A 72,089-nucleotide genomic window follows, 5' to 3' on the forward strand; every position below is an offset into this window, starting at 1 on the left:
TTTACTAGGTCTTAGTCAGATTTGTTTGCAAGACTATAAGAAGAAAAGGAACACAGAGAAGAAGAAAAAGACCGATTTTGGAGGCCGGCCACAGAGCCGAAGGGGAGAAGAACGGTGTTGCGGCCGTGAACTGAGAAGAGGCGACGACGGTGAACTGCTCATAAGCAGGGGAGGAAGACTGGTTTTATTGTGGCGACGGCACGATAATTATTGGTTTATCTTTCTTATCTCTTGATTATTATTTTTATGGGTTTTGAGTAATCCATTTTAATGTATTGCTAGATTTCTTTGTAACTAGGGTTTATTATTGAAACCACTTTGGGTATTAGGAAACTCTAAATTGAATGATTTTGCAATAGACCATTATGATTTGAGTAGATTGATTTTTGAATATTGTTTATCGATTTATTGAAAACGAGTTGTTGCTTCACCGGTTTTGTAAACCTTTGTGCTTAATTGTTAGGGTTATAAATTTATTCGTCTACTTATTTGATATTCTATGCTTGGGAAAATCCTTTGATAGGGTATGCTTAGAATAACAGGGTATTATTTGTGAACCTATATTTAATTTCGTATAACTTTCTCGCTAAATTTGATGGTGCATGATTTGGTTTAATCTTTTGATGTGCCATGCTTAGGGTGTCCCAGTGATATTTGCGATTCTATACTTATAATAGGTGATGTCGATAGAGCGGACGATAAATAACTCATGGATTATTTTTCATTTCAGTAATTGAATAGAAGTTGTGGTGGATACTATAAATCCTGGTTACCGACATTTCCTGTTGAATATATTTTATTTGTTTGATTTATTTTCTTTGTTTTTATAATTCTAAAAATCCAAAAACATCATTGCTGGTTAATTGGGAATATAGATTATTGGTATTTCCACCGCTCCTCGTGGAAACGACTCGTACTTGCCTCTGTCTACTAGTTAGACACTGTGCGATTGCGGTTATCACATATAGGGTTCTTCCGGAATCCTATCACTCTACTACCTCGTCTCCTAGTCCTTTAGTTCCTCGTTCTCGGGAAAATGAGATTCCGTTCCCTGATGAATCTGTTTCAGCTTCCCCCATGACCCAATTATCTCTCATCTTCAAAGACTCCTTCGCAGATGTTGGTGATGATAGCTTAGTTCGCACCTGCCAAATGATTTCTTTTATATGTGATGCTCCTATTTTGAGTCATGAATCTCTGCGAGGATCTGCCTCAGCCATATCTCCAGAGTTCTTATTTGCTATGGCTCCATGGTATGTCTTCTCCTTTTCTTGTAGACTGGGGTGAGTTTAAGCTAATAATTCTTCTTTGTACTTTAATTATTTTGAATTCCTTTGTATTCCGGTCCTTGCAGGTGGCGCGAGCTTATCATGCGGTTACCTCTGACTCGCAAAGAAAGAATCACTCATTGGAGGTTGAGTGTACGAATCTTAAGAGGGAACTTTTGAGTAAGACCCAGGAGGCAGATACTCTTCGTTAGAGGAACAATCAGTTAGTAGGTGTGTTTCTTTTCGATCCCTCATACCTTATGAATTTTTGTTGTGTCTTCATATTTTTTTCTATTACTTAAACCTGCAGAGCTTTATAACTTAATCGAAGAGGAGGCTAGACTTCCTGATGATAATGATGCCCTTTTAGAGCTTCTTAACGCCTCGGTGGACAATTTTCCCATGCGTGGTCTAGATAATCTTAGCTGGAAGGAATTGAGGCTAAAATACGAAGCCCTTATTTGTGATCATAGACCGTTATTAATTTCTAATAAGACCTTTAAACGTCGTGCCCGTGAGGATAAAGAGAGAATTAATTTTAGAAGACAAAAACAATGCTCTTATAACTGAGAAAGATCAGGTAACCGCTAATGGTGCGAAGGCTTTGAAGCGATTTCATGAGTCTCAACTCAAGATTCAGATAGAAAGGGATTGTGCCATAACTGAGACGGATGCTCTTCTGCCTCGTGAAAATAAACTTCGCTCTCGTCTTCTAATAGAGAATGATACTGAGTTTGAATGGGCTGCTAGAGTCCTTGATAATGCTAGGTTGGGGTTAGCTACAAATGTTAGTTTAGATTCTGACCATGCATCCCTGGTTAAAACCATCATTTCCGAAAAAGAAGGTTTGTCATTGTCTTTGTTAATAATTTCGCCCCTGCTTTATCTCTTGAGTTATGTGCGTGCGATTTTGAACCTTGTTCTTATCTCTTCGCAGCCGTTAAGAATGAATTTCTTGAAAAGGAGCAGAAGTATCAGAGAGATATTGAAAGCTTACAGGCAAAGTCTTCTGCTGAGATTGAAAGGTTGGAAGCAAAATTTGTAGCTCGTGACACCAAGTGCCGTCGACTCAAGAAAAAGCTCAAAGCCACCGTTTCCAATCTAACCTAGGACGCTATTCCCATACGTGACGGAGCTATTAAAGAGGAAGTAGGCGATCTTTTCTCTGAACATCGCATTCCTTTCCCATCTCATTATGAGTTTGAGGCTCCTTCAGAAAATGAAGAAACTTTCGAAATCTTAGATAGTGATGCTGAATATGAGGATTCTGATGAAGAAGATCATGACTCTGAGTTTGATGAAGATAGTGCTGGCAAGAATTAGTTGTCTACTTCTCTCATTCTTTTATATTATTTGTATTATACCTTCCTCTTTGTACATATACCGAGTATCTTCCATCTTTTAATAGATTTCACCTTTTTTACGCTTCTCCCTCCTTCTCCTGTCTGTTTATCAAAAGAAAGATGATTTCCTTTCTAATAATTTGCGTTAGTTTCAGGGTAACTTATAGAAGAAAATATAATAACCTATGTGCGCGAGTTTACCATATCATAATACATGTGTGTGAGTCTATCATGTGTACGAATATAATAATACATGAGTATGAGTTCAACACGTGTGCGAATATAATAATACATGTATATGAGTTCATCACATGTGCGAATATACGATTTCTATCATGTTTGACACGAGGCAGTTATGCTAGTGCGAATAATATATTCTTATTGTGTTTATAATCCCATTCTTGCCTCTGTTTTCCGCGGGAGTACAATTGTCTCTGTTAAATCCTCAGTTATGTATGTTACCTTTGTAATTCAAAATCATACCTTTGTATTTTATGGTGTGATCATACCTTTGCCTCTGCGGGATTTTTTTATGCACAATTACGACAGGTCTATACTCTTGTTTGAGTTGTAGTCCCATGATATTGACGTCTTTTGACACAATTCAGCTCCCTAATGGAGGGTGCCGTCCTTATCTTCCCCCTAGTTTTCCTTTCAAGGAGGCGTACCCCTACCGGGTTGGGGTGGGCTCCTCCCATCTTGTGATTCAACAACCAGTTGTTTTCGCGGTCTCTTTCGAGACCGCACCCTAAGTGGGGTATCTTGAGGACCGAGTGTATCATATCCATGACTTGCCAAGAGCGGCGAGGTACGCTCCAGACGCCCCCGGCACTCTTGGCTCAACCGTGTACCGCGGCGCCCTGATCGGGTTTCTACACTCCATGATAGAGAACTTAGTACCTTAGTCTTTCGACTAAGGAGTCCCCACCGTATAGGCTTTTATTTCGCCCCCAATATCCATGACTCAGGTTCCAGGATTGTTATGGCTTTCGCCTGAGCCATGCATTACTAGGTTTTCCCCAATTATGACGCGCGTTGGGGCTTATTTATATTGCCTCTTGCACAAGTGTGAACTAGGGTGCACGCCACAATCGGATACCTAGCCTCCCTAATTAGAGGTTTTATATTTCATTGCCCCCTATTGGGTTCTTACTCATGAGGTCTTATTATTGCCTCTTTCTTCTGCTTGTGTATTTTTATGGATCATTATTGAGAATACTTTCTTTCTATTCATATCTTCGCGTGACATTATGAATTTGATTTTTCTTCTCTCGCATACATCAATCTGCTGAATGTCCTACGGATAATACTTTTAAGGTACATTCTGTTCCACGGATGATCAAGTTTTCGCTCAACGTTCTTTCCATCCTTGCCCATTAACTCGTACGCTCCAGTCCCCACAATTCGCTTGATTATATATGGTCCATCCCATTTCTTCTCCAGTTTTCCATCTCCTCCTTTTTTATAAGATGGTATTTTTGTTAATACCAGCTCGCCAGGTTGAAATTCCCTTATCTTGACACATTTGTTATATTCTCTCGCTATTCTTTTGTGATAATTTTCCATGTGCTGCAAGGAAATTTCTCTGTTTTCCTCCAAGTCATCTAATTTCTCCAGCATCAAGTTGGTATTTAGATTCTTATCCCAAGCCTCTTTCTTCGTTGTTGGTATGACGACTTCAGTTGGTAATACAGCTTCCACCCCATATGTTAAACAGAATGGTGACATTCCTATTGCTTCTCTTCGTGTTGATCGATATGCCCATAAGACATTGTGGATCTGCTCGCACCATACTTTATTATGCCCTTCCAACTTCTTATTCAGTGTATTCGCAAGCGTCTTATTTGTTGCCTCTGCCTATCCATTACCCTGTGGGTGTAATGGAGTTGATTTTCCAATCTGGATTTTGAAGGCATTTAACAACTCTATGTTCTCACCCTCGAACTATTTTCCATTATCAGACACTAGTTGCACAGGGATTCCAAATCTGCATATGATATTCTCAAATATGAAGGTGAAGATGTCCTTATCGCTGAACCGCTTTCGCCTCTCACCATTTTGTGAAATAATCTGTTGCGATAATCAGATACCTTCTTTGGCCTGACCTTGGTATGAATGGTCCCACGATGTCTAAGCCCCATCTTGCGAACGGCCAGACACTGGTTGATGAACTTAAGTTCGCTCCTGGTGCATTATTCTGTCCCCACGTCTTTGACATTCTTCACATCTCCTAGATGCTTATTTCGCGTCCTCATGAATGTAAGGCCAATATATCCTTGCATCTTTGTTTTGTACACCAATGACTTTCCCCCACTATGGTTTCCTGCATCCCCATAGTGTATTGCCTTTAGAATTTCCATTCTTTATTTTCGTGTCAAGCATCTGAGAGAGGGCCCGAGGAATTATCTTCGATAAATTACTCCATCTCTTAACTCGTAGTTTGTCGCATGGCTTTTTATCTTATGTTCTTCTAACCTGTTCCTCGGTATTTCTCCCTTCTCCAAGTATGAATGAAGTTGCGATCTCAAATCCTCTTTGTCATCATTCTTTTCTCCTTCTTCACCTTCTATCATCATTACATCCACCTTCTCTTCTTTTTTGATTGACGGGAAACAGAGTATCGTGATCTTTAAATATCTTGCGGTGAGATCTACCAGCATTTATGCGAGGAATGCCAGAGCGTCTGCGAATCTGTTATCTTTCCTGCAAATGTACCTCCATTCTATATTCTTTATTTTTGTTGATATTTCTTCTGCGAGTAGCTTGTACTTCTGTAACGATGGTTCATTCACACTATATATACCTATTATTTGGCGGATCACCAACTGTGAGTCACTAGTTATTCTAACGTCATCTAGTTTCATTTCAACCACCAACCTCAATGCATGTATTACGCCTTCATACTCTGTTTCGTTATTGGTGGATGTGAATTCCAATCTAAATGAATATGCCATTTTCGCTCCTAGTGGTGAGATAATCACTATCCCTATGCCATTTCCTTCTCCATTTACAGATCCGTCAACCAGTATCTCCCACCTTTTTGAATTTCGCTCTCTTAACAAATTTTGAGGATTTCCCTGGTCTTCGTCTACCTCCATCATGTCTTATACACTCTCATCTTCCTCCAATGGGAACTCTGCTAAAAAATCCGCAATGACTTGTGATTTTGGTGAGGATAATATCTCATACTTGATGTCAAAGTACCCCACTTATGCATTCCATCTTTCTATTCTTCCAGATATTTTTGAGTTCTTCATTACAGACTCAATTGGTATTTTTGTAAGAACCCTGATCTTATGAGTCTGAAAAAACGTGCGAAGCTTTTGAGATGTGTATACCAGTGCCAAGATTAGCTTTTCGATCTTCGCATAATTTTTCTCTGCTACATTGTATGTTTTGCTGATGTAATAAATTGGTTTTTCGACTCCTCCATCTAAGCGAAGTAGTACGGCACTTAATGCATGCGGTGTCGAAGCCAAGTATAATAGTAATTCCTCCCCTGGTTCAGCTTTCTGCAAAATAGAGACATTCATTAAGTAATCTTTATTCTTTGTAACGCCTTCTCATATTCTGTTGTCCATTCGAATTTGGCTCCTTTCTTTATAATGTTGAAAAAATTATTGCATTTGTCTGATGAGCGCGAGATAAATCATCCTAATGAAGCTAAATGTCCGTTCAACTTTTGTACATCCTTTAACGTCGTTGGTGTTGGCATGTCACGAACTACTTGCACCTTCTCTGGATCTACCTGTATTCCTTTCTCTGATACAATGTATCCTAGGAATTTCCCTAACTCCACTCCAAAGATATACTTTGCAGGATTTATCTTCATTTTTTTTGCCGCATTCGCTCGAATATTTCTTCCAAATGGTCTACATGATCTTCAAACTCCTTGCTCTTCACTAACATGTCATCAACATACACTTCTAGGGTCTTGTGGATCCACTTTGCGAATATCTTTTCCATCATTCGTTGATACGTAGCACCTGTATTTTTTAAATCAAAGGGCATTCTGGTGTAACAGTATAATCCTATGGGTGCGAAGAAAGTTGTGTGTTCTTGGTCCTCTTCTGCCAGGGGGATTTGATTGTAGCCTTTATACCCGTCCAACAACGATATCCTTTTATTCCCTGAGGCAACCTCTACCATTTGTGGTATATCTGGTAAAGGAAAGTTGTCTTTTGGACAAGATTTGTTTAGGTCGCTGAAGTCGATGCAAATCCTTATCCCATTGTTTTTTTTTTGGCACCACCACCATGTTTGCTATCCATTCTGGGTACTTAGTTGGTCGTATTATTCCTGTATCTAGCATTTTCTGCAGCTTGGCTTCTATCTGCGGATGGTATGTTTTTGCTATGTTCCTTATTCTCTGCTTAAATGGCTGTATATCCTTCCTGACATCTAACCTGTGACATGCAACATCAGGATCTATACCTGGCATTTCATCCATATCACATGCGAAGACATCACTATATTTTTTTAGAAGTCAAATTGTTCTTTCTTCTTCTTCTGCCCCCATTCCAGTTCCTATCCTTATCATCTTGGGCTCCTCTTCTGTTCCTATGTTGACCTCCATAGTTGGCTCAACTGCGATAAAGTTCTCCTTTAGTTCACCTTGTGGGGATGGATATTTGATCTCTTTCACTGGTGCCCCTTCTTTATCTGGGATTTCGCTTGGTATACCTCGACCTTCTTCCGCTCGCACCATGTATACCCTGAGTTCTTATTCTCTCTTTAAATGTTTCGCCTTTCTCCACCTATCTTTTATCTTTTTTACTCTTACTTCATAGTTCTTAACATCTAGTTGGTTACAGGCTTTCGCTCTTTCTGTGTCTCCTGCAATTTCTCTTATTCCGCTCGGCATCGGGAAACGTATGCACTGATGTAAGGTTGATGCTACACCTTTTATACCATGCAACCACGGTCTTCCCAAGAGCATGTTGTATGGTGACTCCACATCCACTACGCACAATGTTACCTGCACTTCTATCTATACTAGTAGCATATTTATAATTACCTCCCCTTTTGGCTTCGTTATTGCTTTGTTGAAACCATGGATGTTGTATGCAGACGGCTTTAAAATCTGCATCGTCATATCTCATTTTTTTGAACGTACGATAAAATAAGATGTCAGCTGAGCTCCCGGTATCTATCAAAGTTCCTTCGATCACCCATTCCTCTGAAGCTTTCACATCTTTATCCTTCTCCATTTTTCGCGCGAGTATAGTTACTACCAACGGATCTGTTCGTCCCCAGCTTCCTTGTGGTATATCGTCTGCTTCGAATATGATCTTCTACTTTTTCCATTCGTGTAAGGGCGACATCTTCTTGACAACCGAGATTTCCCTTCCTTCATGTGGATCTTCCCTGTAAGTCCTGCATGAAAATCTGTAACATCCTCACCTAATTTTGTTATCATATTACATTGTAGACGTCTGCTTCCATTCATCGCTCCGATGGTGTTTATCATTTTCGTAGATTTACTCGTTTCCTGTTGCAGACACATAGTTGTATGTTTTGTCTTTTGATTCAATTCGTTCTGAAAAAGCGGGGGTCTAACAACACCACCCAATATTTCACTCAGCAATCTGTATGGGCAAACTCGAATATACTTTTAAGAGAATCAACAAGACTCAATCAATTAAAAGTACATCAATGAGTTTATCTCTCTCTCTCTTGATTTGATTTTCTCAAACAGAACTGCTAGTACTAATCAAATACAAGGAATAACTTGGATGGTACCAAAGACTAATATCCAGGGAACCATCAATGACAATCAACAACCAAAGTTTGGATTACTCTAATTGATGATCTGACGCACAACCTGTATTATTTCAATTATAAAGATAAAACAATATAATGCGGAAACTGAAATAACACAGACACCAGAAATTTTGTTAACGAGGAAACCGCAAATGCAGAAAAACCCCGGGACCTAGTCCAGATTGAACACACACTGTATTAAGCCTCTACAGAAACTAGCCTACTCCAAGCTAACTTCGGAGTGGACTGTAGTTGAACCCCAATCGGTCTCCCACTGATCCAAGGTACAGATGTACTCCCTACGCCTCTGATCCCAGCAGGATACTGCGCACTTGATTCCCTTAGCTGATCTCACTCACAACTAAGAGTTGTTACGACCCAAAATCGCAGGCTTTGACAATAAACAAATTTGTCTCACACAGACAAGTCCATCAAAGGATCAGTCTATCTCCCATAGAAAAACCCTAAAGTTTTTGTTCCGTCTTTTGATAATAATCAAGGTGAACAAGAACCAATTGACAATCCGGTCTTATATTCCAGAAGAACATCCTAGATAAATCAATCACCCCACAACAATCTTAATCGTATGGTAGCGAAACAAGATGTTGCGGAATCACAAACAATGAGACGAAGAAGTTTGTGACTACTTTTTATATCTTGCCTATCGGAGATATTAATCTCAATCCAATCAATCTAATTGTACTCGTACGATAGAAGATGCAAGATCAGATCAGACAACTACGATAAAAGTAGTATCGGTTTGGCTTCACAATCCCAATGAAGTCTTTAAGTCGTTAACCTAGTTTTAGAAGAAGAAAACCAAAGGTTAAAGGAGAAACGACTCTAGCACGCAAACTAGTATCACACATGAATTGTGGGGATTAGTTTTGCACAATACTAGATGTCTCCTTTATATAGTCTTTCGAATCAGGGTTTCTCCTTGGTCACAAAGCAAACAATATCCACTGTTAGATGAAAACCTGATTTAGATTCAAGCTAATATTTCTCAACCGTTAGATCGAAAACTTAGCTTGTTATACACAAATGAAATGCACGCTTCTCGGTTTGTTAACCGTACCCAAACGTGTACATTTGTTGGTTCAACAATAGTTAACCAAAAGGTTAGCCATATGAGCATTTCATACCAACCATATTCTTCTTCACCATAACTAGTTCAAATGACTCAAATGAACTAGTTAGAAAGTTGTTCAATTGCAAGGAAATCTTATGTACTACACAAGACACAATTGAAGCAAAGATGGTTTGATTCACTCGAATCGGTTCATGAAATTTATAGCCACGGTTTGCAAATTGCATTCCGTAGTCTTTATAAGTTTAAGTTCAGAAATCATCTTCATATATATAACCTTCTCTAAGTTCGCACACTAGGTTCGCGGACTTAAGAAACCGGGCAGAGTTTACAAACTCCAGCAGAAAATCTCGGCAAAGACTTTCCGCCGGTTCACGGACTGGTACTCACACAATAAGTTTGTCAACTCCAGCAGAATTTCTCGGGATGAGAAGTTCGGCAGTTCGCGGACTTGGAAACAAGCCATTCTTACAGTTTCTCTTGATCAATAAAGTTCGCAAACTTTGGTTCAAGGGATAGGACTTATGCACATATGTGTTTCCACAACAATACTTATGTCCATCATTGGTTATGTAATCTAAACTCTCAATCCAACTATTGAAACATTCTTAGAGGACGTTATACAGTTGTTACACCATTTCTCGTCAAAGCAATTTTCAAAGTGATTGAAACATATCATGACTTTCGTCACTAGGTAAAGATAAACATGGTCGAAGCGAAACGCTTACCAATGCATATTTCGAGATATAGATAGGCGAGGTATACTCGGCTCTAAATACCAAATGTGTATAATCTAAGTCTATATATAGCATACGACTTTTTGTCTCAAGAAGTAGGAGATAGAGTAGATACACTTTTGAGTGACAGATAAGTTCAAGTCTTCACATACCTTTTTATCGAGAAGTTCCACCGGTTCCTTGAGTAGTTCCTCTTCTTGTATGATGAATCGACATGAATTCCTTGAGCTCAACTACACTTTCTATCCTAGTCCGAGACTTAGCTATAGTAGCCTAGAAATCAAGACTTATAGTTTTGATCACTAACATTGACAAACATGCTTGAGATAGCAACGCATGCGAGTTCGACCGAGCAATGCTCTAACACGTTCCCTACAAACAACCTACATTAGCTTTTTCCTGAGATAAGATTAGTTTTTCCAAATATCTCTTAGGAAAATCTGTTAAGTCTGTGCCTCGAGAGAAAACTTATAATCCTTAGTATTATTCCATAAATTCGAAATCAGCAAATGCTCAAGAACAAACTTATGAACTTTTTTGTTTTGCAAACCGAAACTCAACGAAAACAATCAGAAATCTTTCACAAAAACAAGAATATAAGAAGTTTTCGAAAAATCAACTTAAAATTTTCACAAACAGGTATAATCCCATTCCTTAGCTGTATTTTAGCGCCAAAATGTAGTAGCTGAAAATCCTACTACTACACCCCTTAGATAATCTATGCAATAAACTAGGAAATCATCATGAAGAACATTTAGAAGTATTTTATCAAGTTTAGAAATCAATAGAAAGAAGTAAAGTAAAACCTTTAACTTGGGGAGCAAGCAACTTTCTCTCTCTTAAAGTTCTATCTCTAATCTCCAAAAGATCGCTCCCTCAACACAGTGGTAGTTGGTTCTATATATAGGAGTTTTACATGGTGGAGGACAACTAATAAAGCCCCTATTTTCGGGTTTGGCGTGCGACGTCCTCGCACGCTTACATTTGGATCTTCTCGCACATGCTCTTGGAACTTCGCACTGACTTCACACTTTACTCGTGACCTTTTGACGTCATCAACTTCGTCATCCGGAATATACTACGTGCGAGTACGTTCGCCTCCTTATAACAGTATCCCTTCGTATGATACCTAAGGGTGCGATATTTAACCCCTACATTTACCACACGCGTTGGACACAAAATGAACCAGGGCAGAAAGTTTGTCCTTCTTTCGGGTCTTTGCAAGATACCTCTCTTAACTCAAGACTCTCAAGTCTCAACCACTCCATCCTTCCCCAAACGTCAGCTTAAATACTTTGTTGCAGTCAAATTAGAGAAAATAATCTTATCGACCACCACTATGTCATCTCTATTTAAAAAATTCCACTGGCTTGATATAGCAATTAAAAAAAAAAGGAGCCGAACATTGAGAAATGCGTTCACACTGATAATTGTTCCACTAATTAAATTGTAACCCCCGCCGGCCATCATGTAAAATTCGCATGAGCTTCTATATTTGCTGCTGCTATTCTTGGCTCTACCTTCTCTTATTTTTATTGGCAAATACTAAAGATATGTAGAAGAGGATTCTGTAAAAGAAACCCCAAGCCACAGTGATCCACAAGCAAGACCGCTTGTTCAGAACAGTAAAACCACTCTCTCTCAGTATATCTACTCCTGTTATGCAAGTGTTCGAATTCACGTTCATTCCCGAAGCATCACTCAACATCGATCTTCAGAAACTTAAGTTTCATAACTATGATGTCAGCTCTGTATCTACGGGCATGTCAACTTTCGCAAATCCTTTCTGGACCGAAATCATTTTCCTAGCAAAAAGATCGATAAAGAATTCAAGTCGACAACCTGAAGTATTTGGCATGAGGCTAGCGGTAATTCTACTTACAGATTTCACCTTAGCCACCATATTCTGGCAACTCGGTAATTCTACATTCTCACATTGGCTTCCTGCTTCTACATTTGTGCGGACGTTATCCCTGTATACCTCGAAGACCGTATCTATATTTGAGAAGCAGCTTATAACACGTATCGCTGTTCCTCTTATGTTGTATCAAACACGATCATAACCATACCTTCAATTGCCATACTCTCCATTGCTTTAGCAGCAACAACATTTTGGGCAGTAGGTCTAACTGGTGGGATTCATGGATTCTTTTTCTTTTTTATTACCATCTTCAGTTCATTTTGGGTAGGGAGCTCTTTTATCAGTTTCTTAACTGGAGTTGTTCCACACGCCATGGTGGGTTATGCTATAAATTTGGCAGTTTTAGGTTTATAACTTCTGTTCTCTGGATTCTTCATCAGTAGAGACAGAATTCCCACATATTGGATTTGGTTACATTTCATTTCTTTGTTCAAGTATCCTCTAGACGGTGGTTGACAGAGCGAATTAGACAACCCTACTATATGTTATCTTAGTGGCGTTCAAATGTTTGACCGTACACCTTTTGCTGTGTTCCCGACTGATCAGAAGGTTGAGTTCTTGAGCATGTTGAGTGACGCTTCAGGGATGAACCTGACGGCCACTACTTGCTTCACAAAGGGTGCTGATATATTGAGAGATCAAGGCCTGACTGATCTAAACAAGTGGGAATGCATACTGATCACTGTAGCTTGGGGTTTCTTCTTTAGAATTCTGCGGTACGTTTGTTTACTCTTTGGGAGCAAGAACAAGAGAAGCTAGGTTGGGGCTTTTTTTACCTATGGTATATGGTGATTTATTTGTCTAGACAGAGATTTTATGTGTGCCAGTATAGATGCTGGGCTTTTAATGAATAATTGTCTCTGTATATAACGGAATTGTAACCCTTTAACTGGGAAAGTCCAATTAAGGCATGGACTTGCCCCTAAATGGGAAAATCCAAATGAGGCATATGGAATACTCCTATGCAGGTGTGTTAGCTCTAGCAGCCTAATGCCGCGGCACCACCTACTAGGTTTCCAGCATTTGGGAATTAGCCTTCTTACACTGAAGAATTACAATTGGAAGCTAGCAGTATGAATCTCACACGGATATTATTTCTATCTTATATCGGTATTCTCCCCAAAGCCAGTAGTGAAGAATCAAAAGGTTTCAAGAGAAATTTTATGCAGAATAGTACCTTAGAAATGCGTCGCCTTGAGTAGGGCTGTCAGTAACTATTATCATTTTCCCTGGCTCTATTTTAGATGCTCAAGGGGGCCTCTTAACTCACATTAGAGCTCCATCTGGCAACACCACCCTTAGGCCAGGAGGAACCAACAAGACTTGACAGACTTCACCAGTAATAATGGATGGAAAATGGAAAGCAATCACCAGGAGTAAATGAATTTCCAAGGCTCAAAGCTCTTAACCCTTCAAAGAGGGAGGCCTAAAGACCCAAAAGAAAGAGAAATAGACAGTACCAATAGAAACAAGGCAGGCTCAAAATCATAGAAAAATAGCAATGGAAACAATGCAGGCTCAAGATCATTGAAACTCTACTGCAAAACATAACATGTTCGACTCCCAAACTCTATTACCTTTCCAGCCTACAAATTTCCTTTATTCTCCATTTTCAAGGGACATAAAACACATGTCAGGGGTCAGGAACAAGGTTAGAGTCTGAAATCATAATGCCAAGACCAGGGAACTAAATACATTATACAATTTCAAGCTCACAGTTCCACGACTAAATGAGGCGGAAGATCCCCTCTTGGCCCAGGACCTAATTGATATTTGGTATAACAAAAGCTGGGGACTGCTGTTGTCAACACTACTTAAGTAATTCAAAGTCACAAACAAAAGCTGCGGACTGCTGTGTCAACACTACTTAAGTGGTCAAAATCAGCTCAGAAACATTCAGAAAAGCAACATAGGTCCACCATTGTGGTTATCTATGACTATCACGAGTTCAGAAATGATAACATTTCCACTGAACACATTGATGACGACAAATAAGCTAAACCATTAACTCAACCACTTCGTAGGGGTCAATAATGAAGGCATCAATACATGATAAGAATGCTAAGCAAATGAACTCTATAATCTAGAACAAAATTGAAGTTATAAAATAGGACTCTAAACTCCAAATTTTCCAAGGAGATAGCTTGATCTAAGAACGCAGCAACAAATAGAGACCTATTTTCAAATCTGGAAAGGGTAATCTCATAATCTGACTACAATCGAGGAACTTACGATCAACAATTTTCAACTAATTTTAAACCACGATATTAACATGAACTTAAGGGGCTATGAGTCAATACTCTACCTAGACAAAACTGAACAAGAAAACTAAGAAGAAATGGTGGTATATATATCCAGACAACAGCACAGTTATGTTTAATTCGCCAAGAGAGCTGACAACTCAAATATTCCGATGAAGCAGAGACTAAGAATTCATGTTGGCACACTTATCTAGCATACAACAAAATCCTAGTATCCACAACAACAGATGTTTATCCATCCAATCCATCTTTCAATTGCGACAATATATAGCATTATTATTAGGGAATATTCAATAGAATATATCTGAACCAAACATCATTCCATAAGATTCTTAAAAACAACAACCTTTCTTCTTCAGTTATACAGAAGAGAAAAAAAACTAGAACACCTAACATTTTAAAAGATCCCCACCACTATCTATATCTACCAGACACATTGGTACAAATAAAAAACGAAACATTCATATATGAACCTTTTTTTTTCCTGAATAACCAAAGAACAGCAAGGAAATGAGGTCTAATTCTCACCTCCAATGCAATTCATCCGAATCCAAGCCTTTGATTATTCATTCAGACCGAGCAGCAAATCTTTCAACCTTACTATCATTAAGGTTAATACCAACCATAGCTTCACCCAAGCCAGAGCTAACATCAGCAAGAATATCAGGATCGCTGTAATGAGTCACAGCTTGCACAATAGCCCTCGCACGTCGAGCAGGATCACCACTCTTAAAGACACCAGAACCAACAAAAACACCGTCACAGCCCAATTGCATCATCAAAGCAGCATCAGCAGGAGTAGCAACACCACCAGCAGCAAATTGAACCACAGGAAGTCTACCAAGTTGTTTAGTCTGCATAACTAAATCATAAGGAGCAGCAATTTTCTTTGCAAATGAAAACACCTCATCATCATCCATATTACGAAGAAGTCTAATATCACCCATGACAGACCTCACATGCCTAACAGCTTCCACAACATTACCAGTTCCAGCTTCACCTTTTGTTCGAATCATGGCCGCACCTTCTCGAATCCTCCTTAGGGCTTCTCCAAGATTACGACAACCACAAACAAATGGAATCCTGAAATTATGCTTATTAATATGATGTTCTTCATCAGCAAGGGTCAAAACCTCACTCTCATCGATATAATCAACACCAATCGCTTCAAGAATCTGAGCTTCAACAAAATGACCAATTCGAGCTTTAGCCATGACAGGAATAGTAACAGCCTGTTTGATTTCTTTAATCATCTGTGGATCACTCATACGAGCAACACCACCTTGAGCACGAATATCTGCTGGTACACGTTCTAATGCCATGACAGCACAAGCACCTGCTTCTTCAGCGATTCTGGCTTGTTCTGCATTAACAACATCCATGATTACTCCTCCTCTAAGCATCTGTGCTAATCCTACTTTAACAGAGAATGGTGAGGTTTTTGCCTCTGTTATTGCTCCATTTCCATATACTGTTACTACACCACTTCCTGCCATGGCCTTCTTATTTTTCCTTCTGAAAAAACAAGATTTTTTTTCTTTAAATAAAAATCCTCCAGAAATCCTGAAAAAATTCAAAATCAAAATAAGAATCAAAAATGAAATTGCAGTTATGATTGATGAGAAATGAAAAATCAGAAACCCTAGAAATGAATACTTACAGAGAGAAGATATGAGGAGGAAGATAGAGAAGAGAATGGCGAGGGATAGGGAGGAAATTTGGGAGATAAATAGAGAAGGGTTTTGAGCGGTTCCTTTGTTTATATGAACAGGAAATCTTCACTATATTATACTCATCAAGTATCTGATATACAAACATCTAACATACCGACACGTGTGTATGTACTGGTCCCCGTGTGGGTCCCTAATGGATATGGTAATAGTAACTTCAATGTTTTGATGTTGGGGTTGTAGGTAAAGTTAATTTCAGAGCTTCTGCTCATTTCTAGATAAGAGTTTTTTCTTTATTTCTTACCTTATTTTCCTTTTGGTGTATATATTCAAGGTATATTCAATGTTTCAATAGTTATTGCACATTTACTGAAATTTCTACTGAAAATGGGATCTTTTGATTTTCTTTATTAATTTTCTCATCCGAGCGTTACCATTTATGTTGATCACCATCATCAAATGCTGGCAATAATCTTGGTGATTTGATCCTCGATTACTTACGTTATTTCTAGGAAGAAATTTATAACGGCTGTTTTTTTTTCTTAAGTTGAGCAAAGAGGTAAGAAAGTGGGGCCCACTTCAAACACAGGAAAATTGCTGACGGAGATTATTGTCTTCTTTGTTAGTTCCCAAACCAGTACCAGAATGGTGCAGGGATTTACACGTATATCCCGAACTACTTTGAAGAAGGTACTGATACGATACATTTGATCGTACTAAAAGTATCTTGAAGAACAGACGTTGCTGTTAGTTACTGATTGGTGTGCAGTTTAGAGACACCTATCCTTTTTGGTTTGGGCAGGCCTATGAACTTTATTTATTAATTTATTTTCTTAATTATTAATAGAAGAATAATATGAGGCGGCGAGTAGAGCAAGTGAGAGCGCCGCACGTTCCCAATCTGCATTAAGAGAGGCGGAGGTGCGTCCAAGTTTTCCTATTCTTTTTCTTTAGAATCTTTTCTTTTTTCATCATAAAAAGTGAGTGATTTTTAGTTGGTAGGTCCGTGATGATCAACAATGGGGTTTTAATTTTTGTCTTTTTAATTTCTATAATGGGCCTTTGAATTCAATAATGGGGTTTTAATTTTTGTAAACACAACCTTTGACTCAAAATTCGCAAATAAGTCAAAAGGTTTACAGTAAATAATTATCGTATCCTAAGATTTATACAAAACTCTGGCCCTACCTGCGTGTGTATGGTGAGGGCTCGAGAGATTTGGACATTGTTGTAGTGTGCTACATCACACACGTTTATTACAAAATATACAGTCATGGTTCCCGGATATTACATGCTTATCTGCTTTTGTGTTTTTGTTTATAATGAACGGCTTGCTATCACGTATTTAAGTAAGTGCAAAATAAAACGATGAGCATGCATTAGATTCCACATCCATTTATGTGCATCTCTCATGGTGCAATCTAGTGCCCGATAGGTGTTCTAAAATGACATTATTGTTGGACAGCCTATTGAGTTTGTTGCAACTACTGTTCAAGCTAGGACTGGTCAGTCGAGTCTGAAATTTTAGTTGACATTTTGACTTATGTGGGATTTTAAGCAATAACTGGTCATGATATACTTGCCGAGTGCCTTGTCTAGCCAACTAGAGTAAACAATAAAAAATAAACAGTTCCATTTCTCACCCAAACAAGCCTGAAATGAACCAAGCTCTTACCTTACAAAAAACTATTGTTGGGAGATTGGAAATGGAAAATGGAAATGTTTATTTTTTATTGAAAGAAAAAATAAACAGTTCCATTAAAGCTTCTTTTCTCATTCCTGGAATAGACGTATTCGGTTTTGGGTTTTATCCCACTAATAGATGGCCGATATCACTAAACATGACTGTATTTGTAAGACTACGTTTTAATTGATTTTTGTTAGTACAAGAAACATGTATAATTTGATTTTGTTTTTTAATAAGAAAAAATAACTCATTAAACTTAACATCATGATACAAACAATTTCTCTCTCACGAGAGTTATCAAGCAAAAAGGAGAATCACTTTCCCAAAACAAGGAAATAATACTAGTCCAAGTTTTTTTTAGCCAAATAGCAGGTTACTTCATTTGTATCTCCAGAAACATGAACACAGACCCAACTACTGAAACTTCCTAATAGTTCCTTGCAATCCATGATTATCGGGTTATGAATCTATCTAACAGATCCTAGATTGTCATTTATGGCCAGAACGCATTCAGACAGTCTCCCTCAAAATGCAGCTTTTGAATGTTGTTGTTTTTCGCCCATTTGATTGCCTCTCAAGCTGCAATAGCCTCTGGATGTTCTTCATTTTCAGCTACTCCTGGGATGCACCATGCGAGGTAACGGAATCTTCCAAAATTTTATCCAAGGAAAATTCAACTGAGTAGTAATTAGGTTAGTATCGTGACCTGCACTATTAATAGTTCTATAGATAGTCTTCACCGAGAAGATACCATTGTTAGAGGGAGTCCATCTTAATATGTCACTTTCTTTCATGGGAACTTTAATCTTACAAATTTCATCAACTGTCAAACAAATCTTTTAACATCTCTATATTCCAAGTATTAATTTCTGGTATGATGAGTTAATCAACAGTCTTTAAGTCAGTAAATCTAAACCTAGGTGACACCAAATCAGATTTTTTGGGAATTTATTTATGATCCCAAATTGAGATTGATTTTCCATTTCCAATCTCCCAACAATAGTTCTCCTTAATGATTTGTAAACCATCATATATATTCCCTTCCAAACCCATGAGCTTTACTTTTTAGCATAAACAACGGGACAGCTATTTGGGAAATATTTATGTTTCAAGACCCTAACCCACAAAGCATTTGGTTCACATAACATTCTCCAAGCAAGCTTGACAAGGAGAGCTACATTCAAATCAGCAGTCTTCTTAATATTCAGACCACCTAAGACTTTAGGCATAGTTGAAAACACTAGGGGTACCAAAATACACCACCAACTTCTTCGTAGGCAATCTGTATGGACAAACTCAACACAACTCCGAGAGTTAAAACTCAATCAAGGAAAGTGTATAGAGTTATATCTCAATATCTCTTGTGATTCAGAATGTTTACATAATTGAATTCGTGAACCTAATCTCAAAGAGAGTTCTTGGACGTTACAATAGACCAGTATCCAAGGATCGATCAAGTCCTATCCAACAAACAAGGTCAGACCTATCTACTGTGATTGATCAACGCACAACCTATGATATTTCAATTATAAAGATAAATAATATAATGCGGAAAAAGAAATAACACAGACACCAGAAATTTTGTTCACGAGGAAACCCCAAATGCAGAAAAAACCCGGGACCTAGTCCTGACTCCTGATTGAACACCAAACTGTATTAAGCCGCTACAGACACTATCCTACTACCAATTAACTTCGGTATGGAATTTAGTTGAGACCAAACTCAATCTCTCACTTATTCAAGTACAATCGCGCTCCTTACGCCTCTTGAATCCCAGCAGGACTCTACGCAAATGATTCCCTTAGATGACGTCACATCAACTAAGAATTGTTTCAACTCAATTGAAGACTATAAACCAAATTTTCCCCCCACATATTAAGCCTATATGATTGATTTCTCGATTTATGATCGAAATAGATGATCATATCAAACGTAAGATCCAGGTGATGGAAATCGATAGCGACTTGACAAAAGTTTGTCTATCCTCAAAATCTGTACTTGTGCAACCCAAAGTGCAACCTAGATTATTATTAACCTCACAAGTATAAAACTTTTGGAATCACAAAGTTTGAGACGAAGAGAACTTTGTGATTTCTATCCATCTTGTTCAAGTGATAAATCAACAATCGAACAAGATCATGATACACAAGTTACCGAGATAAAAGATAACTGGACCTGGCTTCACGAATACCGATGAAGTCTTTGATAGTCGTTAAACCCTAAAAGGGTTTCTGAAGAGGACAACTCTATTTACAACTAGGACACACCAAAAAGTAGTGTCAGGATTCAAAGATCCAAGTTTCCAAGAGTTACCCTTATATAAACTTCAAAGCCTAGGTTGCTTTAGGTTTAAGCTAAGACAGCTTTGGAACCAAGCAAACAATATTCACTGTTAGACGAAAGCTTTGAATCTTAATCAAATATATAAGATATACACTCTGGTTAGGTAAATCGTAATTGAACCGTGTATAAAGACTATGTCCAACATGGTTAGCCGGAACTAGCCGATTTGAACTTTAAAAGCTTAACACTCATTTTCATGTTCACTAAGACATTGATCTTGAGTCACAATCATGTGATAAAATAAGTCTAGTGTTAATTAGAGAATTGATCAAATGCAAATTATCTCAGAGAAATAATTAAATCGCAATTGAATCACAATCGACATAGTTGGTAAATACACAAAGTACAATTACTTAAGTAGTTCGTGAATCGGCTGAGTCAAGGTACGCGGACCGGTTTGCAAACTTACAAGAAAAACCGAGTTCCGGAGTTGACAGAATTTTTTCAGTTCACGTACCGGTTTGCAAAACTTAGGTGCAACACTAAGTTCTGAAGTTGACAGAACTTTTTCAGTTCACGAACCGGTTTGTAAACTTAAGACCTTTACCGATTCCGGAGTTCACAGAACCTTTTACAGTTTGCATACGGGTTTGGGTACTAAACTTGTTCTAGAACATATAATTGTTTTGGTTCGCATTCCGGTTTGAATACTTAACTTGTTTCCCTTATCACAATTCCAAAATGGTTTATATACAAAAAATACATACCTATGCGGTTCACGAAACAAACAGATTTTCCCGTGATGTGCATACGAATATGCGTATCACATAAATATGAAAGTCGATATATAGCTACCCCTTTACGTGTACGAGTACATGTAATACGACTTCAAACATATAACCGTTTTCCCAGTTTGTAAGACTGGTAAGTCTTGTATTCCGAATATAGTAGTTTTATATTTCTCTAAATCAATTCGAAACATTCATAAATAACATCAATAACACATATCACTGTTCCAAGCTATTTTCAAATGATAAACTTGAATCAAGAATTGGTTCCGAACAATAAATTATTCTCCACCGAATTTGATAAAGTATGAACAAATGTTCATTAAGCTTAGTCATAATATTTCGAGAAATTCATAAATTAAATAATTAGTTCTCCACTCGAAATTCTTGTCTATGAGAGCTAGTCTAATTAGTTATGCAACCATCGTCTCGAGGATAAAAAGGTAAATATAACTTGAGAAATAAGTGGTTTAGTTTTCACTTATCTTTTGTTGATAAAGTTATCCAAAATCTTCGGTTGATCTTCGCCTTCAAACGGTAGAATACAAATGATGACTGGTTCATTTCTCAACTACCTCTATCCTAGACCGAGACTTAACTAATTGCAGACTAGAAATCAAGATATAGTTTTTACAACTAAATTTGACAACAAGCTTGATATAGAAACACTTGTGAGTTCGACCGAGCAATGCTCTAATAATAGTTACATTATCCCATCCCTTAAGAACTAAAATTCTACCAGATTGTTTTTTATTCCAAAAAAAATTCCTTTGAATGTTATCGAGCTTATTTGTGAGTCTTTTTGGCATATGAAAAACAGCTAAGTGGTGAGAAGCTAAGGATCCTAATACAGCTTTTGTCATAACTATTCTAGGGGGGGTTCATTAAGGTGTTTACCTTCCAAGATGATAATCTACGATGAAATTTATCTTGCAGGGTCCCAAAAGTTTCCATCTTATTCCTTAGGATTAACAGAGGAACACCAAGACACTTGTCTTGGAGGGATAATATATTAATCCCTAATGTATCTGCAACCTGAATTTTAATCGAGTTATTCAATTTAGGGATAAAAGGTATCCCAGACTTATCAATATTAATTGACTATCTAGAATACTTACTGGAATCTTTAATGACATTGTCTAGATGTTTTTCACACTTATAACTAGCTTTCGTGAAGATGAAACAGTCATCAGCAAAAAATAAGTGACTTATTGCTGGACTGTCTCTAGTTACCTTGACTCCCTGAATATCCCCTAAAGACTCGACATTAATGATAATCTTAGAGAAAGCTTCCATACAAATAATAAAAAAATAGGGAGACAAGGGGTCTCCCTGTCTAAGACCCCTTGTAGGATAAAACATTTCACCAGGAGACCTATTCAAAAGCACATACGTTGAAACCGTGGACACACAAGCATAAATCATTTTACACCAATCTTCATGAAAACCTAGCTTTCTAAGAACAACAATCAGGAAATCCCACTCAATCCTATTAAAAGTCTTAGATATATCAAGCTTGATAGCCATAAGACCTTTCTTTTTGGCCTTACATTTTCTCATACTAGCTACTAGTTCATGGGCAACCACTATATTATCAGTTATCTGCCTTGAAGATAAAAAAAAAAAAGCTTGATATGGGTTTATGAACTTGTCCATTACCTTTCTAAGCCTACTAGCCAAGAGTTTACTAATAATTTTATAAGACACATTACTTAGGATTATAGGTTTAAAATCAGATACATGCTTCGAACAACTAGATTTAGGGATTAAGGAAATAAAGTTAAGATTCATCTGTTTTTGGAGATGTTTCGAATGAAAGAAAGCTTTGTACTACCCTAACAGTGTCTTGACCAACCACATCCCACATTTCCTGGTAAAACCTAGGCAGGTAACCTTCAGGACCTGGAGAGGTCCAAGGTTTCATTTGGAAAACTATTTGTTTAACCTCATTTGCAGATAGTGTACTAAGAAGGGCATCACTATCTTCAACATAAATACAAGACACAATATTAACAAGCAAACAATAAGGACTAGGAGGGTTATTAGAACGACATATATTGGGAAAGTGTCTATTAAGTTCACTAGCAACGTTGTCTCTGTCAGTCAGCCACACACCTATCTCAGATTGAATAGAACCAGTCTGAGTTTTTCTCTTTCGAAAATTCACTTTTTCATGGAGATACCTCTTGTTTTTATCATCATACGAAAGAATATTCTCCTTAGACCTTTGCACATAGAACTCTTGTTGTACATCATACCAGTATTTAAGTATATCTTAAAGCTCTTTTATACTAGGAAAATTCATGTCAGCATTATTGGTATTCAGTATAGCTAACTGATCCTGAACTAGCTTCACGTGTATATTCTTTATGTAGGTGTTTTCTAATGTTTTTCAGTGGTGTAAAATTTACGAATATCCGTAGTACAATATGAGAGATAAATCATTTCTAAATTTTACTAATTATTATTCATAAGGGTAAAAATGTAAAAAAAAAACTCAAAAAAACTCCTCTTGTTACAGGGCATACGGCCCATGGATGTGCGGTCCATCCACTTACCCATTTTATATGTATATATTGTAACCTATGTAATAGAACCACAGATCTCTCTAATACAACGGTTCTTCTTGTTTTCTCTACATCTCCTTCCTTCATCTTTGATTTCCTAAATCACGTTATCATGCCTGATGCTATACCGCAGAGCGATTGATTTTTTTTTCCTCTACATGGATGATTTACATCAACGCGGTTATATATTACCGTCAGGATAATGTCGGAAGTGTTGGAATCAAATCATCTAAGTTGGATCTAACTTTTTCCTATAATTTTGATTTTGGGTCCAATATATTTGTGACTGTGTATAGATTAAATCCGATATGTGATTTGATTTTCCTATGATTTTGATTTTGGCATAGCCGTTCAATATATTTGTGACTCTGTATAGATTAAATCCAATCTGTTGTGAATACATTTTATGTATTTTATCATGTTAATATATTCATTATAACATGTTTATTTCGTGATCTAATCATGTATACTAATATTATACTCGTTATATATTTATGCTGTGAGCTAATCACGTCCGTGGGAAACCACAATTCCATCCATGGGGAAAATATCTGTGAAGGAGAAGGTACGGACAAAGTAAAGTGTGCGTCTCGGTTCCTGTCCTGTCCCAGCAGCACCCGGTTCCTGTCATGTCCCGTCCCAGAAGCACCAGGTGGTATCCTGTCCCAGGTGGCATCCTGTTCGAAATACGACTAAACCTGTTCCAGCTTGGTTCTGGTGTGTCATGTTCTCCTGTCCGGTTCTGGGCTGTGCACAGCTAAAGTTGTCCCAGTTCTGTCTATATGTAGTGGGAATCAAAGTATGAGGTATGTAACTATAACGTGGATCTTTACATTGAAAACTTGCTAGGCTTATTAATTTATTTTTAGAGCATGCCTAGTTTTGTTTTGTTTTCTTTTTGTGTTAAGATAAGTCCACAACATATAAACGATCAATTTAAATTATTTTTATTGATCTCTATCATTAGAATTTTGGTCTTAATGTTATTTGTTCTCTTGAATATGATATTGGCTATAGTTGAATGGTGTATTTTGTTTGATTGGTTGTACCAACTCGATTCTAATGTATATATTTGGGGTTTAGAAATACTTGAGCACCATTATTGCGTACTTGATATTTTTTTCCCCCCAAATTTTAATGTTTAGTGGTATGTAATCCACATGCTCGACTATTAAAGAGTCGGTAGTCTCAAAATATATGTTGCAAATAAAATCGTGTGTATTCCGATTTTTGTGGAAGAACTCACAAAAGGTGATATGAGTCGTAAATTTTCCATTCTCTACTTCATCCATTATACTAACGAACCAGCATATGTTGAAGTATGAAAATAAGAGAACCATCTTTTATATATACAACCTAAAGTAAGCGGTTGACATGTGTGGTGAGATTCTCTTGGCCTATTGAGATAAAGAAATTTCTCAAATTAAGCTAAATGTAGCAAAATTGAAAATGGAAAAAACTCTGAAGTAATAAGGGTTAGACGTAATGACTCATATAAAGCATGAGAAAAGGGACATATATATATCATGGGATGAAGCTAAAATATAATTATAGCTTCCATCATAAATGAAAGAGTTGGAAATGCACCTGGTCATAGGTATTGGTATACACAATGTAATGTGTTGATAGGGTGTAGAATACATCCTATTTATTATCTATTGTTTATACTTTCATTGTTACTTTTCGTGTGAATTATGTATATTACGTGTGTTTTTGAGTTATTAGGTACTCTAGAGTCACATGGAAGAAAAGAAGATGAAATCATCCAAAATTGAAAAAAAAGGACAAAAAGGTCATTTCACTGCGAGCAATATTGGAAGCCCATCTAAGGATAAGGCGCAACCCACAGAAGTGCTAAAAGCACCCAACAAAAGACTATGAGACACCCAGTCTGGGGTGGATCTTATCCTGGGGTGTACTAAATCCAACCCACCTCATAACCCTACATGAGAGACGACTTTCCTCTCATTCATCACATTTCATTTCCCTAAAACTGAGAAAAGAAAAAGAAAGCAGCAGCCGCTGCCATTATTACCATGACCAGATCGAGAAATAGGCAGAGGAATTTAAGAGATGAAGCTGCAACTGTTAAATCGAAAGATTGAGATGATGAGATCGAGAAGCAGTTCAAATGAAGAAATTAGGGTTCATCTATGCGATTGAAGAACGACACTGTGATATGAATCAGATGGGTTTTGCTAAAATTGGTTGGGTTTTAAATAAACACAGAGAGGAGAATCAAAGATGGGTCTGTTCGATTTGAGTCACAGTTGGTGAAGAGAACTGCTGGTGCTGTAATTGAAGCTAATGGATGAATGGGTTTTGAGGATTTAGGGTTTTGCAATGAATTGAAGGTTGGATCCGGTGATGTTCATGGGTTTCTGGAATTGGAAACAAATAGAGAAGAAAGTAGTTAACACAGGGAATCGGTTTGATAAATTGTGAGACTCTGATGATGCTACCTGTGAGCTATGGTAGTTTGAGAAGCAGGGGTTGTGGCCTGGGTGGAAGCGGAGCTTCCAAGATGTTGAAGAACGGAAAGTGATATTAGGGTTCTTCTGTGATTCAATCTGATTGAGAAATTAAGACAGAGAAGAACAGTTGTTGCCATGGATTAAATGGGTTTTTGGTTAAATTTGTAATGGCAAAGATTACAAGAAATTGAAAGGGTTTCTGCTAATTTGTGAGATTATGAAGCAGATGAAGAAATGGGAGTTGATGTACAGGGAATGGTTCATGGGTGGAGGTCTGAAGTGTTGATGTTGTTGGTAGTGTTTTTGTGTTTTAATTGAAGAACAACAAGACTACAGGAATGAAAGAAGAATTGCAGTGTGTGAAATCAAGACATGATAGATGTTGGTGATGCTGTGGAGAGATGGAATTGATTATATTAGAAGGGGTTGTGTTGGTGTTGCAGCAAATCTCAAGAACTGAGTAGCAGATGATTATGGTGTGTAACTGTGCTGTTACAGGGATGAATGAAATGTTGCTTGAGAACTAGATGAATGTTAGGATTGTCACAGGAGAAGAGCAAAAAGAATGGCCTGAAAAATGGTCGGGAAACAGCCAGAAACGGGAGAGACTCTGCTGAAATCATTTCTCAAATGAGTCAACTCAATACCGGCCGATGAGCCGATTCAACCCAAGCAAGTAAGACCAGTCAGCTGAGTTATCATCTGACTCGCTGCTGACTCAATGGCTGACTCCTCCTCTCCTTGACTTGTTGACTGACGGTTGACCTGTCTGACTGTTAACTTTAACTGCACTGTAACGAAATATTCCGTTATGAGATAAATATATCAGCGACCGGCGGTGGCTTTTCCGACCGAATTCCGGTGATTCCAGGATTTTCCCGGCAACCAAAATAACAGATTTTTGTATGAGTTTCTCTCATGGGGTGTGAAGACTTAGAATTGGAATGGGTTTGAGGAATTGGGCTTGAATTTGGAAGGAGAGGTGGAAGAGTTTTACAAAGACAAGGATTTGGAAGTTGAGCTACAAAAGGAAAGGGATTCTATTCCTAAGAGGATTGCAAGAGCATTGAAGCCTATAAATAGAGAAGTTCTCTACACAACTTACACACCTCTCTACACACACAACACTTGTGTTTTTGCTTGCTTTGGAAATTCTTCTTTTAATTATTTGTGTGAACTTTAAAAAAAAATTCTCCCTTTAATTATTTGTGTGAATTTCAAAAACATGAGTAGTTAATTTTCTTATTGATTGAGGATGAATTCCTAGTTCTTAACATGTTTTGAGTTTTGTTTTTAAATCTACTTTGAAGTTTTTCACATGATTATCGTTTGTTTTTACTAATAAGAATGCTTATACATTCATGGTTGATTGATAGATTGTTTAGGTGGCCAAATAAATTGATTTGTTAATTGATCTAAAGCTAGTGAGAGTTAGGGTATAAGTAATCGTTTCTTGACTCTTTACATAAGTAGCAAACACGAGACCTTGCGGAGGAATTCCGTGGAGCAATTGTGTGTGAAAACAACGTTGGCAAGTAGACCTTGAGCTAAGAGTCTAACTACTAATATCAACCTAATAAATTCATAAATCTTAATGCATTTAACTAAATTACATCTTGAGTGAGCTACTACTAGGTGGTTTGGTGCATAGAATCTGGTAGTCGAGAACTTCCGTATCCGGTGATACTAGGGATTTAGGGGTTTAGCACTGAGCTAGCTGCTTTACCTACGGTTGGTGATAATCTGTGACTAATAAAAAGTGGAAAAGAACATAACTTGAATCATTGTTTTGCAACGAAGAAGGATTCCTTGATCTAATCTCTCTTATTGATTTCAACATACACTTTTAATTGCTTTGTTTATTTTCTTTTGTTTTTAAATTCTAAAACCAATCCCCCCTTTTTGTGACAACTAAACAACTAAAACCTCTTACTCCTCGTGTGAACGAACTTGACTACACTATATTACTTGTTAATTAGGTGGAAAAATATTAATTAATTTGTTGTGGTTACGACACGCATCAAATTTTGGCGCCGCTGCCGGGGAGCTGCGGACAATTTTAGTTGTTTTATTTTTCTTTTTGCTTTATTCTTGATTTGTTAGATTCTATATCGTATCTAACTTAGTTTTCGAGAATCTTGTTTCAGGTACTATATCTTTGGTGAATTCTTAAAGAAGGCAAACCGAGTCCAATTGGTATACGTCTTCGATCCGACACTCAACTAAAGGACCTCTTTCGAGCGGTTAACACTCCGCTTCCTCCTTCTTCATCTAGTGAATTCGCAGATTCCGATATAGACGAAGAATAAATGGCTGATCATATACTCAAGGATCTAGCTTCTCACAAGCTCGATACACAACAATGGTGTATCCAAACTAACTCCACCTTCGAGATCAAGCTGGGGTTGATTAGAGAGTTACCAAAGTTTCATGGCATGGTGAATGAAGATCCAAACAAATATCTCATGGACTTCTCTACCATAGTCATGGCCATGCTTCCACCAGAAACTAATGCGGATGGAGCAATGTTGAAATCTTTCCCGTTCTCTTTGGCGGGCAATATTAAGGAATGGTTGTATTATTTGCCTTCCGGAAGTATCACCACATGGAATGGGATGAAGAAACTTTTCCTCGAGAGATATTTTCCTGCATCAAAAGCTACTCAAATTCGCAAGGAGATTTGTGGGATGAAGAAAAATGTGGGAGAGTCATTGTATGAATGTTGGGAGCGATACAAGAGATTGGTGGCAAGCTGTACACACCATCAATTCAGTGACGTCATGATACTCCAATACTTCTACGAATCTCTCCACCCAAGTGATAGATCTCTTCTTGACGCCGCAGGTGGTGGTGCACTAATGAACAAGACGTTGACCCAAGCTAGAGAGTTGATTGAAAGTATGGCTGCAAGCTCGCAACAATTCTACACAAGAGAAGAACCAACGGTTAGGCGAGTGCATGAAGTTAGTTATTCATCATCGTACCTTGAACAAAGGATGTGGAGCATAGAAAGGGTAATGCAACAAATGGCCGCGGTAATTATTCCGGATGATGAGACCGAACAAGTAAATGCTTTATATCCAAATCAAAGGCCAAGGTACGATCCATACTCCAATACTTAAAATCCCGGTTGGAAGGATCATCCTAACTTTAGTTATGCGAACAAGCAAGCGGCGGCTCCTAATCCATCTGTGCAACAAAGTGGTTTCCAACAATCACGCTTCCAACCTCAACAATAATTCCAACCACAACAAGTCAAGGAGCGTGATTCTTCAAGTGATGACAAGCTCAATGCGTTAATGCAAGGCATGCAAGGTCTTACTTCTATGTTACAACAAAGCCAACAAAAGAATGAATCGTCCATTAAGGCTTTGGAAACCCAAATGGGACAATTGACAACCGATTGCATCTATTGAAATCTCAAGCACCCACAAAGCTTCCTTCACAACCATTTGTGAATCCAAGAGAAAATGTTAATGCGGTTACGTTAAGAAGTGGGAGACAAGTAGAGAGTCCAAGTCATCATGAAGAAGCTAGTGAAGAGGTAGTCAAAGACAAGGAGGAAGTCGCACCAAAGGAGAATTAAACACCAACCAATCAATCCAAGGAACCGGTTCCTAGTTTCACTACTCCGCCTCCTTTTCATAGTCGCTTTGCTAAGTCCAAGAAAGAAGCTCAAGACAAGGCACTCATGGATATCTTCAAGAAGATAGAAATCAACATCTCATTCATCGAGGCAATCAAGACAATGCCAAGGTATGCTAAGTTCATGAAGGAATTATGCACAAATAAGGATAGGTTGCTTGATAATGAAATTACTAAAGTTGGCGAGAGTGCGTCGGCTATGCTATTGAAGAAGATGCCTACAAAGTGCACGGTGCCAATTACTAATGGTACAAAAAGGTTTGAACATGCTTTACTTGACTTGGGAGCTTCCATAAGTGTAATGGCGGCCGATATATATGACACCTTGAATCTTGGACCTTTGAAAGAGACAAGAGTTATTATCTAATTAGCAAACAATTCTAACATATATCCTAAGGGACTTGTAGAAGACGTGCTAGTGAAAGTGAATGAGCTAATTTTTCCGGTTGATTTCTTCGTGGTGGATATGGACAACAATGAGAACCGGTCATCTACTTTTTTACTTCTTGGGAGTCCATTTATGAAGACCGCAAAGACGAAGATTGATGTTGACAAGGGTACACTTACTATGGAATTCGATAAGGAGATAATACACTTCAACATATTTGAAGCCATGCGCTACCCAAGTGATGTGCATTCCGCTTACTCCATTGATGTGGTTAGTTCGTTAGCGCAACAAATGGTGGAATTGAGTCAAAAGGACGAACTTGAGGTGGTGTTGCAAAAGAGCATTGAATTGGACGTCCACGGGTTGTCCAATTTGGATGTTGAAATATCCAAGGAATTGATGGATATGTGTGGTGCCTTAACGGCATTGCAAGAAGCTAAAAAGGGTAATGTTTCATATATTTCTTTACCCGTGGATGATGAATTACTTGTACCATCTATTGTGAAGGCGCCTAAGCTAGAATTGAATCCACTTTCAGAACATTTAAAGTATGCTTTCTTGGGAGATGAAGATGAGCTTCCGGTGATTATTGTAAGTAACCTCACACCGGTACAAGAAGACTGTTTGCTTAGAGTTTTGAAAGAGCACAAAACGGCTATTGGGTGGACAATTGCGGACATCAAAGGCATTAGTCCATCCGTGTGCATGCATAGAATTCTAATGGAAGAGAACGTGAAGCCGGTACGTGATGCTCAACGTAGGATTAATCCTCCCATGATGGAGGTTGTGAAGAAAGAGATACTCAAATTGCTAAGTGTGGGGGTGATCTACCCAATATCCGATAGCAAATGGGTTAGTCCGGTACAAGTGGTACCAAAGAATTCCGGTGTTACGGTGGTTAGAAATCAAGATGATGAACTTGTTCCTACAAGAGTTCAAACCGGTTGGAGAGTGTGCATTGATTATAGAAATCTTAATTCCGCAACTCGAAAGGATCACTTTCCTTTACCTTTCATTGATCAAATGTTGGAGCGGTTAGCGGGGAATTCTCATTATTATTTCTTGAACGGTTATTCGGGATACAATCAAATTGTTATTGCACCGGAGGACCAAGAGAAGACCACTTTCACTTGTCTGTTTGGAACGTTTGCATATAGACGGATGTCGTTTGGTCTTTGCAATGCACCGGATACTTTCCAAAGATGCATGGTTAGTATATTCTCGGACTATGTGGAGCGCATCATCGAGGTATTTATGGATGATTTCAGTGTTTATGGCTTGATAGTTGTTTAGACAACCTTGAACTAGTTCTTAAACGATGCATAGACACAAACCTTGTCCTTAATTGGGAGAAATGTCACTTTATGGTAAACCATGGCATAGTACTTGGTCACATCGTGTCTTCTCGAAGGCTCAAAGTGGACAAGTCAAAGATAGATTTAATAAGAAACTTACAATATCCCACTTCGGTGAGGGAAATCCGTTCATTTCTTGACCATGCAGGTTTCTATAGGCGGTTTATCAAGGATTTCTCCAAAATCTCCATGACAATGTGCAAGTTATTATAAAAGGAGGTACCTTTTGATTTCAACAAGGAATGCAAGGATGCCTTTGACAAATTGAAGGCAATGTTGACAAGTGCGCCAATTATCAAATCACCGGATTGGAATCTTCCATTTGAATTAATGTGTGATGCTAGTGATTATGCGGTTGGAGCCGTTTTGGGTCAAAGAGTGGACAAATTGTCCCATGTTATCTATTATGCATCGAGGACCCTTAATGATGCACAAATCAACTATTCTACCATGGAGAAGGAGTTATTGGCTATAGTTTTTGCATTGGAAAAGTTTCGATCATACTTGATGGGCACAAAGGTTATTGTATATTCCGATCATGCGGCACTTAAATACTTAATAAAGAAGAAAAAAGCTAAGTCAAGGCTAATCCGATGGATCCTATTGCTACAAGAGTTCGACATAGAAATTCGAGACCACAAAAGTGTGTAGAATACCATTGCAGATCATCTCAGTAGACTTGTTATGTCTCAAGAAGAACTTCCATTACAAGACCGCTTTCCGTACGAACAACTTTTCTCCTTGGAAAATTCTACACCTTGGTACGCGGATATACTGAATTACTTGGTAACAAGGAAGGTACCTAATACAATGTTTAACTTCCAAAAGATGAAACTTAAGAAGATAGCCAAGCAATATGTATGGGATGAACCATACTTATGGAAATATGGCGTGGATCAAATGATACGAAGGTGCGTGCCTAATTCCGAATTTCAATCCATTCTCTCTTTTTGTCACACTCTTGCTTGTGGTGGCAATTTTGGTTCTAAACGTACCGCTCTCAAAATTCTCGAGAGTGGATTTTATTGTCCCACCTTGTTTGAAGATGCACATGTTTTTTGTGAATCGTGTGATATATGTCAAAGAGGGGGCAATCTAGGTGCTCGAAATCAAATGCCACTCACACCAATCCTCGCCATTGATATTTTTGATGTGTGGGGAATCGATTTTATGGGCCCTTTTGTCAATTCAAATGGAAATTTTTATATACTTCTTGCGGTGGATTATGTTTCGAAATGGGTGGAAGCTAGAGCCACCAAAACTAATGATTCTCAAGTTGTTTGTGATTTTGTAAGAGAAAACATATCCACTAGGCATGGTACACCAAGAGTGGTGATAAGCGATGGAGGAGGCTCACATTTCAAGAAGGCTTTCCACGCTCTCCTCAAGAAGTACAACATTACACATAAGATTGGTACGCCTTATCATCCACAAACTAGTGGACAAGCGGAAATTTCAAACCGGGAAATCAAGTCCATTCTTGAGAAAACGGTGAATACTACAAGGAAAGATTGGAGCTTTAAGATCAACAATGCACTTTGGGCGTATAGAACGGCGTACAAGACACCAATTGGAATTTCTCCATATAGGTTGGTTTATGGTAAAGCTTTTCATATTCCGGTTGAACTTGAACATAAGGCTTATTGGGCGATAAAGAAATGCAACATGGAGTATGATGAAGCGGGGAAGCAAAGAAAGTTACAACTACATGAGCTAGAGGAGATATGTAATGATGCTTACGAGAGGGCCCGAATTTACAAGGAAAGACCAAGCTTTTTCATGACAAGATGAATTCTCGGAAAAGCTTCAAAGTGGGACAAAAATTCCTTTTATATCATTCTCGCCTTAAACTATTCCTGGAAAGTTAAGGTCCCATTGGATTGGACCATATGTTGTTACTAATGTTTTTCCTTATGGTGCAGTTGAAATTACTAGTCTTAGAGACAACTCGATTTCCAAGGTCAACGGCCATAGATTGAAGCCATACTACGAGAACATCGCATATGTGAATGTGGATGAACTTTCATTTGAAGATTCACTCCCTCTGGAGGAGTAATGTGAAGCAATAGCTAAGTCGGGCCGTCGACTTTAAAACAAGCGCTTAATGGGAGGCAACCCATAGGTTTTGTATTTCTTATCCTTTTGCTTTTTATTTTCTTTTTGTTTCGTTTATTTATTTTTCTTGTTCCATATTATACTAGGATTTCCCACCTTGAGTTTACTTGGACGATTCAATTACATTGAGGACAATGTAAGGTTCAAGTGTGGGGGAGTGGGTAAGCATTTTATTTATTTTTAAAAAAAAAATTTGCATAAAACCTCCAACTTGTAGAGATTTTAGAGTCACTAGCATACTTCTAGGTATGTTTACATAGAGAATTCTGACCGACATAATTGAACTTGGAAGTGGTAGGGAACTACATTCGGATTTCTTGCTTGTTAGAGTGTTATATAATGGATTTAATCATGCCGGTGATGCAGATTAGGAGCAGGGAGACATGCATTATTAGAGTTGCTGATCAATCATTAGTGGAGACTACCCTATTTATATCATGCGAGTCACCGACCAGATTTATTTATAAATACCTAAAGAGATTTCTTTTGAGTGTGTGTCACCGTATGTTTAATTCCGGGTAGAATGGTGAGCTACCCAACCTCCCACCAATAGAAGCACTACTCTTTGATCTCTTGAGTGCTAATTTTGTCAATCATGAGGGTGACGTTTATAGATGAAAGCCTCCTTCTTGTAGTTCGATTTGCAGTTAGCACCATTCTCTCTCTCAACAACAACGGATCCATAGAAACAGGATCTATGAAATTCAAGAGTTTATTATCATCAATAGTTGAAGCCGAAGACGACGACCAAGAAGATGGAGACGAGGATCGGAAGACGTTTCTATTGGATGCCGTGAGAGTGGTGTTATCATAATTGGAAATCGGATGTGAAGGTGAATAAGTAATCTCATCCTCAATAATAATGGTTGATTTCCTTTCTTAGAGATCGTCAGAAAAATGGTTTTTCAAAATGTTAAAAGATGTGGGTTTTTAAAATATTTCGGAAGTTGTCCTTCCCATCATTCAACGTGTTGCAGGAATTCTCTCTTCATTCCTACCTGCACACATGTGAGAACCATAAAAGTACATCTTTTGAGTGCAATTTCATAAAACCCTTTTTGGTGAGGCAGAAGTCGAGGAGAAATGCTTATTGATCGCTTCTCAAACACGCGTTCTCTCATATGGTGTGGTTATTTGTCACTCAAAATTTAAGAATGAGGATATATTCTTTGGTATTTCTAACTTCTTATTACTAGCATGCAGAAACTCTATGTCCTCATAACTCTTTGGATGCTTGGGACGTTGGAACGCTTTGAAGTTGTAAGTTTTAGTTTGATTTGCTCGAGGACTAACAAAGTCTAAGTGTGGGGAAATTTGATAGGGTGTAGAATAGATCCTATTTATTATCTATTGTTTATGTTTTCTTTGTTACTTTCGTGTGAACTATGTATATTACGTGTGTTTTTGAGTTATTAGGTACTCTGGAGTCACATGGAAGAAAAGAAGAAGAAATCATCCAAAATTGAAAAAAAGAAAGGACAAAAAGGTCATTTCACTGCGATCAATATTGGAATCCCATCTAAGGATAAGGGGCAACCCATAGAAGTGCTAAAAGCACCCAGCAAAAGACTATGAGACACCCAGTCTGGGGGTGGATCTTATCCCTGGGGTGTACCAAATCCAACCCACCTCATAACCCTACATGAGAGACGACTTTCCTCTCATTCATCACATTTCATTTCCCTAAAACTGAGAAAAGAAAAAGAAAGCAGCAGTCGCTTCCATTATTACCATGACCAGATCGAGAAATAGGCAGAGGAATTTAAGAGATGAAGCTGCAACTGTTAAATCGAAAGATTGAGATGATGAGATCGAGAAGCAGTTCAGATGAAGAAATTAGGGTTCATCTCTGCAATTGAAGAACGACACTGTGATATGAATCAGATGGGTTTTGGTAAAGTTGGTTAGGGTTTGAAATAAACACAGATAGGAGAATCAAAGATGGGTCTGTTCTATTTGAGTCACAGTTGGTGAAGAGAACTGCTGGTGTTGTAATTGAAGATAATGAATGAATGGGTTTTGATGATTTAGGGTTTTGCAATGAATTGAAGGTTGGATCTGGTGATGTTCATGGGTTTCTGGAATTGGAAAAAAATAGAGAAGAAAGTAGTTAATACAGGGAATCAGTTTGATAAATTGTGAGACTCTGATGATGCTACCTGTGAGCTGTGGTGGTTTGAGAAGCAGGGGTTGTGGCCTGAGTTGAAGCGGAGCTTCCAAGAGATTGAAGAACGGAAAGTGATATTAGGGTTCTTCTGTGATTCAATCTGATTGAGAAATTAAGACAGAGAAGAACAGTTGTTGCCATGGATTAAATGGGTTTTTGGTTAAATTTGTAATGGCAAAGATGACAAGAAATTGAAAGGGTTTATGCTAATTTCTGAGATTATGAAGCATATGAAGAAATGGGAGTTGCTGTATAGGGAATGGTTCATGGGTGGAGGTCTGAAGTGTTGATGTTGTTGGTAGTGTTTTTGTGTTTAAATTGAAGAACAACAAGACTACAGGAATGAAAGAAGAATTGCAGTGTGTGAAATCAAGACATGATAGATGTTGGTGATGCTGTGGAGAGATGGAATTGATTATATTAGAAGGGGTTGTGTTGGTGCTGCAGCAAATCTCAAGAACTGAGTAGCAGATGATTATGTTGGAAAAAAAATGGGTTTCACAAAGGATGAATGAATCAGAGAAGAAAGTGTTGCACTCCAAAACTTTCAAGGCTTGTATAAATTTCTTTTAGACAAATATTTCTACCCTCCCAATAACAATTGGCGATTACAACAGGTATGCGAAATATTGCCTTCAGGATACAATGAAAGCCCTGCAACGAAAACTGAATTCAAGGTTTGTACCCCTTGATTCAATCAAGAACACACAAAGAGATTTCTGATTTCTGATGATGCTTTTTGAAACAGAGAAAACAGATTGATTTTTCTTATATGTTAAACGAAACTGGGAGAAGCTATTTATAAAGGGTTTTGCACCTGTTGGGAATAGGTTTTTATTCGCCAACAGGTTTCTATTCACGAAACGTCAGGTTCCTTCATCAACAGACATCAATGGTGTCTTTTGGATTCGAAATTTTCGAACAGGCTTTTATCGGCGATGCCCCCCAGGACCCCCCTTTGGTTAGCGGCGTTGAAAATATTCCAACATTCTCCCCCTATTTTCAAAAACCATAAAACAAAGTTAAAACTTTTAAATCAGAGTGACTGCATCACCGAAGTGACTGCCTACGTACCCGAGTGGGATCAAGCCAACGTAGTTCAAGCACAATTGAGACTAAGAATCATCGTTGAAATCAACACATAAATGATAGGTATCTTTTGGATTTGAACCTTCACTTAGTGTAAGAAACTCAAAGCCTTATCGAGGTTCTATGGTGAAACCAGTCTTGAACCAAGTACCCCTTATGATAAAACCGGAGTCTCCACACATATTGATTTCATAAAATCATGTGTTCTGTAGCCAAGCACGTTAATGGCCATGTGCTTATATCCTTGTTCATGAGTCTTCTTTAGAGAACGGTCTTCTTCTCTTAGGAAACGGCCTTATTTCCATACTCATATAGGTAAGTCTCGAAGGTGTTTCTGCGATACACCTTTTACTAATCATAGACTCATTAAGGATTTACATCCATCCTATTTTCTTGCAGAAACCAGCACTAATAAGAAATGGGAAGTTTTTATATTAGTGCTCCATAATCCACATCCATAACTTGTTGGTACCACATTGAACCTTGTTTATCCTTTTCAAAACATAGGTTGGGTTTCTGCTATGGGAGATCAAACTTCCTTCACAGACCTTAGTCCCATTTCTTTCCTTTTTATTGAAACCACTGAACTTGGTAGACTTTTCGTAAATGGGTCTGCCAAATTTCTCTTTGATTCAATAAAGTTAACCGTAACTACTCCCCTCTTGAGTAGTTGCCTAACCATGTAGTGTCTAAGACTTGCATGTCTAGACTTTCCATTATAAGTCTTATTAGAGACATTATAGATTGTACCTTGATTATCACAATTAATCAAGACCGCCGGAGTTGGCTTCTTCCAAAAAGGAATTTCCATAAGTAGGTTTCTAAGCCAATCTGCCTCCTTACATGCATCAGTTAAAGCTATCAATTCTGACAACATTGTTGAATCAGAGATACAAGTCTGCTTCTTGGAACTCCAAGACACAGCAGCACCCCCTAATGTAAAAATCCATCCAGAAGTTGACTTGGAATTTGATTCTACATTGTTCCAGTTAGCATCGCTGTACCCCTCTAGTGCAGCGGGATAGCCTTGGTAATGCAAACCAAAATTTATTGTTCCTTTCAAGTAAGCCATAACTCTTGAAACTGCTTTCCAGTGTTCATATCCTGGATTACTTGAGAAACGACATAATATTCCCACGGCTTGGGCTATGTCCGGTCTTGTGCAATGCATAGCGTACATAACTCCCAATAACACTAGAATACTCAAGTTGAGCATGAGTACGGCCGGTGTTCTTCATTAACTTGATAGTATGGTCTAAAGGAGTAGGTGCTGGATTGTCATCAAAGTGACCATATTTCTTGAGAAATTTCTCAATATAATGAGATTGAGTTAAAACCAACTCATCTCCCTTTCTTAGGATCTTAATTCCCAAGATTACATCAGCCTCTCCTAAATCCTTCATATCAAAGTTAGAACTAAGAAACTTCTTTGTTTCTTCCACAACAGATATGTCAGACCCAAAGATTAACATATCATCAACATACAAACAGAGAATCACACAACCAGAACTATCATGCTTACTATAGATACATTTGTCCGCATCATTCACCACAAACCCATATGACAAAACTACTTTATCAAACTTCTCATGCCATTGCATAGGGGCTTGCTTCAAACCATAGAGAGATTTCACTAACTTGCAAACTTTCTTCTCTTGGCCTGGTAATATGAAACCTTCAGGTTGTTCCATATATATCTCTTCTTCTAAATCCCCATTTAGAAAAGCAGTTTTGACATCCATTTGATGCACAACCAACTTATGAATAGAAGCAAGTGCAATCAAGCAACGAATGGATGAGATGCGTGCAACAGGAGCATATGTATCAAAGTAATCAATACCATGTCTTTGTTTATAACCCTTGGCAACTAGCCTTGCCTTAAACTTATCAACTTCACCATCAGCTCTCAACTTTCTCTTGAATATCCATTTACTTCCTATTGCTTTAGCACCAGGAGGTAAATTTACTAATACCCAAGTCCCGTTAGTCAAAAGCGAATGCTTTTCATCATTGATGGCTTCTTTCCAGAAATTTGCATCTCTAGAACTCATGGCTTCAGCATAAGTTTTAGGGTCATCATCAGTATGCATAACATACTGGTTAACACTAAGAATTCTATTCTTATTTGCCTCTACAAGGTAATAAATAAAGTTTGGATCAGGCTTTTTCTCAATCCTTCCTCTCTTACTCCTTCTAGGTTCGATATCTTCAGTAGGCACTGAAATATCATTGTCATAAGTAGGAGAGGGATTTTCATCATTGTTATCAATCTCCATAGGTTCTAGATCAGGTAACAATGGATTCTCCATGGGTTGCATTTGAGAACTGTTCCTATTTAAGTTCTCAAAGAATTCCACATCTACAGATTCTATAATCTCAAAAGTGTCAAGGTTTATAAATCTGTAGGTGATACTATTAAGAGAGTATCCCACAAAAGCACATTTATAAGCCCTGTTTCCCAACTTTGGTCTTTTGGGATCAGGCTTTCGAACATATGCTAAACAACCCCAGACTTTAAGTCTTCTCAAGTTTGGTTTCCTCTTAAACCACAACTCATAAGGAGAAACACTCTTCTTTTTCAAAGGAATTCTATTCAAAATATAACATGCAGACAACATAGCTTCACCCCACAAAGAATTAGGCAAACCAGAACTTATAAGCATGCAATTAACCATATCAATCAAAGTTCTATTTTTCCTTTCAGCCATACCATTTTGTTGAGGTGTGTAAGGTGCAGTACGTTGATGAACTAAACCATGCTCTTGACAAAAGGAATTAAATTCAGTAGGAAAGTATTCACCACCACGATCAGAACGTAAAATCTTAATTTTGTGCTCTAATTGTGTCTCTACTTCTGCTTTATAAATCCTAAATTTATCAAAGACTTCATCCTTAGATTTCATTAAATATGTATAAGCATATCTAGTACTATCTTCTATAAAAGTGACATAATACTTATTTCCACCACGAGTGGCAGAACCATGCAAATCACCCACATCACTATGTACTAATTCAAGTAAGGAAGAATTTCGTACTACAGACTTATGGGAAATTCTAGTTATCTTTGCTTGCACACATATTTCACATTTAGAAGCATGATCAAAATTGCAATCAGAAATCAAGCCTAATCGATTCATGTTTCTAAGAGAACCATAATTCACATGCCCTAATCTACCATGCCATAAATTAACAGAGTCAACAATATAGGCAGAACCATTATTTATTAAATTAAGCTTAATCATCCCATTACAAGCATATCCTTATTAAAACCTTCACCATCAAAACGTTCCAATCGAGTAAAGGTTTGGTTCATCACTTGCAGAGATTGAGCAGTAGCATTCGAATTCGAAGATTCACCCTCCATTGCCAGAAAATTATTTGTCTAAAAACTGTTGGAAAAAAAATGGGTTTCACAAAGGATGAATGAATCAGAGAAGAAAGTGTTGCACTCCAAAACTTTCAAGGCTTGTATAAATTTCTTTTAGACAAATATTTCTACCCTCCCAATAACAATTGGCGATTACAACAGGTATGCGAAATATTGCCTTCAGGATACAATGAAAGCCCTGCAACGAAAACTGAATTCAAGGTTTGTACCCCTTGATTCAATCAAGAACACACAAAGAGATTTCTGATTTCTGATGATGCTTTTTGAAACAGAGAAAACAGATTGATTTTTCTTATATGTTAAACGAAACTGGGAGAAGCTATTTATAAAGGGTTTTGCACCTGTTGGGAATAGGTTTTTATTCGCCAACAGGTTTCTATTCACGAAACGTCAGGTTCCTTCATCAACAGACATCAATGGTGTCTTTTGGATTCGAAATTTTCGAACAGGCTTTTATCGGCGATGCCCCCCAGGACCCCCCTTTGGTTAGCGGCGTTGAAAATATTCCAACATTCTCCCCCTATTTTCAAAAACCATAAAACAAAGTTAAAACTTTTAAATCAGAGTGACTGCATCACCGAAGTGACTGCCTACGTACCCGAGTGGGATCAAGCCAACGTAGTTCAAGCACAATTGAGACTAAGCATCATCGTTGAAATCAACACATAAATGATAGGTATCTTTTGGATTTGAACCTTCACTTAGTGTAAGAAACTCAAAGCCTTATCGAGGTTCTATGGTGAAACCAGTCTTGAACCAAGTACCCCTTATGATAAAACCGGAGTCTCCACACATATTGATTTCATAAAATCATGTGTTCTGTAGCCAAGCACGTTAATGGCCATGTGCTTATATCCTTGTTCATGAGTCTTCTTTAGAGAACGGTCTTCTTCTCTTAGGAAACGGCCTTATTTCCATACTCATATAGGTAAGTCTCGAAGGTGTTTCTGCGATACACCTTTTACTAATCATAGACTCATTAAGGATTTACATCCATCCTATTTTCTTGCAGAAACCAGCACTAATAAGAAATGGGAAGTTTTTATATTAGTGCTCCATAATCCACATCCATAACTTGTTGGTACCACATTGAACCTTGTTTATCCTTTTCAAAACATAGGTTGGGTTTCTGCTATGGGAGATCAAACTTCCTTCACAGACCTTAGTCCCATTTCTTTCCTTTTTATTGAAACCACTGAACTTGGTAGACTTTTCGTAAATGGGTCTGCCAAATTTCTCTTTGATTCAATAAAGTTAACCGTAACTACTCCCCTCTTGAGTAGTTGCCTAACCATGTAGTGTCTAAGACTTGCATGTCTAGACTTTCCATTATAAGTCTTATTAGAGACATTATAGATTGTAGCTTGATTATCACAATTAATCAAGACCGCCGGAGTTGGCTTCTTCCAAAAAGGAATTTCCATAAGTAGGTTTCTAAGCCAATCTGCTTCCTTACATGCATCAGTTAAAGCTATCAATTCTGACAACATTGTTGAATCAGAGATACAAGTCTGCTTCTTGGAACTCCAAGACACAGCAGCACCCCCTAATGTAAAAATCCATCCAGAAGTTGACTTGGAATTTGATTCTACATTGTTCCAGTTAGCATCGCTGTACCCCTCTAGTGCAGCGGGATAGCCTTGGTAATGCAAACCAAAATTTATTGTTCCTTTCAAGTAAGCCATAACTCTTGAAACTGCTTTCCAGTGTTCATATCCTGGATTACTTGAGAAACGACATAATATTCCCACGGCTTGGGCTATGTCCGGTCTTGTGCAATGCATAGCGTACATAAGACTCCCAATAACACTAGAATACTCAAGTTGAGCATGAGTACGGCCGGTGTTCTTCATTAACTTGATAGTATGGTCTAAAGGAGTAGGTGCTGGATTGTCATCAAAGTGACCATATTTCTTGAGAAATTTCTCAATATAATGAGATTGAGTTAAAACCAACTCATCTCCCTTTCTTAGGATCTTAATTCCCAAGATTACATCAGCCTCTCCTAAATCCTTCATATCAAAGTTAGAACTAAGAAACTTCTTTGTTTCTTCCACAACAGATATGTCAGACCCAAAGATTAACATATCATCAACATACAAACAGAGAATCACACAACCAGAACTATCATGCTTACTATAGATACATTTGTCCGCATCATTCACCACAAACCCATATGACAAAACTACTTTATCAAACTTCTCATGCCATTGCATAGGGGCTTGCTTCAAACCATAGAGAGATTTCACTAACTTGCAAACTTTCTTCTCTTGGCCTGGTAATATGAAACCTTCAGGTTGTTCCATATATATCTCTTCTTCTAAATCCCCATTTAGAAAAGCAGTTTTGACATCCATTTGATGCACAACCAACTTATGAATAGAAGCAAGTGCAATCAAGCAACGAATGGATGAGATGCGTGCAACAGGAGCATATGTATCAAAGTAATCAATACCATGTCTTTGTTTATAACCCTTGGCAACTAGCCTTGCCTTAAACTTATCAACTTCACCATCAGCTCTCAACTTTCTCTTGAATATCCATTTACTTCCTATTGCTTTAGCACCAGGAGGTAAATTTACTAATACCCAAGTCCCGTTAGTCAAAAGCGAATGCTTTTCATCATTGATGGCTTCTTTCCAGAAATTTGCATCTCTAGAACTCATGGCTTCAGCATAAGTTTTAGGGTCATCATCAGTATGCATAACATACTGGTTAACACTAAGAATTCTATTCTTATTTGCCTCTACAAGGTAATAAATAAAGTTTGGATCAGGCTTTTTCTCAATCCTTCCTCTCTTACTCCTTCTAGGTTCGATATCTTCAGTAGGCACTGAAATATCATTGTCATAAGTAGGAGAGGGATTTTCATCATTGTTATCAATCTCCATAGGTTCTAGATCAGGTAACAATGGATTCTCCATGGGTTGCATTTGAGAACTGTTCCTATTTAAGTTCTCAAAGAATTCCACATCTACAGATTCTATAATCTCAAAAGTGTCAAGGTTTATAAATCTGTAGGTGATACTATTAAGAGAGTATCCCACAAAAGCACATTTATAAGCCCTGTTTCCCAACTTTGGTCTTTTGGGATCAGGCTTTCGAACATATGCTAAACAACCCCAGACTTTAAGTCTTCTCAAGTTTGGTTTCCTCTTAAACCACAACTCATAAGGAGAAACACTCTTCTTTTTCAAAGGAATTCTATTCAAAATATAACATGCAGACAACATAGCTTCACCCCACAAAGAATTAGGCAAACCAGAACTTATAAGCATGCAATTAACCATATCAATCAAAGTTCTATTTTTCCTTTCAGCCATACCATTTTGTTGAGGTGTGTAAGGTGCAGTACGTTGATGAACTAAACCATGCTCTTGACAAAAGGAATTAAATTCAGTAGGAAAGTATTCACCACCACGATCAGAACGTAAAATCTTAATTTTGTGCTCTAATTGTGTCTCTACTTCTGCTTTATAAATCCTAAATTTATCAAAGACTTCATCCTTAGATTTCATTAAATATGTATAAGCATATCTAGTACTATCTTCTATAAAAGTGACATAATACTTATTTCCACCACGAGTGGCAGAACCATGCAAATCACCCACATCACTATGTACTAATTCAAGTAAGGAAGAATTTCGTACTACAGACTTATGGGAAATTCTAGTTATCTTTGCTTGCACACATATTTCACATTTAGAAGCATGATCAAAATTGCAATCAGAAATCAAGCCTAATCGATTCATGTTTCTAAGAGAACCATAATTCACATGCCCTAATCTACCATGCCATAAATTAACAGAGTCAACAATATAGGCAGAACCATTATTTATTAAATTAAGCTTAATCATCCCATTACAAGCATATCCTTATTAAAACCTTCACCATCAAAACGTTCCAATCGAGTAAAGGTTTGGTTCATCACTTGCAGAGATTGAGCAGTAGCATTCGAATTCGAAGATTCACCCTCCATTGCCAGAAAATTATTTGTCTAAAAACTGTTGGAAAAAAAATGGGTTTCACAAAGGATGAATGAATCAGAGAAGAAAGTGTTGCACTCCAAAACTTTCAAGGCTTGTATAAATTTCTTTTAGACAAATATTTCTACCCTCCCAATAACAATTGGCGATTACAACAGGTATGCGAAATATTGCCTTCAGGATACAATGAAAGCCCTGCAACGAAAACTGAATTCAAGGTTTGTACCCCTTGATTCAATCAAGAACACACAAAGAGATTTCTGATTTCTGATGATGCTTTTTGAAACAGAGAAAACAGATTGATTTTTCTTATATGTTAAACGAAACTGGGAGAAGCTATTTATAAAGGGTTTTGCACCTGTTGGGAATAGGTTTTTATTCGCCAACAGGTTTCTATTCACGAAACGTCAGGTTCCTTCATCAACAGACATCAATGGTGTCTTTTGGATTCGAAATTTTCGAACAGGCTTTTATCGGCGATGCCCCCCAGGACCCCCCTTTGGTTAGCGGCGTTGAAAATATTCCAACATTCTCCCCCTATTTTCAAAAACCATAAAACAAAGTTAAAACTTTTAAATCAGAGTGACTGCATCACCGAAGTGACTGCCTACGTACCCGAGTGGGATCAAGCCAACGTAGTTCAAGCACAATTGAGACTAAGCATCATCGTTGAAATCAACACATAAATGATAGGTATCTTTTGGATTTGAACCTTCACTTAGTGTAAGAAACTCAAAGCCTTATCGAGGTTCTATGGTGAAACCAGTCTTGAACCAAGTACCCCTTATGATAAAACCGGAGTCTCCACACATATTGATTTCATAAAATCATGTGTTCTGTAGCCAAGCACGTTAATGGCCATGTGCTTATATCCTTGTTCATGAGTCTTCTTTAGAGAACGGTCTTCTTCTCTTAGGAAACGGCCTTATTTCCATACTCATATAGGTAAGTCTCGAAGGTGTTTCTGCGATACACCTTTTACTAATCATAGACTCATTAAGGATTTACATCCATCCTATTTTCTTGCAGAAACCAGCACTAATAAGAAATGGGAAGTTTTTATATTAGTGCTCCATAATCCACATCCATAACTTGTTGGTACCACATTGAACCTTGTTTATCCTTTTCAAAACATAGGTTGGGTTTCTGCTATGGGAGATCAAACTTCCTTCACAGACCTTAGTCCCATTTCTTTCCTTTTTATTGAAACCACTGAACTTGGTAGACTTTTCGTAAATGGGTCTGCCAAATTTCTCTTTGATTCAATAAAGTTAACCGTAACTACTCCCCTCTTGAGTAGTTGCCTAACCATGTAGTGTCTAAGACTTGCATGTCTAGACTTTCCATTATAAGTCTTATTAGAGACATTATAGATTGTAGCTTGATTATCACAATTAATCAAGACCGCCGGAGTTGGCTTCTTCCAAAAAGGAATTTCCATAAGTAGGTTTCTAAGCCAATCTGCTTCCTTACATGCATCAGTTAAAGCTATCAATTCTGACAACATTGTTGAATCAGAGATACAAGTCTGCTTCTTGGAACTCCAAGACACAGCAGCACCCCCTAATGTAAAAATCCATCCAGAAGTTGACTTGGAATTTGATTCTACATTGTTCCAGTTAGCATCGCTGTACCCCTCTAGTGCAGCGGGATAGCCTTGGTAATGCAAACCAAAATTTATTGTTCCTTTCAAGTAAGCCATAACTCTTGAAACTGCTTTCCAGTGTTCATATCCTGGATTACTTGAGAAACGACATAATATTCCCACGGCTTGGGCTATGTCCGGTCTTGTGCAATGCATAGCGTACATAAGACTCCCAATAACACTAGAATACTCAAGTTGAGCATGAGTACGGCCGGTGTTCTTCATTAACTTGATAGTATGGTCTAAAGGAGTAGGTGCTGGATTGTCATCAAAGTGACCATATTTCTTGAGAAATTTCTCAATATAATGAGATTGAGTTAAAACCAACTCATCTCCCTTTCTTAGGATCTTAATTCCCAAGATTACATCAGCCTCTCCTAAATCCTTCATATCAAAGTTAGAACTAAGAAACTTCTTTGTTTCTTCCACAACAGATATGTCAGACCCAAAGATTAACATATCATCAACATACAAACAGAGAATCACACAACCAGAACTATCATGCTTACTATAGATACATTTGTCCGCATCATTCACCACAAACCCATATGACAAAACTACTTTATCAAACTTCTCATGCCATTGCATAGGGGCTTGCTTCAAACCATAGAGAGATTTCACTAACTTGCAAACTTTCTTCTCTTGGCCTGGTAATATGAAACCTTCAGGTTGTTCCATATATATCTCTTCTTCTAAATCCCCATTTAGAAAAGCAGTTTTGACATCCATTTGATGCACAACCAACTTATGAATAGAAGCAAGTGCAATCAAGCAACGAATGGATGAGATGCGTGCAACAGGAGCATATGTATCAAAGTAATCAATACCATGTCTTTGTTTATAACCCTTGGCAACTAGCCTTGCCTTAAACTTATCAACTTCACCATCAGCTCTCAACTTTCTCTTGAATATCCATTTACTTCCTATTGCTTTAGCACCAGGAGGTAAATTTACTAATACCCAAGTCCCGTTAGTCAAAAGCGAATGCTTTTCATCATTGATGGCTTCTTTCCAGAAATTTGCATCTCTAGAACTCATGGCTTCAGCATAAGTTTTAGGGTCATCATCAGTATGCATAACATACTGGTTAACACTAAGAATTCTATTCTTATTGCCTCTACAAGGTAATAAATAAAGTTTGGATCAGGCTTTTTCTCAATCCTTCCTCTCTTACTCCTTCTAGGTTCGATATCTTCAGTAGGCACTGAAATATCATTGTCATAAGTAGGAGAGGGATTTTCATCATTGTTATCAATCTCCATAGGTTCTAGATCAGGTAACAATGGATTCTCCATGGGTTGCATTTGAGAACTGTTCCTATTTAAGTTCTCAAAGAATTCCACATCTACAGATTCTATAATCTCAAAAGTGTCAAGGTTTATAAATCTGTAGGTGATACTATTAAGAGAGTATCCCACAAAAGCACATTTATAAGCCCTGTTTCCCAACTTTGGTCTTTTGGGATCAGGCTTTCGAACATATGCTAAACAACCCCAGACTTTAAGTCTTCTCAAGTTTGGTTTCCTCTTAAACCACAACTCATAAGGAGAAACACTCTTCTTTTTCAAAGGAATTCTATTCAAAATATAACATGCAGACAACATAGCTTCACCCCACAAAGAATTAGGCAAACCAGAACTTATAAGCATGCAATTAACCATATCAATCAAAGTTCTATTTTTCCTTTCAGCCATACCATTTTGTTGAGGTGTGTAAGGTGCAGTACGTTGATGAACTAAACCATGCTCTTGACAAAAGGAATTAAATTCAGTAGGAAAGTATTCACCACCACGATCAGAACGTAAAATCTTAATTTTGTGCTCTAATTGTGTCTCTACTTCTGCTTTATAAATCCTAAATTTATCAAAGACTTCATCCTTAGATTTCATTAAATATGTATAAGCATATCTAGTACTATCTTCTATAAAAGTGACATAATACTTATTTCCACCACGAGTGGCAGAACCATGCAAATCACCCACATCACTATGTACTAATTCAAGTAAGGAAGAATTTCGTACTACAGACTTATGGGAAATTCTAGTTATCTTTGCTTGCACACATATTTCACATTTAGAAGCATGATCAAAATTGCAATCAGAAATCAAGCCTAATCGATTCATGTTTCTAAGAGAACCATAATTCACATGCCCTAATCTACCATGCCATAAATTAACAGAGTCAACAATATAGGCAGAACCATTATTTATTAAATTAAGCTTAATCATCCCATTACAAGCATATCCTTATTAAAACCTTCACCATCAAAACGTTCCAATCGAGTAAAGGTTTGGTTCATCACTTGCAGAGATTGAGCAGTAGCATTCGAATTCGAAGATTCACCCTCCATTGCCAGAAAATTATTTGTCTAAAAACTGTTGGAAAAAAAATGGGTTTCACAAAGGATGAATGAATCAGAGAAGAAAGTGTTGCACTCCAAAACTTTCAAGGCTTGTATAAATTTCTTTTAGACAAATATTTCTACCCTCCCAATAACAATTGGCGATTACAACAGGTATGCGAAATATTGCCTTCAGGATACAATGAAAGCCCTGCAACGAAAACTGAATTCAAGGTTTGTACCCCTTGATTCAATCAAGAACACACAAAGAGATTTCTGATTTCTGATGATGCTTTTTGAAACAGAGAAAACAGATTGATTTTTCTTATATGTTAAACGAAACTGGGAGAAGCTATTTATAAAGGGTTTTGCACCTGTTGGGAATAGGTTTTTATTCGCCAACAGGTTTCTATTCACGAAACGTCAGGTTCCTTCATCAACAGACATCAATGGTGTCTTTTGGATTCGAAATTTTCGAACAGGCTTTTATCGGCGATGCCCCCCAGGACCCCCCTTTGGTTAGCGGCGTTGAAAATATTCCAACATTCTCCCCCTATTTTCAAAAACCATAAAACAAAGTTAAAACTTTTAAATCAGAGTGACTGCATCACCGAAGTGACTGCCTACGTACCCGAGTGGGATCAAGCCAACGTAGTTCAAGCACAATTGAGACTAAGCATCATCGTTGAAATCAACACATAAATGATAGGTATCTTTTGGATTTGAACCTTCACTTAGTGTAAGAAACTCAAAGCCTTATCGAGGTTCTATGGTGAAACCAGTCTTGAACCAAGTACCCCTTATGATAAAACCGGAGTCTCCACACATATTGATTTCATAAAATCATGTGTTCTGTAGCCAAGCACGTTAATGGCCATGTGCTTATATCCTTGTTCATGAGTCTTCTTTAGAGAACGGTCTTCTTCTCTTAGGAAACGGCCTTATTTCCATACTCATATAGGTAAGTCTCGAAGGTGTTTCTGCGATACACCTTTTACTAATCATAGACTCATTAAGGATTTACATCCATCCTATTTTCTTGCAGAAACCAGCACTAATAAGAAATGGGAAGTTTTTATATTAGTGCTCCATAATCCACATCCATAACTTGTTGGTACCACATTGAACCTTGTTTATCCTTTTCAAAACATAGGTTGGGTTTCTGCTATGGGAGATCAAACTTCCTTCACAGACCTTAGTCCCATTTCTTTCCTTTTTATTGAAACCACTGAACTTGGTAGACTTTTCGTAAATGGGTCTGCCAAATTTCTCTTTGATTCAATAAAGTTAACCGTAACTACTCCCCTCTTGAGTAGTTGCCTAACCATGTAGTGTCTAAGACTTGCATGTCTAGACTTTCCATTATAAGTCTTATTAGAGACATTATAGATTGTAGCTTGATTATCACAATTAATCAAGACCGCCGGAGTTGGCTTCTTCCAAAAAGGAATTTCCATAAGTAGGTTTCTAAGCCAATCTGCTTCCTTACATGCATCAGTTAAAGCTATCAATTCTGACAACATTGTTGAATCAGAGATACAAGTCTGCTTCTTGGAACTCCAAGACACAGCAGCACCCCCTAATGTAAAAATCCATCCAGAAGTTGACTTGGAATTTGATTCTACATTGTTCCAGTTAGCATCGCTGTACCCCTCTAGTGCAGCGGGATAGCCTTGGTAATGCAAACCAAAATTTATTGTTCCTTTCAAGTAAGCCATAACTCTTGAAACTGCTTTCCAGTGTTCATATCCTGGATTACTTGAGAAACGACATAATATTCCCACGGCTTGGGCTATGTCCGGTCTTGTGCAATGCATAGCGTACATAAGACTCCCAATAACACTAGAATACTCAAGTTGAGCATGAGTACGGCCGGTGTTCTTCATTAACTTGATAGTATGGTCTAAAGGAGTAGGTGCTGGATTGTCATCAAAGTGACCATATTTCTTGAGAAATTTCTCAATATAATGAGATTGAGTTAAAACCAACTCATCTCCCTTTCTTAGGATCTTAATTCCCAAGATTACATCAGCCTCTCCTAAATCCTTCATATCAAAGTTAGAACTAAAAACTTCTTTGTTTCTTCCACAACAGATATGTCAGACCCAAAGATTAACATATCATCAACATACAAACAGAGAATCACACAACCAGAACTATCATGCTTACTATAGATACATTTGTCCGCATCATTCACCACAAACCCATATGACAAAACTACTTTATCAAACTTCTCATGCCATTGCATAGGGGCTTGCTTCAAACCATAGAGAGATTTCACTAACTTGCAAACTTTCTTCTTTGCCTGGTAATATGAAACCTTCAGGTTGTTCCATAATATCTCTTCTTCTAAATCCCCATTTAGAAAAGCAGTTTTGACATCCATTTGATGCACAACCAACTTATGAATAGAAGCAAGTGCAATCAAGCAACGAATGGATGAGATGCGTGCAACAGGAGCATATGTATCAAAGTAATCAATACCATGTCTTTGTTTATAACCCTTGGCAACTAGCCTTGCCTTAAACTTATCAACTTCACCATCAGCTCTCAACTTTCTCTTGAATATCCATTTACTTCCTATTGCTTTAGCACCAGGAGGTAAATTTACTAATACCCAAGTCCCGTTAGTCAAAAGCGAATGCTTTTCATCATTGATGGCTTCTTTCCAGAAATTTGCATCTCTAGAACTCATGGCTTCAGCATAAGTTTTAGGGTCATCATCAGTATGCATAACATACTGGTTAACACTAAGAATTCTATTCTTATTTGCCTCTACAAGGTAATAAATAAAGTTTGGATCAGGCTTTTTCTCAATCCTTCCTCTCTTACTCCTTCTAGGTTCGATATCTTCAGTAGGCACTGAAATATCATTGTCATAAGTAGGAGAGGGATTTTCATCATTGTTATCAATCTCCATAGGTTCTAGATCAGGTAACAATGGATTCTCCATGGGTTGCATTTGAGAACTGTTCCTATTTAAGTTCTCAAAGAATTCCACATCTACAGATTCTATAATCTCAAAAGTGTCAAGGTTTATAAATCTGTAGGTGATACTATTAAGAGAGTATCCCACAAAAGCACATTTATAAGCCCTGTTTCCCAACTTTGGTCTTTTGGGATCAGGCTTTCGAACATATGCTAAACAACCCCAGACTTTAAGTCTTCTCAAGTTTGGTTTCCTCTTAAACCACAACTCATAAGGAGAAACACTCTTCTTTTTCAAAGGAATTCTATTCAAAATATAACATGCAGACAACATAGCTTCACCCCACAAAGAATTAGGCAAACCAGAACTTATAAGCATGCAATTAACCATATCAATCAAAGTTCTATTTTTCCTTTCAGCCATACCATTTTGTTGAGGTGTGTAAGGTGCAGTACGTTGATGAACTAAACCATGCTCTTGACAAAAGGAATTAAATTCAGTAGGAAAGTATTCACCACCACGATCAGAACGTAAAATCTTAATTTTGTGCTCTAATTGTGTCTCTACTTCTGCTTTATAAATCCTAAATTTATCAAAGACTTCATCCTTAGATTTCATTAAATATGTATAAGCATATCTAGTACTATCTTCTATAAAAGTGACATAATACTTATTTCCACCACGAGTGGCAGAACCATGCAAATCACCCACATCACTATGTACTAATTCAAGTAAGGAAGAATTTCGTACTACAGACTTATGGGAAATTCTAGTTATCTTTGCTTGCACACATATTTCACATTTAGAAGCATGATCAAAATTGCAATCAGAAATCAAGCCTAATCGATTCATGTTTCTAAGAGAACCATAATTCACATGCCCTAATCTACCATGCCATAAATTAACAGAGTCAACAATATAGGCAGAACCATTATTTATTAAATTAAGCTTAATCATCCCATTACAAGCATATCCTTATTAAAACCTTCACCATCAAAACGTTCCAATCGAGTAAAGGTTTGGTTCATCACTTGCAGAGATTGAGCAGTAGCATTCGAATTCGAAGATTCACCCTCCATTGCCAGAAAATTATTTGTCTAAAAACTGTTGGAAAAAAATGGGTTTCACAAAGGATGAATGAATCAGAGAAGAAAGTGTTGCACTCCAAAACTTTCAAGGCTTGTATAAATTTCTTTTAGACAAATATTTCTACCCTCCCAATAACAATTGGCGATTACAACAGGTATGCGAAATATTGCCTTCAGGATACAATGAAAGCCCTGCAACGAAAACTGAATTCAAGGTTTGTACCCCTTGATTCAATCAAGAACACACAAAGAGATTTCTGATTTCTGATGATGCTTTTTGAAACAGAGAAAACAGATTGATTTTTCTTATATGTTAAACGAAACTGGGAGAAGCTATTTATAAAGGGTTTTGCACCTGTTGGGAATAGGTTTTATTCGCCAACAGGTTTCTATTCACGAAACGTCAGGTTCCTTCATCAACAGACATCAATGGTGTCTTTTGGATTCGAAATTTTCGAACAGGCTTTTATCGGCGATGCCCCCCAGGACCCCCCTTTGGTTAGCGGCGTTGAAAATATTCCAACATTCTCCCCCTATTTTCAAAAACCATAAAACAAAGTTAAAACTTTTAAATCAGAGTGACTGCATCACGAAGTGACTGCCTACGTACCCGAGTGGGATCAAGCCAACGTAGTTCAAGCACAATTGAGACTAAGCATCATCGTTGAAATCAACACATAAATGATAGGTATCTTTTGGATTTGAACCTTCACTTAGTGTAAGAAACTCAAAGCCTTATCGAGGTTCTATGGTGAAACCAGTCTTGAACCAAGTACCCTTATGATAAAACCGGAGTCTCCACACATATTGATTTCATAAAATCATGTGTTCTGTAGCCAAGCACGTTAATGGCCATGTGCTTATATCCTTGTTCATGAGTCTTCTTTAGAGAACGGTCTTCTTCTCTTAGGAAACGGCCTTATTTCCATACTCATATAGGTAAGTCTCGAAGGTGTTTCTGCGATACACCTTTTACTAATCATAGACTCATTAAGGATTTACATCCATCCTATTTTCTTGCAGAAACCAGCACTAATAAGAAATGGGAAGTTTTATATTAGTGCTCCATAATCCACATCCATAACTTGTTGGTACCACATTGAACCTTGTTTATCCTTTTCAAAACATAGGTTGGGTTTCTGCTATGGGAGATCAAACTTCCTTCACAGACCTTAGTCCCATTTCTTTCCTTTTATTGAAACCACTGAACTTGGTAGACTTTTCGTAAATGGGTCTGCCAAATTTCTTTTGATTCAATAAAGTTAACCGTAACTACTCCCCTCTTGAGTAGTTGCCTAACCATGTAGTGTCTAAGACTTGCATGTCTAGACTTTCCATTATAAGTCTTATTAGAGACATTATAGATTGTAGCTTGATTATCACAATTAATCAAGACCGCCGGAGTTGGCTTCTTCCAAAAAGGAATTTCCATAAGTAGGTTTCTAAGCCAATCTGCTTCCTTACATGCATCAGTTAAAGCTATCAATTCTGACAACATTGTTGAATCAGAGATACAAGTCTGCTTCTTGGAACTCCAAGACACAGCAGCACCCCCTAATGTAAAAATCCATCCAGAAGTTGACTTGGAATTTGATTCTACATTGTTCCAGTTAGCATCGCTGTACCCCTCTAGTGCAGCGGGATAGCCTTGGTAATGCAAACCAAAATTTATTGTTCCTTTCAAGTAAGCCATAACTCTTGAAACTGCTTTCCAGTGTTCATATCCTGGATTACTTGAGAAACGACATAATATTCCCACGGCTTGGGCTATGTCCGGTCTTGTGCAATGCATAGCGTACATAAGACTCCCAATAACACTAGAATACTCAAGTTGAGCATGAGTACGGCCGGTGTTCTTCATTAACTTGATAGTATGGTCTAAAGGAGTAGGTGCTGGATTGTCATCAAAGTGACCATATTTCTTGAGAAATTTCTCAATATAATGAGATTGAGTTAAAACCAACTCATCTCCTTTCTTAGGATCTTAATTCCCAAGATTACATCAGCCTCTCCTAAATCCTTCATATCAAAGTTAGAACTAAGAAACTTCTTTGTTCTTCCACAACAGATATGTCAGACCCAAAGATTAACATATCATCAACATACAAACAGAGAATCACACAACCAGAACTATCATGCTTACTATAGATACATTTGTCCGCATCATTCACCACAAACCCATATGACAAAACTACTTTATCAAACTTCTCATGCCATTGCATAGGGGCTTGCTTCAAACCATAGAGAGATTTCACTAACTTGCAAACTTTCTTCTCTTGGCCTGGTAATATGAAACCTTCAGGTTGTTCCATATAATCTCTTCTTCTAAATCCCCATTTAGAAAAGCAGTTTTGACATCCATTTGATGCACAACCAACTTATGAATAGAAGCAAGTGCAATCAAGCAACGAATGGATGAGATGCGTGCAACAGGAGCATATGTATCAAAGTAATCAATACCATGTCTTTGTTTATAACCCTTGGCAACTAGCCTTGCCTTAAACTTATCAACTTCACCATCAGCTCTCAACTTTCTCTTGAATATCCATTTACTTCCTATTGCTTTAGCACCAGGAGGTAAATTTACTAATACCCAAGTCCCGTTAGTCAAAAGAATGCTTTTCATCATTGATGGCTTCTTTCCAGAAATTTGCATCTCTAGAACTCATGGCTTCAGCATAAGTTTTAGGGTCATCATCAGTATGCATAACATACTGGTTAACACTAAGAATTCTATTCTTATTTGCCTCTACAAGGTAATAAATAAAGTTTGGATCAGGCTTTTTCTCAATCCTTCCTCTCTTACTCCTTCTAGGTTCGATATCTTCAGTAGGCACTGAAATATCATTGTCATAAGTAGGAGAGGGATTTTCATCATTGTTATCAATCTCCATAGGTTCTAGATCAGGTAACAATGGATTCTCCATGGGTTGCATTTGAGAACTGTTCCTATTTAAGTTCTCAAAGAATTCCACATCTACAGATTCTATAATCTCAAAAGTGTCAAGGTTTATAAATCTGTAGGTGATACTATTAAGAGAGTATCCCACAAAAGCACATTTATAAGCCCTGTTTCCCAACTTTGGTCTTTTGGGATCAGGCTTTCGAACATATGCTAAACAACCCCAGACTTTAAGTCTTCTCAAGTTTGGTTTCCTCTTAAACCACAACTCATAAGGAGAAACACTCTTCTTTTTCAAAGGAATTCTATTCAAAATATAACATGCAGACAACATAGCTTCACCCCACAAAGAATTAGGCAAACAGAACTTATAAGCATGCAATTAACCATATCAATCAAAGTTCTATTTTTCCTTTCAGCCATACCATTTTGTTGAGGTGTGTAAGGTGCAGTACGTTGATGAACTAAACCATGCTCTTGACAAAAGGAATTAAATTCAGTAGGAAAGTATTCACCACCACGATCAGAACGTAAAATCTTAATTTTGTGCTCTAATTGTGTCTCTACTTCTGCTTTATAAATCCTAAATTTATCAAAGACTTCATCCTTAGATTTCATTAAATATGTATAAGCATATCTAGTACTATCTTCTATAAAAGTGACATAATACTTATTTCCACCACGAGTGGCAGAACCATGCAAATCACCCACATCACTATGTACTAATTCAAGTAAGGAAGAATTTCGTACTACAGACTTATGGGAAATTCTAGTTATCTTTGCTTGCACACATATTTCACATTTAGAAGCATGATCAAAATTGCAATCAGAAATCAAGCCTAATCGATTCATGTTTCTAAGAGAACCATAATTCACATGCCCTAATCTACCATGCCATAAATTAACAGAGTCAACAATATAGGCAGAACCATTATTTATTAAATTAAGCTTAATCATCCCATTACAAGCATATCCTTATTAAAACCTTCACCATCAAAACGTTCCAATCGAGTAAAGGTTTGGTTCATCACTTGCAGAGATTGAGCAGTAGCATTCGAATTCGAAGATTCACCCTCCATTGCCAGAAAATTATTTGTCTAAAAACTGTTGGAAAAAAAATGGGTTTCACAAAGGATGAATGAATCAGAGAAGAAAGTGTTGCACTCCAAAACTTTCAAGGCTTGTATAAATTTCTTTTAGACAAATATTTCTACCCTCCCAATAACAATTGGCGATTACAACAGGTATGCGAAATATTGCCTTCAGGATACAATGAAAGCCCTGCAACGAAAACTGAATTCAAGGTTTGTACCCCTTGATTCAATCAAGAACACACAAAGAGATTTCTGATTTCTGATGATGCTTTTTGAAACAGAGAAAACAGATTGATTTTTCTTATATGTTAAACGAAACTGGGAGAAGCTATTTATAAAGGGTTTTGCACCTGTTGGGAATAGGTTTTTATTCGCCAACAGGTTTCTATTCACGAAACGTCAGGTTCCTTCATCAACAGACATCAATGGTGTCTTTTGGATTCGAAATTTTCGAACAGGCTTTTATCGGCGATGCCCCCCAGGACCCCCTTTGGTTAGCGGCGTTGAAAATATTCCAACATTCTCCCCCTATTTTCAAAAACCATAAAACAAAGTTAAAACTTTTAAATCAGAGTGACTGCATCACCGAAGTGACTGCCTACGTACCCGAGTGGGATCAAGCCAACGTAGTTCAAGCACAATTGAGACTAAGCATCATCGTTGAAATCAACACATAAATGATAGGTATCTTTTGGATTTGAACCTTCACTTAGTGTAAGAAACTCAAAGCCTTATGGTTCTATGGTGAAACCAGTCTTGAACCAAGTACCCCTTATGATAAAACCGGAGTCTCCACACATATTGATTTCATAAAATCATGTGTTCTGTAGCCAAGCACGTTAATGGCCATGTGCTTATATCCTTGTTCATGAGTCTTCTTTAGAGAACGGTCTTCTTCTCTTAGGAAACGGCCTTATTTCCATACTCATATAGGTAAGTCTCGAAGGTGTTTCTGCGATACACCTTTTACTAATCATAGACTCATTAAGGATTTACATCCATCCTATTTTCTTGCAGAAACCAGCACTAATAAGAAATGGGAAGTTTTTATATTAGTGCTCCATAATCCACATCCATAACTTGTTGGTACCACATTGAACCTTGTTTATCCTTTTCAAAACATAGGTTGGGTTTCTGCTATGGGAGATCAAACTTCCTTCACAGACCTTAGTCCCATTTCTTTCCTTTTTATTGAAACCACTGAACTTGGTAGACTTTTCGTAAATGGGTCTGCCAAATTTCTCTTTGATTCAATAAAGTTAACCGTAACTACTCCCCTCTTGAGTAGTTGCCTAACCATGTAGTGTCTAAGACTTGCATGTCTAGACTTTCCATTATAAGTCTTATTAGAGACATTATAGATTGTAGCTTGATTATCACAATTAATCAAGACCGCCGGAGTTGGCTTCTTCCAAAAAGGAATTTCCATAAGTAGGTTTCTAAGCCAATCTGCTTCCTTACATGCATCAGTTAAAGCTATCAATTCTGACAACATTGTTGAATCAGAGATACAAGTCTGCTTCTTGGAACTCCAAGACACAGCAGCACCCCCTAATGTAAAAATCCATCCAGAAGTTGACTTGGAATTTGATTCTACATTGTTCCAGTTAGCATCGCTGTACCCCTCTAGTGCAGCGGGATAGCCTTGGTAATGCAAACCAAAATTTATTGTTCCTTTCAAGTAAGCCATAACTCTTGAAACTGCTTTCCAGTGTTCATATCCTGGATTACTTGAGAAACGACATAATATTCCCACGGCTTGGGCTATGTCCGGTCTTGTGCAATGCATAGCGTACATAAGACTCCCAATAACACTAGAATACTCAAGTTGAGCATGAGTACGGCCGGTGTTCTTCATTAACTTGATAGTATGGTCTAAAGGAGTAGGTGCTGGATTGTCATCAAAGTGACCATATTTCTTGAGAAATTTCTCAATATAATGAGATTGAGTTAAAACCAACTCATCTCCCTTTCTTAGGATCTTAATTCCCAAGATTACATCAGCCTCTCCTAAATCCTTCATATCAAAGTTAGAACTAAGAAACTTCTTTGTTTCTTCCACAACAGATATGTCAGACCCAAGATTAACATATCATCAACATACAAACAGAGAATCACACAACCAGAACTATCATGCTTACTATAGATACATTTGTCCGCATCATTCACCACAAACCCATATGACAAAACTACTTTATCAAACTTCTCATGCCATTGCATAGGGGCTTGCTTCAAACCATAGAGAGATTTCACTAACTTGCAAACTTTCTTCTCTTGGCCTGGTAATATGAAACCTTCAGGTTGTTCCATATATATCTCTTCTTCTAAATCCCCATTTAGAAAAGCAGTTTTGACATCCATTTGATGCACAACCAACTTATGAATAGAAGCAAGTGCAATCAAGCAACGAATGGATGAGATGCGTGCGTGCAACAGGAGCATATGTATCAAAGTAATCAATACCATGTCTTTGTTTATAACCCTTGGCAACTAGCCTTGCCTTAAACTTATCAACTTCACCATCAGCTCTCAACTTTCTCTTGAATATCCATTTACTTCCTATTGCTTTAGCACCAGGAGGTAAATTTACTAATACCCAAGTCCCGTTAGTCAAAAGCGAATGCTTTTCATCATTGATGGCTTCTTTCCAGAAATTTGCATCTCTAGAACTCATGGCTTCAGCATAAGTTTTAGGTCATCATCAGTATGCATAACATACTGGTTAACACTAAGAATTCTATTCTTATTTGCCTCTACAAGGTAATAAATAAAGTTTGGATCAGGCTTTTTCTCAATCCTTCCTCTCTTACTCCTTCTAGGTTCGATATCTTCAGTAGGCACTGAAATATCATTGTCATAAGTAGGAGAGGGATTTTCATCATTGTTATCAATCTCCATAGGTTCTAGATCAGGTAACAATGGATTCTCCATGGGTTGCATTTGAGAACTGTTCCTATTTAAGTTCTCAAAGAATTCCACATCTACAGATTCTATAATCTCAAAAGTGTCAAGGTTTATAAATCTGTAGGTGATACTATTAAGAGAGTATCCCACAAAAGCACATTTATAAGCCCTGTTTCCCAACTTTGGTCTTTTGGGATCAGGCTTTCGAACATATGCTAAACAACCCCAGACTTTAAGTCTTCTCAAGTTTGGTTTCCTCTTAAACCACAACTCATAAGGAGAAACACTCTTTTTTTCAAAGGAATTCTATTCAAAATATAACATGCAGACAACATAGCTTCACCCCACAAAGAATTAGGCAAACCAGAACTTATAAGCATGCAATTAACCATATCAATCAAAGTTCTATTTTTCCTTTCATCCATACCATTTTGTTGAGGTGTGTAAGGTGCAGTACGTTGATGAACTAAACCATGCTCTTGACAAAAGGAATTAAATTCAGTAGGAAAGTATTCACCACCACGATCAGAACGTAAAATCTTAATTTTGTGCTCTAATTGTGTCTCTACTTCTGCTTTATAAATCCTAAATTTATCAAAGACTTCATCCTTAGATTTCATTAAATATGTATAAGCATATCTAGTACTATCTTCTATAAAAGTGACATAATACTTATTTCCACCACGAGTGGCAGAACCATGCAAATCACCCACATCACTATGTACTAATTCAAGTAAGGAAGAATTTCGTACTACAGACTTATGGGAAATTCTAGTTATCTTTGCTTGCACACATATTTCACATTTAGAAGCATGATCAAAATTGCAATCAGAAATCAAGCCTAATCGATTCATGTTTCTAAGAGAACCATAATTCACATGCCCTAATCTACCATGCCATAAATTAACAGAGTCAACAATATAGGCAGAACCATTATTTATTAAATTAAGCTTAATCATCCCATTACAAGCATATCCTTATTAAAACCTTCACCATCAAAACGTTCCAATCGAGTAAAGGTTTGGTTCATCACTTGCAGAGATTGAGCAGTAGCATTCGAATTCGAAGATTCACCCTCCATTGCCAGAAAATTATTTGTCTAAAAACTGTTGGAAAAAAAATGGGTTTCACAAAGGATGAATGAATCAGAGAAGAAAGTGTTGCACTCCAAAACTTTCAAGGCTTGTATAAATTTCTTTTAGACAAATATTTCTACCCTCCCAATAACAATTGGCGATTACAACAGGTATGCGAAATATTGCCTTCAGGATACAATGAAAGCCCTGCAACGAAAACTGAATTCAAGGTTTGTACCCCTTGATTCAATCAAGAACACACAAAGAGATTTCTGATTTCTGATGATGCTTTTTGAAACAGAGAAAACAGATTGATTTTTCTTATATGTTAAACGAAACTGGGAGAAGCTATTTATAAAGGGTTTTGCACCTGTTGGGAATAGGTTTTTATTCGCCAACAGGTTTCTATTCACGAAACGTCAGGTTCCTTCATCAACAGACATCAATGGTGTCTTTTGGATTCGAAATTTTCGAACAGGCTTTTATCGGCGATGCCCCCAAGGACCCCCCTTTGGTTAGCGGCGTTGAAAATATTCCAACAGATTATGGGTGTGTAACTATGCTGTTACATGGATGAATGAAATGTTGCTTGAGAACTAGATGAATGTTAGGATTGTCACAGGAGAAGAGCAAAAAGAATGGCCTGAAAAATGGTCGGGAAACAGCCAGAAACAGGGGAGACTCTGATGAAATCATTTCTCAACTGTGTCAACTCAATACCGGCCGATGAGCCGATTCAACCCAAGCAAGTAAGACCAGTCAGCTGAGTTATCATATGACTCGTTGCTAACTCAATGGCCGACTCCTCCTCTCCTTGACTTGTTGACTGACGTTTGACCAGTCTGACTGTTAACTTTAACTGCACTGTAACGAAATATTTTGTTATCAGAGATGAATATATCAGCGACCGGCGGTGACTTTTCCGACCGAATTCCGGAATCTGTATGAGTTTCTCTCATGGGGTGTGACGACCTAGAATTAGAATGGGTTTGAGGAATTGGGCTTGAATTTGGAAGGAGAAGGTGGAAGAGTTTTACAAAGACAAGGATTTGGAAGTTGAGCTACAAAAGGAAAGGGATTCTATTCCTAAGAGGATTGCAAGAGCATTGAAGCCTATAAATAGAGAAGTTCGCTACACAACTTACACACCTCTCTACACACACAACACTTGTGTTTTTGCTTGCTTTGGAAATTCTTCTTTTAATTATTTGTGTGAACTTTAAAAAAATATTCTCCCTTTAATTATTTGTGTGAATTTCAAAAACATGAGTAGTTAATTTTCTTATTGATTGAGGATGAATTCCTAGTTCTTGACATGTTTTAAGTTTTGTTTTTAAATCTACTTTGAAGTTTTTCACATGATTATCGTTTGTTTTTACTAATAGGAATGTTTGCACATTCATGGTTGATTGATAGATTGTTTAGGTGGCCAACTAAATTGGTTTGTTAATTGATCTAAAGCTAGTGAGAGTTAGGGGATAAGTAATCGTTTCTTGACTCTTTACATAAGTAGCAAACACGAGACCTTGCGGAGGGATTCCGTGGAGCAATTGTGTGTGGAAACAACGTTAGCAAGTAGACCTTGAGCTAAGAGTCTAACTACTAATATCAACCTAATAAATTCATAAATCTTAATGCATTTAACTAAATTACATCTTGAGTGACCTACTACTAGGTGGTTTGGTGAATAGAATCCGGTAGTTGAGAACTTCCGTATCCGGTGATACTAGGGATTTAGGGGTTTAGCACTGAGCTAGCTGCTTTACCTACGGTTGGTGATAATCTGTGACTAATAAAAAGTGGAAAAGAACATAACTTGAATCATTGTTTTGCAACGAAGAAGGATTCCTTGATCTAATCTCTCTTATTGATTTCAACATACACTTTTAATTGCTTTGTTTACTTTCTTTTGTTTTTAAAATCTAAAATCAATCCCCCCTTTTTGTGACAACTAAACAACTAAAACCTCTTGCTTCTCGTGGGAACGAAATTGACTACACTAAATTACTTGTTAATTAGGTGGAAAAATATGTTAATTTGTTGTGGTTACGACATGCATCATGTGTGTATCATAGTAGCAACCAATTTTCACATCAACTTTAATGGAAACACGAACTTTGCCGGGCCAATCGACTATCTTATTGAACGAGATCCAATGTCTACACCTATGGAATGAAAACACGAGGCATAAATTCTCTAAAGAACTTGAGATATATTTGGTGACACGTAACATATATTCACTCTAAAGTAGTTGAGTTGAATCCCATGCACTTTTATTACGTAATAATTAAGGCCACACCACTTATTAAAACTCTCAAGACCCAAGTGTCTAACTCATAGCTGTTTTTCTTCTACTAGCTTAAGGAATTTAAACTAGTTGTTGAATTATTTCTTTATAATGGGACTATGAGGATTGGATCATCGAGCGCAGCATTGCTCAAAATTTGTTGCTACCCATATTCATCGTTTCAAAACTCTGGTTTTGGCGGGAAACAATGGCAGCAAGAACACATTTCTGGTTCGAGTTTTTGGTAATGATTTAGCCAGACTCAATAGCTAGAATTGCATGGGAAGACTTGACTGAGCCTAACAGGATTGGTATGGGTCATCAGTTCAATTAAATTTGGCTAGAACCCGTGTTGAAGTGAAGCAGCGAAGATACATGCGAACACGACCTGGATGGAGATATTCACGAGATTTGGAGAGTTTCGTAAGACTACACCATGTTCTGAGTCATGCAGAGACGTGTTGGAACGTGTTTGCAGAGATTTAACGCGTGTAGGAGAAGAAAAAGGGAAGAAAATATTCCCGAGAATATTTTCTTTTACTACCGAGTATTGGAAGGATTTTCCGGAGTAATTAGCGAATATTCTTGTCCCTGTTGAGTATAAATAGCCTATTAGGGTATCACTGAAGAGGAACAAAGATTTTGGGAGAGGCGGAGAGCAACAACAAAAGAGAAAAAGTCGCACCAGAGAACCACCATTTCTCCTGCTGCTGAAGAACACGAAGAACAAAATACCACCAGAGGCAGTCGTTCATGCTACAGTGACAACGACAGTCACACGAGGGTCGCAGAGATACAACAACAACAACAGTTCAATTTTATCATCCTTTGTAACAATGTTTTGCAACAATTATAAACGTTGCAAACACCCGATTTTCATTATTTTCTCTCCATTTCATCTTTGTAAACAAATTTTGAGCATGAATCAATATTTTGAGCAAGTTTACACAATGATGAGCTAAACCCATCCTCTGGGGAGACGGAGGAAGCTATTTCACCAATGAAATGTGGTAATCTCTATTTTATTTAATTTATGCAATTATTGTATGATTTTTATTTGCCTTGATAAATGAATAGATACAATGGTTTTTGTTAAACAATTGTTATTTCAATTGATGGAGCATGCTAGCCTAGGGTTTTGATGTCCCGTACTTTCGATTTACAATTTTTATTTCTAAAAAATCAACTTTTGCAATATTAAGAATCAATTTGAATGAAGGATTTGCATAATTATAATTAGAGAATATAAATCACTTTGATATTGGTAATTAGTGGAATCCATAGCCCCAGTCTTCTCCATATTTTTCATATCACTTTTATTTAAGTTTCCTATATTTTTTATTTAAAATTAAGTCTAAAATCTGCTTTCACAAGTCTTGAACGAATCTTATTACTACAACATCATTGAAAATCACATCAATTTTTGGCGCCGCCGACGCGGACTTGTCTTTAGGCTAGAGTTTTTAGATTTTTTTTTTAGGTTTTTATTTTATTTGTTCTTCTTTACGTTTTTGGGTTTTTTTTCTTTTTCTTACAGAATTCGGAATTTGGAGCGAAAGAAAATTTTGCCAAAGCTTTAGGTGAATACTTAAAGACTTCGAGTGAAAGGCAAAGCGAAATGAGCGAAAGAAGAAGATTTTTTTTATTTTATAAAAAAAAAGAGAGACATTTTTATTTTTGTAGATTTTTATTTTTTTAGACTTTCTTTTTCTTTTGCACTTTATATTTTTGGACTTTGGACTTTAAATTTTGGGACTTATTTTTAAACCCTACGGAAGGGTAGTTTAAATATAGACTGTTTGCAGAGAAGGACGGTGATTACGATATCACCTCGTCCCCTCGGGTTCGTACATGACATAGGAGTCGTGGCCTGAGTCGACTGCAAAGGTTCATCCCCCGTCTGGTACGGGAGGTAAGTTTGTCGAAACACTCGCGAATCCCCTGTCAGCGAGTTACTGTCTTCCTTCGTATGCATATATGTTGAGGACTTGAAAACGGCTGCTTTAATTTCCTAGTAAAGGGCAAGGACTGGCCATACAAGATAAGGGTTCGGATTTCATCACCGTTCTCTTCTTGCCCGCCTTAGGAAAACGACACCAAACGCGAACCTAAGCCTAAAATTTTGACTAGAACGAGACCGATAGGGTAACGAGCTTAACAGGAAAGTCATTCGAAAAATATTGGTTACTCTTTTAAGCATACTTCGAAGTTCTTGACGGTTTCTGTAAGTTGAATGCGTGACTGCGCCGCCTTGTAATACCGGTGAGGCCTTGGGTATCAAAGCTCCACCGAGCTTCCCTCGCTATTCAACTTACTTTAACTCGGATTGATTCCAGAGGGGTTTGCTTAAATTGTAACGAATTCCCGTTCGAAGGATTAGAAGCTGGTCTAGAAACAATCTAAGTGGAGCCATCATGCTTTTTGTTTGCTAGAAATCAGTAGGTTTGTTGTGGTGGAGTCAGCCTTGTTTGTGTTTGCATAGAACATCCCTTCCTTTTTAGGACTTTTCTTTTTGATTTTGTTTTTCTAGTGTATGCCCGAAGTTTTTAAACGGGCTTGGAAAAGAAACACTCTAGGTCGTTTGATTAGTGACAAACCTAGTAGTTCTTCTTGTGAAGGCGGGGAGCTCGAAGACTCTTCTTTTGAGAGCCCCGTTTTTGGAAACTTCAGTTTTGAGAATCTGTCTCTTCGTGAGGAAAGTACCCCTAGTACTCCTAGTCCTTTGGTAGTGCCAGAAATGGCAACTTTGAAAGCTTTGCTAAACCCAACTAGGACCTCTCGTCCGTCTTGTATCAAGTTAGCTGAAACCGAGGCAAATTATGAACTGAAACCTGGGACTTTACAGATGCTCCCAATGTTTTTAGGGAAGGAGAATGAGAACCCCTATTTTCATGTTAGGGAATTTGAGGAAGTTTGTAGTACTCTGAAAATTAAAAACCTAAGTGATGATGCGTTGAAACTTAGGTTATTCCCCTTTTCCTTAAAAGATAAAGCCAAATCTTGGCTGTATAGTTTGGACTCTGAGTCAATTGAAACCTATGACCAACTTACTTCTGCCTTTATACATAAGTTTTTCCCAAGGCATAAAACATCGTCTATTAGGACACAAATATGTACTTTTGCCCAACAAGAGGGAGAATCTTTATATAGGTACTTAGAAAGGTTCAATGACTTGATATCTCAATGTCCTCATCATGGTTTGGAGAAGGTTAGGTTAGTTCAGATCCTCTACGAGGGTTTAGATTATTCAACAACAACCATGGTTGAGTCCTTATGCACAGGTGGGTTTGAGAATAAAACTGTTGATGAAGCGATGACATTTTTGAATGAAATCGCCGATAAGACCCAACAATGGGAAAATAGTAGGGAACCCCAGAAAACAATTCTTCTAAGTAGAGGAAATGTTAATAGGGTAGAAGGATCTCATGAGTCAGATGCCAAAATAGCAGCTATAGCCAAAAGGTTAGAAGCCTTAGAATTAGGTCATAGTGGTAGTAGTGGAAGAAATGAGCCTTTTTGGGAAGGCCATGTGTTGAAGAGCAAGCCAATGCTCTTTATAACAACACTAGGTTTGATAACCGACAGAAGTTTGACCCATATTCAAAACCTAAACCCTGTCTGGAGAAACCATCCAAACCTTTCTTGGTCCAAGGCCAGAATCAAGGTCAGTCTAGTAATGCTCAGGTTCCCCCGGTTTTGGCTATACTAAGAATCCTTCAGCCCGCACAGTTTCAGAACCCTTCGGATAAGAAGATTATGAGTTTAGAAGATCTCTTGCTTTGTTAACTCGTAACACTGTGCAGTTTCAGCAATCTGTTGCTCAAGGTTTAGAAGAAAATAAGAGAATAGGTCAGGCTAACTCTCAGGCTATTTCCGAGTTGAAAACCCAGGTTAGTCAGATAAATGAGTCTTTAAGAGAAAGAGGTAAGTTTCCTAGTCAGACTCAACCCAACCCTAGAGGAATTAATGAAATAGGTGAAAGACCATCTGATCATGTGAATGCTATTAAAACCCTTAGGAGTGGTAGAGTGATAGACAACAAGGTTTCCATGCCTGATAGTGAACATGCTGTAGTTCACCCTTCTGAACCAGAAACTGAGGAGACTGATAGAGTCTCTAAAGAGACCAATGAGGGTCATATTGAGCCCGCTTTGTCCCTAGAGCCCCATTCCCACAGCTGCTAGTTCCAACTAAGAGGGAGTCCAATTTTAATGATATATTGGAGGTTTTTAAGCAGGTAACTATCAACCTTCCACTACTAGATGCAATTAAGAAGATTCCCTCTTATGCCAAGTTTCTCAAGGATATGTGTACGCGAAAGCGAAAGCTTAATGTCCAAAAGAAAGCCTTTCTAGCTAGTCAGGTGAGTTCTATTATTCAGAATACCACTACTCCTAAGTATAAAGACCCAGGGTCCCCTACCATTTCTTGCACAATAGGTAAATACCGTGTTGAGAAAGCGTTGCTTGACTTAGGAGCTAGTGTGAACTTACTACCATATCATGTGTACCTTAAGCTAGGACTTGGTGAGATGAAACCTACCCAGATGACACTTCAGTTAGCTGATAGGTCCGTTAAAATTCCTCGTGGTGTGATCGAGGATGTTCTCATAGAGGTTGACAAGTTTATTTATCCAGTGGATTTTGTTATCCTAGATACCCAACCTGTCCCTGACCCAGAGAACCAGATACCGGTAATTTTAGGTCGCCCGTTTTTAGCTACATCCAATGCGATCATTAACTGTCGTAATGGTATTATGAAATTGTCTTTTGGTAATATGACTATTGAGCTGAACATTTTTAATATTAGTAAGCTACCCTCTGAACTAGATGACTCGAACATAGAAGAGGTGAACATGATAGGAACATTAGTCGAGGAGTCATTACCAAACACTTTGTTAGAAGATCCATTAGAGAAATGCCTAGCTCACTTTGGGATTGATTTTGATGATGATAATGTGATTAATGAGGTGAATGCTTTGTTAGATTCAACCCCTTTGTTGGACTAGTAATGATGGAAACCTAAGTTGAACCACTACCATTTCTAAGACTACCCTAGTTCCTTCATTAGAAGAGCCTCCTAAGTTGGACCTAAAACCATTGCCAGATTCCCTGAAATATATGTTTTTAGGCCCGTCTGAGACTTTACCTGTGATTATTTCTTCCGTCTTGGATAGTGACCAGGAAAGTAGGCTAGTAACCGTCCTTCAAAACAACAAGGAAGCTTTAGGGTGGACCATAGCTGACATTAAGGGTATAAGTCCCACTGTTTGTATGCATCAGATCTATTTAGAGAGTGATACCAAACCTTCTAGGGAGATGCAACGTCGACTAAACCCTAATATGAAAGAGGTAGTTCGAAACGAGGTCCTTAAGTTGTTAGATGCAGGCATTATCTATCCCATTTCAGACAGTAAGTGGGTCAGCCCCGTTCAGGTTGTACCCAAGAAATCCGGTATTACTGTAGTCCAGAATGATAACAATGAGTTAATCCCGACCCGAGTGACCACGGGTTGGCGTTTTTGTATTGACTATAGGAAATTGAACAAGGTCACTAGGAATGACCATTTCCCCTTCCCTTCATCGACCAGATACTAGAGAGATTAGCTGGACATAGTCACTACTGCTTTTTAGATGGCTACTCTGGATATAATCAGATCGTTATTGCCCCAGAAGACCAGGAGAAAACCACTTTTACCTGTCCCTTTGGTACCTTTGCGTATAGACGCATGCCTTTCGGTCTTTGTAATGCCCGGCGACTTTTCAGCGTTGCATGATGAGCATATTTTCTGACATGGTAGAACGGTTCTTAGAGGTCTTTATGGATGATTTTTCAGTGTTTGGTTCGTCTTTCGATAAGTGCTTGCGTCATTTGTCACTAGTGTTGACTAGGTGTAAGGAAAAAAAAATTAGTGCTTAATTGGGAGAAATGTCACTTCATGGTTCGTTCAGGAATTTTTTTAGGGCATATCGTATCTTCTAAGGGTATAGAGGTAGGTAAATCCAAAGTTGACCTTATTAAGACTTTACAGATCCCAAAAACCGTAAGAGATATCAGGTCATTCTTAGGGCATGCAGGTTTTTATCGTCGATTCATTAAGGATTTTAGCCTAATTTCTAGACCTCTTTGAAATTTGCTTGCAAAAGATGTTAAGTTTGTCTTTGATGATGCTTGTTTAAAGGATTTTGAGAAGCCTAAGAATTTACTCACTACCGCCCCCATAGTCCAGGCACCCAACTGGAACCTACCCTTTGAGATCATGTGTGATGCTTCAGATTATGCTATTGGTGTTGTGCTAGGTCAGCGAGAAAACAAATTACTTCATGTGATTTACTATGCTAGCAAAACTCTGAATGACGCCCAGTTGAACTATACCACTACCGAGAAGGAACTGTTATCCATTGTGTTTGCCTTAGACAAGTTTAGACCCTATCTCTTAGGTTCTAAGATCATCATATATACTGATCATGCTGCTTTGAAATATCTTTTGTCTAAGAAGGATACAAAACCTAGATTGATTAGGTGGATCCTTTTGTTGCAAGAGTTTTCTCCATACATTAGAGACAAAAAGGGTGCCGAAAATGTTGTAGCAGACCACTTGTCTAGGCTAGTTGTTAGTTCCACTGATAATTCCCTTCCTATAAGGGATAGCTTTCCTGATGAACAATTGTTCTTTGTTACCCAATTACCTTGGTATGCGAATATAGTGAACTATCTTGTTACTAGTCGAATGCCCCAACATTGGGGTAAACAAGATCGTTCTAGGTTTTTAGATGAGGTTAAGCACTTCTTTTGGGATGATCCTTATTTGTTTAAATATTGTCCATACCAGATTATTAGGAGATGTATACCTGAGAGTGACCAGTCCAGTATTATTTCCTTTTGTCATGATCATGCTTGTGGGGGTCACTTTAGTGCTAAGAAAACTGCTGCTAAGATATTGCAGTGTGGATTCTATTGGCCTTTGTTGTTTAAAGACTCTCACAGTTACTGTGTGACTTGTGAACGTTGCCAGAAATTAGGAACCATTTCCCGTAGGAACATGATGCCCTTGAACCCTATTTTAGTTGTGGAGGTCTTTGACGTGCGGGGTATTGACTTTATGGGTCAGTTTCCTAATTCTTTTGGTAACTTATACATCCTTGTCGCTGTAGACTATGTCTCTAAGTGGATTGAGGCGGCTGCGTGTAAAACCAATGACCATAGGTTTGTGATTGAGTTCTTGAAAAACAATATACTTACACGTTTTGGTACACCGCGAGCTATAATTAGTGATGGAGGGTTGCACTTTTATAATGGACCTTTTAGGATTTTGATGAAAAAATATGGTATTACACATAAGACTAGTGGTCAGGTAGAAGTTTCCAATAGGAAGATAAAATGTATATTAGAGAAAACAGTTAATCCTAATCGAAAAGACTGGTCGTCTAGGCTTACTGATGCCTTATGGGCTTACCGTACTGCGTTTAAGACCCCCATTGGAATGTCACCTTATCGGCTTGTTTATGGCAAGGCATGTCACTTACCTGTTGAGTTAGAACATAGAGCTTATTGGGTTGTTAGCAGCTAAATTTTTTCACTCGACAAGGCAGGAGCCCATAGGAAACTCCAGCTCAATGATTTGGAAGATATTCGTAGAGATTCATACGATAGTGCTAAGGATTATAAGAACAAAATGAAACTTGTGCATGATAGAAATATCTTAAGAAAGTCATTTTCTCCAGGTCAAAAAGTTCTTCTGTATGATACCTGCTTGCATCTTTTCCCTGGGAAGTTACGTTCTCGGTGGACGGGTCCTTTTTTATTATTCGCACTGTCTTTCCTCATGGAGCTGTTGAAATCGAGACACCGGATGGTAGTAGTTCTACGAAGGTTAACAGTCAGAGATTGAAACCCTTTTTAGAGCCCTTTCCTACATGTGATTTTGAGGAGGTCCCTCTGGAGGACCCTGTTTACTCTTGATTGACCATCGAGGCGATTGTAAAATGTATATTAGTTTTTTATTTCTCTCTTCACCCAGGTACTATCTTTCCGACTTCTCTCTTTACTAATTCCTCATGTTACTTTACTGTTTGGTATTGCTCTTTCGTTAGAAACATTGAGGACAATGTTAGATTTAAGTTTGGGGGTGGGGAAGAAACTTTTTGTTAGCTTTTAGTTACAATAAATAAACTCCAGAGCCTAGAAATTTATTCTTATTAAGGTTGGCACTAACCAATCTAAGTGGATGGGAACATCTTGGTTGTAGGAGTTGAGGAACCAATCTGATTAGATGGAAACATCTAAAGAGTCTATTCATAAAATCACAGAGCTCAGGTGTTAGAATTAAAAAAAAAACATGGTAGTTTCGCCATATCTCGTTGAATCCTAATCCTTCTGTTTATATTTTTTAAGTGATTTGGTGGGGCACACGATTCAACTTGGTACCTTTGCTAGGGTGGAATAGAGTGATTGAGATACCATCAAAAAAAAAAAAAAGAGACTAGACTATTAGACCAGCCGAAATAAATTCAATAAAGTCGACCACTGGTGCCCTTGTATATGCCAGTTGTGTTGACCTAGAGTTAGGTTTATCGACCACTGGTCCCCTTGTATATGCCAGTTGTGTTGATATTAGTCAGACCGGTATCTCAGTCCATTAGGATAGGTTCACCTTGGCAGAGGCCTTCAGACAGATATGAAAAACACCGTTAACTTTTAACCATCTCTTTATCCATCTTCTTAATCTTTCCACGTGATTGGTTGACTCCGGTTATGATGTACAGAAACTATCTGAGTAAAGCTCTGTCACTTATATCTGAATTTTAGTATGCTGAGTGCAAACTCGTGTACAACAATTGGAATTTCGCATCAGGGTTCTTCCTCCTGTAGTCAATGAGAGTATGCCAACCAAGGAGATTCTTAGTGCTTTCCAAGGTTCTGCGTAGATAGCTAGGGTCTGGAGTAAAGGTTTTGTGGGTACACCTCTGGTAAACCCTCCGGAGACAACACTCCGCCACGAGGGCCACCTAGTGGTTTAACGGCTTGCTGCACGTGCTAAGTGTACTCATTTTTATTTTCTAGATTAGATTTGCTCGAGGACTAGCAAATAATAAGTTTGGGGGTATTTGATAGACGCATTTTTGTGTCTAATTTGTCCTCAATGTTCTGTACTGTTAGTACTCGATTTCATACTTATTATGGTGTTTTGTGTGTTTGTAGGTATTTTTTGGAATATTGTTGGAAAATTCGGCTCGAAAAGTTGCTCGAAGTACCCCTGGAGGACATTTGCTATACGGACCCCCACTTTTGCTAAGGAGCACCCACGGCTATGTGTAGCCCATTTGTCTATAACACCCACTGGTTATTTGGCACCCAAGACGTTGGATAAGGGCTACCCATCTTCATCGTTTCAAAACTCTGGTTTTGGCGGGAAACAATGGCAGCAAGAACACATTTCTGGTTCGAGATTTTGGTGATGATTTAGCCAGACTCAATAGCTGGAATTGCATGGGAAGACTTGACTGAGCCTAACAGGATTGGTATGGGTCATCGGTTCGATTAAATTTGGCTAGAACTCGTGTTGAAGTGAAGCAGCGAAGATACATGCGAACACGACCTGGATGGAGATATTCACGGGATTTGGAGAGTTTCGTAAGACTACACCATGTTCTGAGTCATGCAGAGACGTGTTGGAACGTGTTTCCAGAGATTTAACGCGTGCAGGAGAAGAAAAAGGGAAGAAAATATTCCCGAGAATATTTTCTTTTACTGCCGAGAATTGGAAGGATTTTCCGGAGTAATGAGCGAATATTCTTGTCCCTGTTGAGTATAAATAGCCTATTAGGGTATCACTGAA

General features: G+C 37.8%; 1 protein-coding gene and 1 pseudogene across 1 annotated transcript; one reads left to right on the forward strand and one right to left on the reverse strand.

Moving 5' to 3' along the window:
- Nucleotides 1–12,122: 12,122 nt before the first annotated feature.
- On the forward strand, nucleotides 12,123–12,881 carry LOC113338439 (annotated as a pseudogene).
- Nucleotides 12,882–14,638: 1,757 nt separating this feature from the next.
- On the reverse strand, nucleotides 14,639–16,145 carry LOC113338728 (pyridoxal 5'-phosphate synthase subunit PDX1.3). Its single transcript, XM_026584106.1, has 2 exons — nucleotides 16,044–16,145; nucleotides 14,639–15,946 (listed from the first exon to the last, which is right to left on the reverse strand). The coding sequence occupies exon 2, from the start codon at nucleotides 15,877–15,879 to the stop codon at nucleotides 14,950–14,952; it is 930 nt and encodes a 309-aa protein (XP_026439891.1). The 5' UTR covers nucleotides 15,880–15,946; nucleotides 16,044–16,145; the 3' UTR covers nucleotides 14,639–14,949.
- Nucleotides 16,146–72,089: the final 55,944 nt, after the last annotated feature.

This window comes from Papaver somniferum, unplaced genomic scaffold (genome assembly GCF_003573695.1).
Source record: "Papaver somniferum cultivar HN1 unplaced genomic scaffold, ASM357369v1 unplaced-scaffold_19, whole genome shotgun sequence".
In the NCBI taxonomy this organism is placed as follows: Eukaryota; Viridiplantae; Streptophyta; class Magnoliopsida; order Ranunculales; family Papaveraceae; genus Papaver; species Papaver somniferum.

What these genes read in the sequence shown, in the direction of transcription:
- LOC113338728 (XM_026584106.1), bottom strand. Translation starts at nt 15,879, where the DNA reads ATGGCAGGAAGTGGTGTAGTAACAGTATATGGAAATGGAGCAATAACA.